At 38.2% G+C, this 71,100-nt stretch overlaps 7 protein-coding genes across 13 annotated transcripts in view; 4 read left to right on the top strand and 3 right to left on the bottom strand.

Moving 5' to 3' along the window:
* The window catches only part of LOC130749532 (rop guanine nucleotide exchange factor 7-like), a 4,240-nt gene extending 929 nt beyond the window's left edge, over window positions 1-3,311 (bottom strand). Inside the window, exons 1-6 of one of the 2 annotated variants that reach the window (XM_057602907.1) lie at window positions 2,559-3,311; window positions 2,320-2,442; window positions 2,000-2,148; window positions 1,321-1,395; window positions 950-1,240; window positions 1-264 (exon numbers count right to left, since the gene is read on the bottom strand). The exon at window positions 1-264 is cut by the window's left edge and continues 93 nt beyond it. In XM_057602907.1, coding sequence (XP_057458890.1) covers window positions 1-264; window positions 950-1,240; window positions 1,321-1,395; window positions 2,000-2,148; window positions 2,320-2,442; window positions 2,559-2,814 — 1,158 coding nt within the window. In that variant the 5' untranslated portion in view covers window positions 2,815-3,311. Of the gene's footprint in view, window positions 265-949; window positions 1,241-1,320; window positions 1,396-1,993; window positions 2,149-2,319; window positions 2,443-2,558 lie in introns of both variants that reach the window. The other variant, XM_057602906.1, reaches the window with a different exon arrangement.
* A 10,778-nt stretch (window positions 3,312-14,089) lies between these two features.
* Window positions 14,090-14,620, top strand: LOC130744005 (uncharacterized). The gene has a single exon (XM_057596202.1). It carries the CDS (start codon window positions 14,090-14,092, stop codon window positions 14,618-14,620), a length of 531 nt encoding a protein of 176 aa, XP_057452185.1.
* Window positions 14,621-29,465: 14,845 nt separating this feature from the next.
* Window positions 29,466-31,496, top strand: LOC130749531 (probable glutathione S-transferase). The gene is made up of 2 exons (XM_057602905.1): window positions 29,466-29,952; window positions 30,842-31,496. Exons 1-2 carry the CDS (start codon window positions 29,632-29,634, stop codon window positions 31,178-31,180), a joined length of 660 nt encoding a protein of 219 aa, XP_057458888.1. The 5' UTR covers window positions 29,466-29,631; the 3' UTR covers window positions 31,181-31,496.
* Window positions 31,497-34,094: 2,598 nt separating this feature from the next.
* Window positions 34,095-35,730, top strand: LOC130749530 (probable glutathione S-transferase). The gene is made up of 2 exons (XM_057602904.1): window positions 34,095-34,510; window positions 35,148-35,730. Exons 1-2 carry the CDS (start codon window positions 34,202-34,204, stop codon window positions 35,502-35,504), a joined length of 666 nt encoding a protein of 221 aa, XP_057458887.1. The 5' UTR covers window positions 34,095-34,201; the 3' UTR covers window positions 35,505-35,730.
* A 1,609-nt stretch (window positions 35,731-37,339) lies between these two features.
* LOC130744004 (uncharacterized) lies at window positions 37,340-38,655 on the bottom strand. The gene is made up of 3 exons (XM_057596201.1): window positions 38,175-38,655; window positions 37,640-37,911; window positions 37,340-37,510 (listed from the first exon to the last, which is right to left on the bottom strand). Exons 1-3 carry the CDS (start codon window positions 38,653-38,655, stop codon window positions 37,340-37,342), a joined length of 924 nt encoding a protein of 307 aa, XP_057452184.1.
* Window positions 38,656-43,432: 4,777 nt separating this feature from the next.
* Window positions 43,433-44,113, bottom strand: LOC130744003 (glutathione S-transferase T2-like). Its single transcript, XM_057596200.1, has one exon. The coding sequence runs from the start codon at window positions 44,111-44,113 to the stop codon at window positions 43,433-43,435; it is 681 nt and encodes a 226-aa protein (XP_057452183.1).
* Window positions 44,114-63,334: 19,221 nt separating this feature from the next.
* LOC130749528 (disease resistance protein Roq1-like) lies at window positions 63,335-68,166 on the top strand. Of its 6 annotated transcripts, none has more exons than XM_057602901.1 (5): window positions 63,339-63,445; window positions 64,367-64,487; window positions 65,677-66,376; window positions 66,464-66,987; window positions 67,290-68,166. In XM_057602901.1, exons 4-5 carry the CDS (start codon window positions 66,509-66,511, stop codon window positions 68,089-68,091), a joined length of 1,281 nt encoding a protein of 426 aa, XP_057458884.1. In that variant the 5' UTR covers window positions 63,339-63,445; window positions 64,367-64,487; window positions 65,677-66,376; window positions 66,464-66,508; the 3' UTR covers window positions 68,092-68,166. The 6 variants fall into 6 exon arrangements, 4 of the variants coding, with proteins under 4 accessions (XP_057458880.1, XP_057458884.1, XP_057458883.1 ...); XM_057602899.1 differs by having other exon boundaries at window positions 63,347-63,524; XM_057602897.1 differs by lacking the exon at window positions 65,677-66,376 and having other exon boundaries at window positions 63,335-63,524.
* The last annotated feature ends 2,934 nt before the right edge of the window (window positions 68,167-71,100 follow it).

The following is a 71,100-nucleotide window of genomic DNA, read 5'->3' as shown; positions in this document are numbered from 1 at the left end:
TACAAGCATTTCACTTTTCTCTCCCTCAACAATCAGATCCCTGAACATTTCCCACGATGATCTTGAACTTGATCTTGTGGCGCGACTTGCAGGCTTTGAGTTAGTCTTTTTATGCCAAATGTAAATGGAAGCCTCTACTCTGTTTGCAATCTCTATGGCTTGGTGTTCAGTGGATATATCAAGGTGAGCCAACAGACATTCAGGAGAAAAATTATCTGATGTAATATATCGATAAATGACATCCCCCAAGCTGGCTCTTGCGGTCTGAAAGTAGGGTTGTATCAGCAATTTGACCATTATGTCATTTCATAATCTTGTATTGAAACCAAAAAAAAAAGTTGATTGGGCTGGCCTTGATGGCTTAACTCAGCATTTTCGTTGTTTATCTCGACATTTCATTTACATTACATGTTGGGCTGAGGCTACTGTTCTAAGCCAGTGACTGATCACATGGACTAAAAGCCATCAAGGCTAGCCCAAACAACCAGCCTCAATTCTGCGACAAGTCATCGTCGGACTAAGGAAAGCTTAGCCCAAGTTCTTAAAATCATGGTCAAACTAACTCAATCAGGGTTAAAACTGTTATGCCACTTTGCTGACAGATGGCAAACAGTTAACTACCGATACAATTGAACAAAACGAGAAGGCTAAGTATATAGGTTTGCTTGCATTGTAAGCTATACAAACCACAAATCACTCTTCCTTGACTTAATTAGAGACTCTCTATTTGATCTTGACCTGACTTGAGCTTAGAATTGGGCCTGGTTGTTTGGGCCGACCTTGATGATTTTGGATTATGTGGTCATTTTCGACCCAAAATAATAATCTACGGTTCAAGCATGAGTGGTTATATATAGTTCTAAGGGAAAGAAACAGAAAAAGGAATGAACCAACATAAGAAAAAAGGAAAAATAATTAAAATACATTAACATTTGAAATAATAGGGAACCTTTGGAAGAGACTCCAAATAAGTATCAGGAACCTCCATTTCAGATAAAGTAATGCTGTTCATGGCCATTGCAGCTTTCAATACTTGGTTTGTGCAGTCCCTCTTGTGCTGCAACTGCCTTCTTGAATTTTCATGGAGACCACAAGGAGGAACTTGAGGTACAGGAAGCCACCATTTATCCTCTTGTCGTTGAAGAGCTCTCCGAAAAGAAGATGAACCATCTCCATCTGGGGCTAGAATACCTTGATCCACATACCTGAACTCGGTGTTGACAAAACTATCTAGTACTTCCTGTTGAAAGAGAAAATCTTTAGAGTACTACTTCATAAAACTTGTTGAATATGCATGGTATATATTAAGTAAAATCTTACAAGAAGCATGTTATCTAATTTTCTCAAAGCTGGGAGATTGACATAAAGATCTGAGCGGGGTCTGCAAGTCATGACCTGTTTTACATTTGAGAATAAACAATGTTAAACACCAAACAACTATCTATATGTTACCTATTAGCTAGAAAGGCTAATCAAACAAAAATGAAGGAAGCATGGATATTGGATCTTTTCTCCTGCCTCACTGAATAAGCGTATATTGTCATTCACATTGTGAAATACGTTAAAAAAACAACAATAGTAAGATCTCGTTTGGATGCAGACTAGAGAGAACTTATTTAAGCTCATCTAGTAATATTTTTGTCTAGTACTTTCTCAGTAGATAAGCTCAGCCTCCAAAGCGTGTTCTTTGATGTGCATCCAAACGGGCTTTGTCACCAAAAACAAAACAACCAAACCTATCCTGTTCAACTGAGAGAAAGAGAGAAAGAAAGACCTTGAGAGTACTACATTGATGGGTGGATTTACTGATCTTACAACTAAACATGATCAAGTACCTTACTCAGCTAAATCACATCAATTTGCATTGTAAGCTATATGCTTTAATTTTCAAAATAAACATATAATCTAGCATAAATTACTAGAAAGCTTTCAACTTCAAATTAGAGTCCAAAAAGAATAAGTCTCCACATTAAAGTAATCTCTGAAGTTGTACCTCAACCTTTCTTCCATCCGGAAATGTTTGCCATGTAGGTTTCAACTCAACAATATGATCACTGACACAAAGAAGCCACTCCATTTCTCTTTGCCACATTGCTTTCTTCTTTGGTGCCAGAGGTTCCAATCTCCAAAGTTGCCCAAACAGAGTGGCTGCAGATTCAGGAAATGTGCAGGTAACAATCAGAATCAGAACCTCAGATTCAAAAGCAGGAATTACAGTAATTGAAATTCATCACAGCCAAACTTCACATAAAATAAATTTGAATTTGAAAATTAGTAACAGACTCATTGACCTGTTTTACTGATAACACCTACACATACCACATAGATTAGTTATGGCATTGGATATAGCCAAGGCTGTAGTTACCCCCTTTCCGCAACCTGACATGTCTTCTCCAAGTAGCAATTTTGCAAACCTCTCCTTCATCATCTCAATCTCTAGCACTGAGAATCAAAATCAAAATCAAATTAGAGAACACATAATGCTAATATTGTGCAACTAGAGCACTTGCTTGTAAAAACTAGAAATCAATTATCTACACAAGCATTGAATTTGATACCTGGACCTGGTAATACTGAGACTTGTTTCTCAATATTCTCATTACTCAATTTCTCAGCACTACTATGACTGCTAGAATTAGATGCAGAAACTTCTTGAACCGGCCATCCCATTGAAGATGGTGAAGATGAGTCCTCACTACTACTCAGACTCTTTTCTTCAACCAGCTCAGAAAAATTATCATCATGACAACCACTTTCACATTCTTTATTTTCTTCAGTAACTTCATTCTTCTCAATCATACCCACAACCTCCATTGCAGATTTTCCTTCCTTCAAGAAAACCAGGCTCCAAAAGCAGAAAGAAAACAGAACTGCTTATTATTGTTGGAATATAATTGGGATAAGTGGTTGCTTGACAATTACAATGTCATTGTACTGAAAGTTGAACTCTAATGCAAACTTTGAAAAGGTTGAGACAAGAGACACCCAGAATCTCAAAGTGCAAAGTGGATTCTGATTAATGGACACTATAAGGTAACTAATAGGTACATTGCTTCAGTTGTTGAAGTTGTTGTTGTTGAGTTTATGCTCTTTCTCTTTGTTGGGTGTAAGCACCTTCCATTGGTTGTTTAATAGTGAAGGGTAGATAGAAAGAGTGGTGGACCATTTTGTAAACTACCTCTCATTGCTTATATTAGAAGGATGAGGAGAAGACAAGAGACTTATGATTACTGAAGATTGCTCAAAGCATGTGATATTCGGAGAGACACGAGAGAAAAACAAAAACTCATTCTTGTCTTCATTTTTCAGCACGCTCTCCTCAGCGTTACTTGGTTTTTGCTTTGGTAGGGCATGATAACATGATTTGTTTGTAGTATAATATTTTACATTGCAAATTATGAGAGTTTTGATTCATATAAATTTATTTTAGAAAGTATAACAAAGAAATATCATGTGAGGTCTAACCGATGTGACTAATGTAAAAGATTTGGGATACTACACTCACGTGAATCTTATATTCACGCATTCACAATATTAGGGTTGTACAATTAAGATCGGTTAGACCATCTCATAGCTGTCGCGTGTTGAGATATCTTGAAAACCTAAAAAATTGATGTTTCTTTATCTAAGGGCCTCACGTCACATGGGGAATCTCAAGATTCAGAAAGTCATTTGGCTGTACTGAGGAGAAATTTCCAACAATAGGTTTATGAAGAAACCAAAAATACTTTTTTTGTGAATGAAGAAAGGAATAATATCAAACTGCCATGAGGATACATTAGAAACAAACAAAAAACCAAGAAGCTATTTGGGTTAGGAGAAAAGAAGACAAGGGGCAAAGGTTAGGTTAGGTTATTTCACTATCAGAAACGATTGATGGGCATACTTTTTTAGGCGACATCTTTCAAACATATGTATTTACATGTATTTACGGTACTTTTTAACAGTTATGTGACCTTAAATGTGTATATCTATGTATAAGCGTTCTTTTACTATTGATTTTTCTTATCCTATTTTCTATTTTCTCACAATAAAAGTATTTATATTGTAGGGCGGTTACTTTCCTCCTGTAACCAAAATATTGTAGGGCGGTTAGAAGTGTTAGACCTGTGAAACTACATTAAACTTAGTAAGTATATGCTGATATTAATCATGTTGTTAACTAACACTGATAAATCCTATCAGATCATGTCATCACTTGACAAGTTGACATAAACAAACCTAATAACAGTTAATAGAATTTAGTTGCTTTTATAGTTTCAAATGCTCTCTTATTCACTTGCTCCAATCCAATAAATGGAATTTTGATTGATATGATTATTTTATTTCTAAACCAAACACTATGTGTACTACTTGTAAAACGAACTTGGATCAACATTCTAAATAAGTTCAAAACTTATACTACTCTGATTAGTGGTAATCTCAATTCAGATCCTTTATCCGCTTACTAGCCTTGTGAAAAAAGAATTGTGTGTATTTAAATAATAGTTGACGAATGCAATGTGATTAATGTCCTTTCATTTTAATTCATACAAAAAGTTTTGTTCATTTTTATCTTGAAGTGAATACCAATGTTTATTTACACTGATGCCCACACATATTCAAACATAGTGGAAGATTCATTGATGGCATAAGATTTGCACGCATATCAAACTAATATTAATTGCAAACACAGGGGGAGCTCTACCTCCTTTTCACTTTGATATTCAAATTTCAAAAAGAAAAAAAAATCACCTTTTTTTTTCATTCTCTGATTCACAATGTACTGGTCAAGTTACATATTTAATAGAGCTGAAAAGACCCCTATTCGAATCAATTCTTATCCAATTGGGGCAATAAGGAGCATCAACAACAATCAAGTGATCATGTCCCTCTATTTGAAAATTCAACTGGAGCCAGTGAGAATTAAAGGACAACCCGAATCATGTGACTTTGAGAATTATTAGGGTACTAAAAACGGATCATAAAATTGAGAAGCAATAAACTGATAAAGTATTTGGGGAGAGGTTCAATTTTTTTCCCTCTCAAGTTTCTCAAACTTTAAGTCCACACCTACCTGGTTGTTGTGTTTGCCATTGGCAGTAGCTGTTATCTTTTTGCATTTCCAAATTCTGTTTGAACAACCGGCATTATGATCAAAGAGAAAATGGTGATAATTTTCAGATAGGCAAAGCCTTGTAAGGAAAGTAGAAATTATGTTATTAATCAGATCTCACCGCAACTAACTTATCTTAAAGGCTTAATTGCACTTTTGGTACCTGATGTTTGACCTTTGTGCAATTTAAATCTCTTTTGTTTAAAACGAGCAATTTTAGTCTACCAGATATCGATTTGTGACAATTGGGTCCTAACGTTAGTTGTCATCCAATTTTTAACGGAATATTCTTATTTTGATTCTTTTTTACTAATTACACCACCATGTATGACACATCAGTAAATAAATAATATAAAAAGAAAATAAATAATATAAATTAACTAAAAAATGAAATTAAACACCCCACCCCAGAAAAAATCATCAACCAAACCCACAAAATTCATCATCCTTTTCTTTTTTTTGATTCAAACCCAGGCCACCCAAAAATGAGAAAGATTCTAGGGGAAGAGGATGAAGCTAAAATCCAAACTGGTTATATCCTATTTCACCATCTTCTGAGACTGATTCTTTATTCTGCATCTTCCTCTTAGAGTAGCAATCAAGGTAGTCAAATCGAGATACGTATCGTGTATCGCTAGACCCTAATTCCGTGTCGCGTATCGTATCGTAACGTGTATCGTAAGATACGGACACAAAAAAAATTAAGTCATAAATTAAATAATATACTAATATACTCCCTCCGGTCCTATTTATAAGCATGAAAGAGAAGAAAAATCTTGGTCCTTTTTATAAGAACCAAATGAAAGTTTGAGCTATATTAATTAATTTTTTCCAATGATGCCCTTATTAATTCTAACTTGTAAAATGTGTCTCATTAATTATTCTCTCTCTTTTCCACTTTCCAACACTAATAACAAAGGGTAATTTTGGAAGTTCATTTTAATTTAAGACAAATTTAATGCATTTTATCTAGTTTAACTACATTTCTTAAACTATGTGAATTTTTTTTTTGTTGCTTATAAATAGGACCGGAGGGAGTATCATCTAAATATAGTTCAAAATAATCAAAGATCCAAGTCATAAGTAGAAAAATAGTCTCACAAAGTTCAAGTTCAACCTAATTCCAAGCCATAAGTCAAACTAAAGTACTAAACATCAAAGAGATGAAATTAAATGCCCACTCCCTAATTCCAAGCCATTAAAGGGATGCTGAAGTTGAACGTGAAAGGGTGAAAGAATCAAAGAAAACATCACTTTTTAGGGAAATTTACTAATTTTTAATGAAATTAAATTCCCACTCCCTAATTTCTAGGAGAGTCAGATGAAACGGCATTTGAAAAACTGTTTTTGTATTGTATCAGGATACGTATCGTGCGATACTCATGCGATATGTGCGATACAGGTCACGATACGAACACAAAAAGATACGTACATGGGATACGTATCGTTTGGTTGATTTTCGTATCGTATCGGGATACGTATCGTGCGATACGCACGATACTGACTACCATGGTAGCAATTCACAATTTTTCCACTACTTTTACTTTTTTCCAACAAGCACGACCAAGAACTACATCCAATCATGGTAAACTACACGAACAAGTGAACCCACATCTAAGATTGAAAGAATATGATTCTCTGAAATTGTAAGATAGCGTTGAAATTACGGCATAAGAGAGTAAACAAATCAGTGAATATTATGTTATGGAAGGAAAAAGAAGGAATCAAGATTCCAAAATCACTACTGCTATGTCTTTTACGCTTCTCCCTCACCACCAGAACTACCCCTCTATTCTTCATCAACTTCTCTAAGAATCTGAAAAACCCAGATCTGGAACCTTAAATAAATTCAGACCTGAATAATCTTCAATCTCACATTCTCACCCACATCATCAATCGTGAAAACAAATCCAGAAACAAACCTCGATCTCAACCACACCTTCAACCGCGAAACCCAATTGTTTCAAATAGGTATTCAAAAGGGTATTGTTGTACTGGTTGGACTTTGATTTATGGGGGCTGAATGTGATGTTAAATCTAAGTTTAAAGATGGGTATGTGAGATGGATTGAGTTTTCTATTTTGCTATGTGGTCTGAGGGATAGGAAAGTTGCAAGTGGTTGAGGGGTTGTCCACGGTGGAGGAAGGGAGAGGGTGGAGGAGTGTTCAAAGTTTGAGTTTCTCTGCTGTTTGGCTATGGAGGTGGGTGAGAGAGGAAGAGAGAGTGAGGGGGGCTGAAAGATGAAGGTAAAGATGAAGATGCTGGAGACGATGGATGGAGGGGGAGGGATGGTTTTTCGTTTTGGGTACAAAGGGGGAGGCGATGGTAGCATTAGTTTTTTGTTTTACACAGGGTTTTTTAATTTATTTAACTGTTTATTGTATTTGTTTATTTATTTTTAGGATTAAAGTTAAGTAAATTATGATTTTTTTATTTTTTAGAATTTTAATTAATTTTATTTTTTATTACGTGGAGTCCTAGTGGGCATCTAAGTGGTAAAATGTGTCAGGTCATGTCATTAATGAGTGCCACGTGTGTAAATTCCGTTTAAAATTGGATGACAATTAACGGTAGGATCCAATTGTCACAAATCGATCTCTAATGAACCAAAATCGCTCATTTTAAACAAAGGAGATTCAAATTGCACAAAGGCTAAACATTAGGGACCAAAAGTGCAATTAAGCCTATCTTAAACTAATGTCCTTTTCGATATGATTTGCGTCTATTTTCTTTTCCAATTATATGTGTCTTTAAGTATCAACTTTTCAATTATTTTTGTTTGAATATATTATAGGATCATGAGAATATGAGTGATAATAGGTTTAAGCAAAGTTAGATTTTCAGTGTAATAAATCTAATCTACTTAAAAAATTTAAGACCTGTATTTTAAATATACGCAGTTATGACACTGAACCTTAATGACCTTTATTTTGATGTCAGCTTTTTTTTTGTCTATTGTTTACTGTGATTTTTGGTAATTATGAGGCTTAAAAAAAGTTAAGTTGTGAGTTCTTTAATGAAAATGCTTTTCAGAAGTGATTTGAAACGAAAATTAAACTTAATCAAAAGTAAAACAACTGAAACTTGAACCAAAATAACACATAAACAAACTTAAAACTGAGATGCATTCAAAAGTAAATTCATGATCAATTGAAAAACGAAGTTAATCAAATGACAAAGAACATGAATTAACTTCATTATTAAACTAGACTACAACCCGCGCGTTGCGCGGGCGAATACAACTGACTCAATAGATAGTGCATTTCCTTAAAAATTTTATTATATTAATGATCATTGTTAAGACATACAAAGTGTAATTTCCGCAAAATATACTTTTAATTTAGAAATAAAATAGTGAAATACAAGATATAAATTGCAGAAAATAAAATATAAACTGTGCATATGGAATTGCTCTTTTATTTTTTCTGTCTAGCTATTCTTGTTGGCTTTCTCATAGTGTTTGTACATTGTATTGCTAGCTTTGGGTCTCCTAGATGTGTTTGTCCTTAAGGTTTGAATCAAAAAATTTTCTTCATCAAAGGAGGTAATGTCATATGTGCAGTTGATTTCTTCCTGATCAAATGATGCACATTGCCTCAACTTTGTCGATGTTACCTTTGTTTTCTTTTTAAACTTGTTGGGGTGACATTGGATCCTTTCATAATCAAAGGAAAGATATTTAGTATTTTGTTCAATGTTATTAAAGCAATTATTTAAATAAGATTAAATGGTTGAGTTGTTTACCTTTTGTATTGTTTTATGATTGAAAATCACTTTACACTTGCTTGGTGGTCATCCTAGAACAAAAAATGATGGAAAAATAAATATATGTTGATATGACACATGAGAAAAGAATAAAACAAAACCAGCAGAGGCGAGACAAAGAAGCTACATTAGTTAGATAAAATAAGGCAGTTAAAATTGTTAGGTGATCTCACAGTTTAAAGGGAATGTAGCAGGGGCATTTACCTTGAATTGGGGGGGAGTGCAGAATAGAAGGCTTCTGAATTGTTAGTATTGCAGAACCAGAATCTAAGGGGAACCCATTGTTGAAGGGGAATACTTCTATATTCTTTACATGTCCTCTAACCTCAAATACTATGTCAAAATAACACATCATTAGATGACCCTGAAAAATAAGAGTCAAAATTCAATCTAATCGATCATTGGATTTTTAAGTCTAAACCACAACCTCTAATTGTTTCATATGTTGTAATAATAATTAGGGAATATGAAGAGAAATCTTCTTATAGATCATACTTTTCTCATAGAAGGTTAGAAAGAACCAAAAACACAAAATTTGTTCACAACTTTGTATTCACTGTTATTCATGGCAGTGCAAGAACAAACAAAGAGAAAGATGCAAATGTGGATTGAAAGTGAATTGAATTTGTATGTCTATGCATATTTATACACATTACAATGTGACAAGGTGAATATTAAGATAACAATAAATGGGTGATGGAATTTACCTAAACTGAGTTTATCGATTGATATTATATGTTTCTCATATTAGTGATTTTTATTATAAAACATGCATTCATGTACTTATTTGCTTTGCATAATCATAACATAATAATAAGTAACTGTTTATCAACCATAAAGCTACAATTGCAATGGAACAAAGCCAAATCAATGTCATGATAAACTAGAGTTCTTTTAACCAGAATTACCATGGAAGGAAAACATGGTTTGTATCATGTGACATAACAGACTCACTCTTTCCATTTTCTCTAGAGGACCAAACTGGTTTGTGAATTCATCAATAGTGCTGCAAAGCCAAGCCTTAGAAAAAGACAAGAGAAAATTATATAGTTAGAAAATTGAATTGAAAATTATTAAGTAAATAAAAAAGAATAGTGTCTTAAAACAGTAGATATGCAAATAAGTAAATTAAAAATTTGGACAAAGAAAGTTAGCTCTCTCTGTTCCATTCATATAGTCTTTTAATAGTAGTAGATGATACTCAAGAATCTCATGGAAAATTAGCTCTCAAATATCTTCCTTTGTGACTCTCTGTCTTTTGAAATTAAAATCCACTTTTAAAATAGGATGGCAGAATGGTTCTGTCTCTACTTTTGCCAGCCCCTAGAAGTAAGGACAAGCCAAGTTCATGTTAAAAACCAACACTCGCACAAACCAATCAAAATTACAGTTTAACAAATACAAACTTACTTATCATGATACATGAACCACTAAAGAGTAGAAGAAGATCAAGAAGAGGATTTTGAAGAAGCTGCAGTTGAGAGAAATAGAGACATATTATTTTGTAAGCCCGAAACAGAGGAAAAATAATATTAGACTTGGCCATAGGGGAAAAGTTCAGGAGAGAAATAGAGAGTGTGGGTGAGGAGGGAGAAATACCTGCAAATGAGTTTCAAAGACTTTTTCCCTTGCCGTGAGTTTCGCCCAGTGGGTGATGGTGGGCAACGCTACAAAAGATTGGTGAGGGGTTCGCACAGTTGTGGCTGAACCGTAAGCCTTGGAGTGACATTGCGGCTCTAAAGAGAGGGTGAAAGAAAGAGGATGAAAGGTGGGAGTTAGAAAGATGAGATCCATGTAGTCAAGGGAATGGTGAATTGAAAGAATAATGTGTCTGTTACAAAGCCTTGAGAATATACAAGGACATATAGAAAATGCTAAGTGCTTGAGGTGCCACCGCTGATCAGTTACAAAGCTTTGAGGAGATAGAAGCACGCACGTATAGGAAATGCAAAGAAATGGTTCAAGTGCCAAGTCAGATTAGAAGCTTATGTGGAAGAGTAAGGCCGTAAGGGAATAGAAAAGTGATGAATTGTCACGTGAAATTGCGCGCTTCACAATTCATATATTATAATAGACAGATAGATGTAAACATTGCATTAAAATGATAGATGGAGTGAACAAACACATACTCAGTTGAATCCAAATGTTGCTTTTCTAGTCTCAGTTGCTTGGACATACAAAGCACATCTATGACTTTCTGAGTTAAAGTTTGTGAACGCCATTACAATCGAAAAATAACCCTTTTATAGGCAAACTGTCCTAACTGTCAATCAACGGCTAAACTCTCTACAATGGACGTGTGGCTACCAGCATACAAGCTTCGACAATCTTCAAAACTTCCCGTGTAACTTTAGTTTCCTTAGAGCATCATTATCCAAGAAACTCATTAGAGTTTCTAATTTAAATTTTGGTAATACCACGTCATTTAAACCACTTTAATAAACTCTACTCACTTTTTACTCCAATCCAGAAATTCTAAAAAGTTTCTTAAATGAATCCCACAATATACCCCACTACTTTCTTGTAAATCCAGTTACCTATTTATTTGCTTTTTTATTTGTTTTTTATTTATTTTTTAATCATTAAATTTAGAAGAGAAACTTTGAGCAAAGTTTCTCTAGAAAGAAACTTTGGAGCAAAGTTGCTTGCCACGTGGAGAAACTTAATTTCCTGCAACAGTTAAGAAACTTTACTTCAGATGACATGTCATAAAGAAACTCACAAAATTTCTTTGTTGCTGATGCTCTTACTGGATGTCAACTGCTTAACCGTCTATTATTCTTCAAATTTCGACCAACACACTTGAAACTTGTAAACAAAGGCGTTTTTCGATACCTCAAAGAAATTGGTCAAAAACATAATAATTTGACACTTTGCTAATATTATTTCTCATGGCATAGTTGACATTAATTTATCAAAAAACACCAACCACCACATAAATTGGTACCTTAGCTTAAATTTTACTAAGTGTAAAATTCCAAGCTGACACCTATACAATTAACTTCTGTCAAAAACTGTAAATGGAATCAATTATGAGGATCGGAAAGAAGCTTTACACCTATATCTTGCAATTGCTAATCTGAATTTAGCCATGAGAGGAAGATTCTCCCACACTAATAGTTGAATCTACATCATCCGTAGAAGCCTCCGGAAAAAAATCGGAGCATTCTTACGATGTATATATGTTAATTTGATGGTGATGACGTACACCATGGAAACATCCATTAGACAAGCAATGCTAAAGAGTTTCTCAAATCCAATGGTGAGAAATTCAGATATTTGAAAAGACACATGATAGTGTTAGTGGTATTGGTAAGCGTATAATGAAATTAGTGCATTATTATAACAAGCTAAAGTCCATGAAGGCATAACTTCGGTAAAGTTATTTGTTCTTCCAAGAATGGGTTTACTCGGCTCTCCTTGACTCTGGTGGTGGTGCACAACCTTAATTGGATATTGTTGGGATTGGGTAATTATCTTATCAGTTATTTGAATTTGATTTAAGGGGATTGTGATATGGGTGTAGAGGAATTCTATCTTATCATATGGTTTTAGATAAGACTATATCTTATCTTATGGGTTTAGATAAGATTATATCTTATCGGTTAAGATTATCTTATTTTGTAATACTATAGTTAGTAGTGTTCTATAAATAGATAAGGCCTCTAACTCTAAAAGTGTGCTAGTGTGCACCAGGTGTATGCGGAGTGCGCCGCAACATGGCGGTGTGCGAGGGTACACAGCAATTGGGTAGTTGAGAGAAACTGCTATTGCAGATGTGTGAGACAATTAGGCAGTTGACAGAAATTGCTATTGTAAACACAATTGATTATTGATAATCAATAAAGGGAGCTATAGCTTCTCTATAGTCGCAGAGGTAGGCACAATTGGCCGAACTGCGTGAACAAAGTTTCATGTGTGGTTTATTCGTGTTTTCTCGCTCTATCGTACTGTCTGAATCAAGTTGTGCCCATAAGATAAGATAGAGTCTTATCTAAAACATAGAATCCCTCTACACCCATATCACAATCTCCTTAAATTAAATTCAAATAACTGATAAGATAATTAGCCAATCCCAACAATCTCCACCTTGGCAAATTCTCGAACCCTCGTGAAGATCAACTGATCAGCTCTTGAATCTTGATTTCCGAGATTGTGTTCCTCGTTAAATCAAATCCTAATAAACTGAATATTTGACCTCAAAATAAAATATGTGGGCCCCAGATTTTCCTAATGAGCCAATTCCCAACATATATGATTGTGTGGTGTCGCTCTGTGGACACATCGGGGAGTGTACCTGTAGAAGACACTCCTCTAACTCGCTGATAGAATAGAATATTCTTGTATTTATTCTTATGTAATTATGCATATAATTAGGGTTTAGTTTATTAATAGTCAACAATGTCATTGTATAAATAGGGTGTTTACCCATCAGTAATACTCACGGAATTGATTTCCTTCATGGTATCATTGAGCAGGTTCAGATCCCCTTTTCAAGTCTGACCTAATTTTTATTTTAATTTTATTTCCTTCTTCTCTCTCCAAACCCACCCCCAGCCGCTGCCTCTCCCTCATTGCAATCGCTCCGCCGCCGCCGCTGCGTACCTCCCTCTCTTTCCAGCGTCGTCGCAGCCGCCGCCGGTCTCCTTCGCTCTCGCGGTTCCACTTCTCCCATCGCAGAACCGTTCCCACGCCGCACAGGGTCTTCTCCCCTTGTGCCCGCGTGCGTCTCCGAGCAGGACCTCCGTGCCCCGATCCGTCAATCGGACGCTCCATCGCCAGCGCCGGCCACTGCCGTCCCTCCCGCCGTCCTTCCGAGCACTAGGTCTCTGTCGCTGCCCCTGTTTCCAGCAACAAACCCAGGATCCAGAGGACCCGACCCGCGTCATCCTCACCTGTTTTTTTTTTTGCTTTCCGGTTCGCCACAGATCGACTCGCCCAGACCGGACCGGTTCACTTCAAACCCGGTCCAACCGCACCTGCAGCAACCTTATAAATAAATAAAAAAGACAACTTTTCATTTATTTTGTTTTGCAGGTTTAATGGCAACGTCTGCTTCTACCCCTGAATCTCCAAACGGTGCCCCTACGAGTGACACCGCCACCACTATGGTCACTCCACCTGTCCCGCCAGCATCTGCCAAGTCGGATTTTCATCCGACGCTTGCTGTCACCAATATCAAAAACAACATTCCTTTTCAAACTCGAGATAGACAAGGATCATTATGCTATGTGGGCTGAATTGTTTGAAATTCATGCTCACGCCACTCAAGTGCTCCACCACATCATTCCTCAAGTTGGTATGGAGCCTCCTGCACGCACCGATCCTTCCTATACCCGGTGGGCCACTCTTGACTCTTCTGTCAAACAGTGGATTTATTCCACCATGTCCTTCGATCTTCTCGCCACTGTTATGGAGAAAGGTTCTACTGCTATGGCTACTTGGAACCGTATAGCTTCTATGTTTGAGGACAATCAGAACTCTCGTGCTGTCGCTCTCGACCAGGATTTCATCTCCACTCACATGGAGGACTTTCCTAATGTTTCAGCCTACTGTCAGCGTCTGAAACATATCTATGATCAGTTGAGGAATGTTGGTGCCCCAGTCAATGACCATCGTCTTGTTCTACAATTGGTCTCTAGTCTCACTGAGCCTTTTCGTGGTGTTGCCACCCTGATCCGTCAGAGCGAGCCTTTGCCTCCTTTCCTCAAGGCCCTGCCTCTCAGACTTCCAAACGGGGATGCCTCTCTTGAGATGTAACAACCTTGGTGACCTCTACCCACTCACCCGTTCCTCTCCTTTTGCTGGTCTTGCTTCTGGTGTTTGGCACAATCGCCTTGGTCATCCTGCTTCCTTAGCTTTAAATCACCTTAGGAATAATAAACTTATTTTTTGTGAACCTTCGCGTTCTAGTTCTGTTTGTGATTCTTGTGCTTTAGGCAAACATGTTCGGTTGCCCTTTAGTTCCTCTAAAACTATTACTTTGAGGCCATTTGATATTTTGCATAGTGACTTATGGACGTCTCCTATTTTAAGCACTGCTGGTCATCGTTATTACATTTTATTTTTTGATGATCACACTTATTTTTTATGGACGTTTCCAATTGGTAAGAAATCTCAGGTTTATGAAATATTTACTACTCTTGCTACACTTATTAAAACTCAATTTTCAGCAAATATCAAATGTATCCAATGTGATAATGGACGTGAATATGACAATGAATCTTTTCACCGGTATTGTAATGCTAATGGTCTTATTTTTCGCTTCTCTTACCCTCACACTTCTTCTCAAAACGGCAAAGCAGAACGAAAAATCCGCACCATAAACAATATGATCCGCACCCTCCTGGCTCATTCGTCTGATCCTCCTTCTTTTTGGCATCATGCCCTTCAAATGGCAACGTACCTTCTGAACATTCTGCCCCGCAAGACTCTTCAGAATGATTCTCCTGCTCAGCTATTGTATCATCGTGGCCCTTCATACTCACACTTACGTGTCTTTGGTTGTCTATGTTTTCCTCTCTTTCCTTCCGCTATAATTAACAAATTGCAACCACGATCGACTCCGTGTGTTTTTCTAGGGTATCCGATGAATCACAAAGCTTATAAATATTATGATTTGTCAAACAGAAAAATAATAATATCGCGGCATGTCATTTTTTATGAAACCAAATTCCCTTTTACTGACCTGACCTTGAGTCCTGCCCCCTCTTTTGAGTGTTTCATTGAGGACCTCCCTCCTTATTTGATCCACCATTGGCAAACTGTGTCCTCCCAACCACCTGACCCTCCGGTCCCGCCGTCGAGTCCCACTGACTCTTCGCCTTCCTGATCGGCTCCCGTCTCCCCTCCTGCTTCTCCCTCGCCTTTGCCCTTGCCTCCGGTCCCACCTGCACCACCCGTACAAACCATGACTACTGATAAAGGTTTTTTCCTCGTTGTTTGTACTGCTTTTGGCTAAACCTTTATGATTCAATCATAGTAAAGCAGATACGGGTTTATCGTCCTCAGGGATTGTGTGAACATTAGTTCCACCAGTTAAACATTGATCTGAGCGGATACAAAGATGTTGGATAAATTGTTTTTATGGTTTTGAATATAAGGAAAGCAGTAAAAGAATGTTTACAGGGATAACAAAGAAGAAAACGTATTTAGAATGCATTCCCCTAATCCCTTAATTGCTTTCAACTCAAACACTTTTGCAATGGTTCATTTCATTTATGATGCCGAGAGCTATCCATCCAACTATCCCTAGCCTAGGTGAATCTATCAGTTGAAATTCCTAGACGTAATCCCTTACCATCTAGAAAATTCAAAAGGAATAATATAGCTCGAGTTATCTCTCCAAGACATTCTCAATGACCAATTCATCCTAAGACAAGGTACCCTCGGTTAGCAAATCTCCGTTGTCACTCCGGAAACTCCTGTTAGAACTCAGAACCCCACCTGTCACGTGGAAATCCACTATTGCTCCTACCCGAGATATTCTCATTCTAGGACAACTAGTTCACTGAGTGGTTTCTCTCTTAAACCGGACCCACAATTATCTCCCGATCTCATGCTAGTCCATAGAAATCTAACACAAACAATCAATACTTGAAGCGAAGAAAGTAAAACTTTAACACCGTGTTGTGACCTAAGACATAGGCGCTCTACTTCCATTGATCTAAGCATACACCAACTTATATCAACCTCTCGATATATTTACAAATTAGTGAAGTTCATTTGATTATCAATTGATTGGTTAGAAACATAAAGTGCAAAGAGAAACACCATACATGAAAGATTTCCACTTACATCAATGAACGAACTTAGAACAATCAAAGAGTCAAGTTATACAATCTAAATACACAATTAGAAAACAAAAACTACAAGGAAAAGGGAAGAAAGAACCGAAACCCAAGAGGAGACGACGTAACCACGACCATGGAAGCTTTCCCAAGCTTCCCATGGCTTCCGAGAGGTTGTCATTGTCCTCCCATGGCTGCCATCACCATCTTGAAGCTCCAATCCATCCAATCCTAGCCCAAGGACCCCTCCTCCATGAAGCCCAGCTCCCTTGCTCTATTATGGTGCCAAAATTGGGAGAAAATCGAAGAGAATGGGAGAGATACCCACAAAAACGTGCTCTGGCCCTTAAATAAAAGTTGGATCCGTTAGAATGGTGCTAAGTGCCATTTTCTGGTGCTAAGCGCCCCTGTTACTTCCCCCTTGGGTTTTCTCCACCGCCTTTGGTGCTAAGCGCCACTTTCTGGCGCTAAGCGCCATGGTCTTTTTGCCAGAATGGTGCTAAGCACCATTTCCTTGTGCTAAGCATCAAGCCTTCAAATCTTCATTTTCTTAATTCAAACTTGGCTCTTCCTTGAATTTCTTCCCTACATCAAAACTCCAAGTTAGAACATGAAATTAATGATATTTTCATTATATTTATGCTAAAACTAAATACGTACTAAGTTAACTCTTTTGGGGAGTATAATGATAAAAAATGCAAGCATACAAGTCAAATAAGTGCTTAAAATGATATTCAAATATACGTAAAATGAGCACTTATCAACTCCCCCCAACTTAACACTTTGTTTGTCCTCAAACAAAAGGTATTGACTTTCATTCAAGAGGCATGGAATCTGAATTCTCCAAAGCTTAAATTGCATGATTTTTCAGAATCTCAAACTGAATGATCCAAAATCAAAATATGAAGCCCACAAAAGATAACACAACAGTAACACATGCATATTCATCATGAAAATTAATAGGCATACAATCCATTCCTTTCGAACCAGGAAATACTCATTCACTCAATATCTCAGTATCTCATTATGTATAAAGTAAGGTAAGTGTTCCACTCAATCACACACTGAATCACAAAAATCGATTTTGTTACCCGTCTCCACAGTTATCAAGATTGCATGTTCAATCAAGGATCTCTAAGGTCTTTAAGGGTTGTAATGAGGTTAGGTTTCAAAGATAATTGGTTTTTTTGGATATGCAAGAAACTCAATAAGCTAGGAGAGCAATCACAATTCAAAACAATCATAAATGATAAATCACTCTCTCACTTTTTACCAACTATCTCATTCACCATTCTTTTCTTTTCTTTTCACCCTTTTCTTTCTCAATTTCTTTTTTTCAACCCCTCTTCTCCTACTTTTTTTTTCTTTTTCATCTTTTTCTCTTTTTTTATATACAATTTTCACTTTCAAGTATGCACAAATAGATTGATACACAAACCACACAAAAATAGCACAACTAGTCTTCTCCCCCCAACTTGAACACAAGAATAGCTCTCCCCAACTTGCAATACAACCATATCATGAAAATGCTCTCTTAACCCTATTCAGCTTAGGTGAGACAATTGTTTTCCTTTTAGGCTCAAGGTTATAAACAAGAAATAAATCACAAATTCTTTCCTTTTCAAGCTCAATGGGGTTGAACAATGGATTTCCTAATAAAAGGGTATGATCATTTGGCTAAGTGAGTGTGTAAGCACTAAAGAAAGAACATGCCTTGATCATTTCCAAGAAATTTCATACAACAATGACAATCGGAGACTCAAACAAAACCAATCATGCAAAACAGTGAGGATTCTCTCAGCTCACAAGTGTATAGGCACACTCCCTCACATGACTTAGGTTCAAAGCATCTCTGATTTTCAAAAACTTCATGTTATGCCCATGTATTCCATGTGAATCTTACAATGATATCAAGTTATGCAATTTTTGAGTACAAACACTAGTTAAATCATGGAATCAAACAATTCAAGTTTCACTGTAAAAACACATCATGCAATTATATTGATGTTTCATCAACCATGTCAATTGAAATCAGTCATATATCCATAAAACCCAGCAAAAAGTGTTAAGTTATCTTTACACTAGAATACTAACAAGAAACTAAAAGACAACAAATGAAAGAAGAATAAAAATACTCCCTCATGATGCTATGCATGATGCTCCAGGATTTCTCATCAAACTTCTCACCCCTCTAAGAAAATTGGACTGTCCTTAGGCCAAGCAAAACCAGCAACACAAGATTCCTGCTACAGCCACTTAGATTTTTTTGTTAGTACACAAAAGAGAATGATAAAAATCACAAATTCCATTAAAATAATCTAAACTCTAGTTCATATGAAAGTACACTTAAAGAGATTTCCAAAGAGTGGTTATTTGTTTAAATCGGATTAGAATTGAGGAAGTTAAGATCATTTAAAGTAGGGTGTGATGAGCTGTTTCTGGAGCAGGACGCTAAGCGCCCTCTGAGGGGTGCTGAGCGGCCAGTGCCAGAATTCTGCATGATTATGCAGCAAAAAACAAGGCATTTTCATGGTTTTTCAAAACCTCACAACCCAAAACATTTTAATCATAAACCATGCTTCAAGATCATTCAAATGCATGTCTAACATCATTTTAAACTTGTGACCATCTTCAATTTCAACATGTTATCACAAAATCATAAGATCAAAGTTAAGCCAAAATCACATGCATTTTCACACTTTTGCACAACTCAATACCTCAAATTTTGATTCCCTCAATTTACTTATTCCAAAATTCAATGAACCCTCTTTGTACATCATGAGAAACTTGTGGAGAATCTAAAAGCACTCAATTAAGCTCAACTTCCACAAGATCAAAATATAAGAACCTAAGTACTAAAAACACTAAACAACCTATATACTAGAGTACTAAAACATATGATACCTAATAGTTAACACTCAAACTTGTACACACAAAACACAAACATAAAATTACACTATACTAACATAAGTAGACACCAAAACAAGAATGGTTTCATGCCATTTGGAAACATTATGCAGAATTTGGCACAAAAAGTACTTGAATTTCATCAAAACTTCACAACCTTCATACCCAAAATCTTCAATACTCAACATACCAACATTCCATCATCCCATATGCATTACATGCATAAAAACGGACCTGTTCAAACTTCAAAACACAGATTACAAGTAGATATATCACAGGTTCCAAGTTTTCACTCAAAAGCATGCAATTTCACAAGTCTATGCCCAAATTTTTGAAATCTTCAATTCTAATTTTTCCAAACATCATGAACATATTTCAAATACTAAATTAGACATGTGAAGCACAAAGTTATAGAGCTTTACGCACAACTTCATAAAATCACTACCATAGTTCTAGAAACACACCAAAACTCATGGTTTCTCAAAACTCTTGGTTCTATCTTGATTCTCTCAACTCAAAAGAGGACTTTTACACTTAAAACTTAAGAAAAATCAGTCAAGAACCAAAAGTGAGGAATTCTTATGTAACTTGAAAACAAAAACAAGAGAACAAGAGTAAGAAAACACAAAAATTATGCACAAAAGACCTATATACATCATCTTATGCATCAAAATCATTAACTCATGACTAATGAACCTAATTGTCATTAAATTCACTAGTTGATTCATTCCATGTCAGATTCACAGAGTTTCAAATCTCAAATCATGTTATAGGTGATCAGGCTACAACAAGCAATAAGAGCAAGAACAAATTAGTGAAATTGACACATAAGAATGAAACATATAATATGTACAATATATAGAACTCAAATCAACATTCCACTAGTTTCACCAACATTTCAAAACACCATCCCCGGCAACGGCGCCAAATTTGATAAAGGTTTTTTCCTCGTTGTTTGTACTGCTTTTGGTTAAACCTTTATGATTCAATCATAGTAAAGCAGATACATGTTTATCGTCCTCAGGGACTGTGTGAACATTAGTTCCACCAGTTAAACATTGATCTGAGCGGATACAAAGATGTTGGATAAATTGTTTTTATGGTTTTGAATATAAGGAAAGCGGTAAAAGAATGTTTACAGGGATAACAAAGAAGAAAACGTATTTAGAATGCATTCCCCTAATCCCCTAATTGCTTTCAACTCAAACACTTTTGCAATGGTTCATTTCATTTATGATGCCGAGAGCTATCCACCCAACTATCCCTAGCCTAGGTGAATCTATCAGTTGAAATTCCTAGACGTAATCCCTTACCATCTAGAAAATTCAAAAGGAATAATATAGCTCGAGTTATCTCTCCAAGACATTCTCAATGACCAATTCATCCTAAGACAAGGTACCCTCGGTTAGCAAATCTCCGTTGTCACTCCGGAAACTCCTGTTAGAACTCAGAACCCCACCTGTCACGTGGAAATCCACTATTGCTCCTCCCCGAGATATTCTCATTCTAGGACAACTAGATCACTGAGTGGTTTCTCTCTTAAACCGGACCCATAATTATCTCCCGATCTCATGCTAGTCCATAGAAATCTAACACAAACAATCAATACTTGAAGCGAAGAAAGTAAAACTTTAACACCGTGTTGTGACCTAAGACATAGGCGCTCTACTTCCATTGATCTAAGCATACACCAACTTATATCAACCTCTCGATATATTTACAAATTAGTGAAGTTCATTTGATTATCAATTAATTGGTTAGAAACATAAAGTGCAAAGAGAAACACCATACATGAAAGATTTCCACTTACATCAATGAACGAACTTAGAACAATCAAAGAGTCAAGTTATACAATCTAAATACACAATTAGAAAACAAAATCTACAAGGGAAAGGGAAGAAAGAACCGAAACCCAAGAGGAGACGACGTAACCACGACCATGGAAGCTTTCCCAAGCTTCCCATGGCTTCCGAGAGGTTGTCACTGTCCTCCCATGGCTGCCATCACCATCTTGAAGCTCCAATCCATCCAATCCTAGCCCAAGGACCCCTCCTCCATGAAGCCCAGCTCCCTTGCTCTATTATGGTGCCAAAATTGGGAGAAAATCGAAGAGAATGGGAGAGATACCCACAAAAACGTGTTATGGCCCTTAAATAAAAGTTGGATCCGTCAGAATGGTGCTAAGCGCCATTTTCTGGTGCTAAGCGCCCCTGTTACTTCCCCCTTGGGTTTTCTCCACCGCCTTTGGTGCTAAGCGCCACTTTCTGGCGCTAAGCGCCATGGTCTTTTTGCCAGAATGGTGCTAAGCACCATTTCCTTGTGCTAAGCATCAAGCCTTCAAATCTTCATTTTTTTAATTCCAACTTGGCTCTTCCTTGAATTTCTTCCCTACATCAAAACTCCAAGTTAGAACATGAAATTAATGATATTTTCATTATATTTATGCTAAAACTAAATACGTACTAAGTTAACTCTTTTGGGGAGTATAATGATAAAAAATGCAAGCATACAAGTCAAATAAGTGCTTAAAATAATATTCAAATATACGTAAAATGAGCACTTATCAACTACCCGTAGCATGCACGATATTTCGCAACCTAAAAAGCCTTTTAGCCTTTCGGTCTCTTTTGATGACCCGTCCATCTCACCCTTGCCTCGTAACCCAAAACAAGCCTTATCCGATCCCAATTGGAAGTCCGCTATGCAGTCTGAATTTAATGCTCTTATTAGAAATAATACGTGGGAGTTGGTTCCTCGTCCTTGTGATGTTAATCTATTCGCTGTATGTGGATTTTTCGCCATAAAAAGCAGTCTAATGGTTTGTTTGAGCGTCATAAGGCTCGTCTTGTAGGTGATGGCAAGTCTCAGATTGCAGGTGTGGATTGTGACGAGATATTCAGCCCCGTGGGGAAACCGGCTACCATACAGACAGTTCTCAGCATTGTCATCTCCAGATCCTGACCCATTCATCAGTTGGATGTCCAGAATGCATTTCTGCATGGTGATCTCCATGAGACTGTCTACATGCATCAGTCATTAGGTTTCCGCGACTCTCAACACCCAGACTATGTCTTTCGTCTGAAGAAGTCTCTTTATGGTCTGAAACAGGAACCTCGTGCTTGGTATCAGCGGTTTGCTGACTATGTTTCCTCTAACGGCTTCCGACACAGCAGTTCAGATCATTCCCTTTTTATCTCCCGGTGGGGTACTGACATTGCCTATATTCTGCTATATGTTGATGACATCATCATCGTTGCTTCATCTCATGATCTCCGCAAATCCTTTATGGCACTTCTTGCATCCGAATTTGCTATGAAGGATTTGGGTCATCTGAGTTATTTCCTTGGCATCGCTGTTACTCGACATGCCGGTGGCATTTTCCTCAGTCAGAGCACTTATGCTAGTGAGATCATTGCCCGCGCCGGCATGGCGTCGTGCAACCCTTCTGCTACTCCGGTTGACACCAAGCAGAAGCTCAGTTTCTGGGACTCCTTGTGAGGATGCCACTTTGTATCGGAGTCTTGCTGGTGCCTTACAGTACCTCACCTTCACTCGCCTGACATTTCCTACGCTGTTCAGCAGGTGTGCTTGCACATGCATGCTCCCCGCACCGAGCATATGCTTGCCCTCAAGCGTGTCTTACGCTATGTTCGTGGCACTCTGACTTACGGTCTTCACTTGTATCCCTCCCCTATTGAGAAAATTGTTTCTTATACGGATGCTGACTGGGGGGGATGTCCTGACACTAGACGCTCTACTTTTGGTTACTGTGTTTTCCTCGGTGACAACCTCATTTCTTGGTCATCCAAGCGGCAACCCACCCTCTCTCGCTCTAGCGCTGAAGCTGAATACCGGGGTGTTGTTAATGTTGTCTCTGAGTCCTGTTGGATCCGCAATTTACTTCTGGAGCTTCACTTTCCTCTATCTCAAGCAACATTGGTTCACTATGACAATGTTAGTGCCATCTACCTCTCTGGAAATCCAGTGCACCATCAGCGTACCAAACATATAGAGATGGATGGATATCCACTTTGTTCGGGAAAAGGTCGCGTGTGGCCAGGCTCGCTTACTTCATGTTCTTTCCCGCCATCAGATTGCGGATATATTTACCAAGGGCCTTCCTCGAGTCCTCTTTGATGATTTTCGTTCTAGTCTCAGCGTCGGTGAACCTCCCGCTTCGACTGCGGGGGTGTGATAGAATAGAATATTCTTGTATTTATTCTTATGTAATTATGCCTATAATTAGGGTTTAGTTTTTATTAATAGTCAACAATGTCATTGTATAAATAGGGTGTTTACCCATCAATAATACTCACGGAATTGGTTTCCGTCACTCGCAAGTCAGTCAGAGAACAGAAAGAGAATCTATATATCTAAGAAGAACTTGAAGTTTTTTATAATTATGGGCAAAGTGTTGTATAAATGAACGAGTACACTTCTATCTCTACAGGTATAAATAACTTGGAGTTTTGCATATAGGCTCGAAGGTCACCGTCATTATCTCTACAAGTCTCTTGGAAGACATGTAGTTGGTCTTTGGAGTGTAAGATTGCTTATAGGAACCCTTACCGGTTAGTTGTTTAAGGGTTCATTGTCCAAACCATTAGCCTTAGTCGGAACAAGACATTCCCTATCTATGTCATCTAGTTCGCAAGTACGCTACTCGCTTCCATGCAATACCTATAGGCCGACCAGATGCTATCAAACCTTTTAGTATTTTAGGTCGGGCAGAACATTATTGAATTTGGCAAGTCTCAAAATTCCTTTATCCTCAATTTAAAGTTTTGAAGACATCTTAAAATAATTAAAAAGTTGAATGGACAATCAATGAAATGATTGACGTTGTTATTCAACAGGTAGAGTCTATGATGAACGATTGGTCGCAAAATGTTCAACTTGCTTCCTCTTTTTCTTCTAGTGATGAAAATGACAGAGTTTCATTATAAAAATAAAAATACTAGGATATATTTAATTTTATTATATCCATGCATTTCTTTAATATTTTAATACTTTACTACAGGTAATGGTCCTATTTGTTTAACTCGTTATATTGGCTATGTGGAATAAACTAATCAATCAACCTGCAGCTAACCCATCTCTGGTGTGGATGTTCCACTTCCCTCCTCAATTTCATCTAAGATATGTTTGGAATCTTCAGAAATCACTATGTTTTCCCTTGTTTCTTAGAGCTACTTGATTAACTCTTTTGGTGTTGTTATAGCTACGGTTTGGGCTTTCTTGTTAGCTGCAAAGTTTGCAACTCCAAAAAAATTGATTGAGTTATTTGTGGGAGCATAAATTTATTCTCACATGTTATAGGTATATTCGGTAACTCTTAGGGTGTTTATTTTAAACACTGCATCTAACTCGTGTCTGTGGAACTTGAATATATTTATGTTATTAAGTAGCTAAAAAGGAAATATTAGATTCTAATAAAATATTAACTGGGATTTTAGGGTGACATAATTTTTCTATAACTTTTAAGAAAGTTTTAGGTTGCGTTTGGACAAGGGACTGTAGAAATTCAAGGGATTTTAAATTCTAGGGAATTCAATTGATTCAATTGCATTCCCTTGATTCTCAAGTTCCATTGTTTGGATAAAGTGACGAAATTTCCTCAATTCTAAAATTATTTGTTTGGGTAGTATAATTGAATTTCCTTTTTCTATAATTCATAAATTTATTCTCACATGTTATAAGTATATTCGGTAACTCTTAGGGTATTTATTTTAAACACTGCATCTAACTCGTGTCTGTGGTACTTGAATATATTTATGTTATTAAGTAGCTAAAAAGGAAAGATTAGATTCTAATAAAATATTAACTGCGATTTCAGGGTGGCATACTTTTTCTATAATTTTTAAGAAAGTTTTAGGTTGCGTTTGGACGAGGGATTGTAGAAATTCAAGGGATTTTAAATTCTAGGGAATTCAATTGATTCAATTAAATTCTCTTGATTCTCAAGTTCCCTTGTTTGGATAAAGTGACGAAATTCCCTCAATTCTAAAATTCTTTGTTTAGGTAATATAATTGAATTTCCTTCATTTTATTTTTTTATATCTTAATATAATAATAATAATGATAACTTTTTAATCTTAATTAATAAACCTATAATCGATAATAAACCATAAAAATTGGTAGAAAAATCTAAAATCGGACATAAACCATAAAAAACAGCAGATAAATCACAAGTCAACACAAAACCAGCAAAACAGTAAAGTAGACACAGAGAATTGGTAAACCAGTTCGGTGAAACTTCACCTACATCTGGAGGGTTTTCACCCAAAGAAAGGAAATCCACTATCTCAAGATATAGGAACTACAGACACTCATGAATACCACAGCTCATAGTTCTCTTCCTGATCTACCCAGTGTATTTCTACTTAGTATTTTCCCCTAAGTATGAGAGCCCCTCTCACTTTCTCTCAATTACTGCCACAATGATTGGTAAGAACAACAACAATCAGAGTTTAACATTCAACGAACATAGAACACAACCTGGCTTTATAGAATCAGTGAGCAAGGTTTGTTTTCACAACGAAACATGGATTAAGAAAATAACAATCCCAAAACACTTGATCTTTTCTCTCTGTTCTTCAGTCAGTCTTCACGGTTTAGGTCTTCATATGTATATGCTTCAGAAGCCACACTAGGGTTTCCAGAGGCTGAAGCAAGCACTCCAACAACAGCAAATCAAAACGCAATCTTCCAAGATTATGATTGCGTTACAAATCAAATCACCATTAAAACAATAGAAACAAATCTTCAATCAGAGATTGTCTCAACAAATAAACCAACCCACATTAAATGCAATCACGGTACAGCTACTTGACCGCAAGTAACCACAAAACAAATCTTCACAAGATTTTCCAGGGCACACATAAATACTCCAAGTAAGGTACTAATGTCCTGTGCTACGCATGAGCAGATGACCCAACATCTGCTTCAACATCAGGTTGTTTTTGTCAAAATGCAAGACAACCAAATGTAACAACAATCTCCCCTTTTGTCAAATTTTATCTAAAACAACTTGAGTATTTGAGAAGATAAACATACCTCCCCCTTAGCAGCGGAACCCCCTCTCAAACAGTGCAACCCACTTACAACAACATACACAACCCACAACAAACGGTTAGCATCATACTTGATAGCTTCCAGATGCACATGTCAAAGAAATGTGACCAACAACAAGAAACAAGTTAACTAATACTTGTAAACCAGTAGCAACTTGGAGTAGTACACACAATTAATCGGCTTTTATTTGTCTTCCACAGAATCATCAAATCCACAGCTTTTCTTGAAATTGTCTTCAACTTAATACAGACCAATCACCATAGCTATCATAAGCACCAAAACACCACTCCCCCTTTTTAACACAAATTTGGAAAAGGGTGCACAAAATAACACATGAAGAAGACATACCCAGAAGATATCACAAAACAGTAGCAAAATCAGTACTTAGAAAAGTACACAGAACAGATGGTCATAGAGTTATTACAGCTCAACATCAGCAAGAAAGTCCATGATCTCCTTGAACTCCAGAGCTTCTTGACTACACTTTTTCTCACAACCAATCTTTCTCTGACAAACACATTTCAACTTCTGAACACTTGCTTCAGAATGGAATGACACATTGTCCAGAGGAGCAGGGGGAACATTCACAAGAACTCTCTTGCCATCTACCTTCTTTCTAGCAGAGGGAACAATGTCCTGGACATCATCTTCAACATTTGTCTTTGAATCACTAACATAAACTTTCTTACATTTCGGAGATCATATCTTGGTACACGGACTCTCATTCTTTCTTTCCTTTTTATCCAGTACAACAACAACATCCTTGTTGGTCCTAAGAAAATGACTAGCCTTCACAATCTTTTTCTTATGTTTCTCTTTAAGCCCTCTTGGTTTCCACTCTTTCCTTGCTTGAACAACTTGTGAATTGATCCTTGGTTGATCATGTTGTTGAGGAAATCCATACAATCTGTAACAGTAGGGCCTTATATGACCATATTTCCCACAATAATGACATCTCCAGGTTGAGTTCTTGGAGTTTTTGAATTGGGGGTACACATGTTGATTAACTTGTTGGGACTTGTGGTTCGACATCTGAAATTTAGTTTTCCTTTTTGGAGGAACAAATTTTTATGTGACAACTTTGGCTTTTTTTTGTTGTAGTTCCATAATCAAATCCTATTCCCTTTATATCCTTAAGCCCTCTTGGTTTCCACTCTTTCCTTGATTGAACAACTTGTGAATTGATCCTTGGTTGATCATGTTGTTGAGGAAATCCATACAATCTGTAACAGTAGGGCCTTATATGATCATTTAGCATATATATTTTACTATTGATGATGTCTATATATTAGAAATTTATCATAATATCATGATATTATATACTTATTGACATTTTTATATATTTAAACAAATTGACTTATATAATGATTCAAGTTCTGAGTCTATTTTTTTGGGTATAAATATCCGGTACGGGTTCACCCTTTGGGTGCAGGCAGATTCGAGATTTAGTCAGTTAAGGCTCCTCATCCCTCCCAAAAGTGTATTGTGTGGGGATCGAACCCGAGAATTCTTCCCAGACACTCAGCCTGCGTTGCCAACTGAGCTAACTCTCTTGGGTTTAATCAGTCTATTTAGATATAGATATATGACATATTTAAATACCTTAATATGAAGTCTAATTTTACATTGGCTGTCCCAGACACTCAGTCATGATGCATATACAAAACTTGGAAATTAATTTGAAATATATAGAATGCAGACAGAGTAAAACATACCCACTAAGTAAGTGCCATCAAAGGATGGACACAAAATTTGAGAAATAGGAACAAATGTGTATGGAAACACATCAATGGGAAATTGACTCATAGGTCAGACTTCAGTTTTGAACATGAAACTTATCTTGTAGTTATGAGTAGTAGTTCTGTAATCCCCAGAACTATCAACCAAAACAAACCCAGATAAGCTGTACACATTTCCATAAACCAATAATTTCTCAAACTTGTACATCAAAGTCTTTTTGATCGAGGCATGAAATTTGTTACCCTACACAATACAAATCCGTGATCAATTAAAAGATTACTAACCAACTTGAAAATATAAGCATTTTAAACATGAACATGAGAATTGCTTACCTTGGCATCCATCAGAACCAGCTCCAGAGACAAAGGTAGCTTCGAACTGGCGAATCCCTGACTGTACCACATGCGAACAACCTTCACCATAACTTTCCAGTGATCCTTTCCAGAATTGTCCTCGGACACATCATGGAAAACAACACTCATATCTCTCAAACTCATTATCAAACTTCTGAATAGTTTGGGTTTCGGTGTGTTTACTTTCTGAGATTTCATCCCCAATTTATAGAAAAAAACAGATGAATGAAATACTACACCCACATTTCGATTTTAAAAATTGAAAGTTTACTGGCGTAGAAAACCACAGACTACCATAGTGGACAATGAGCGACTATGTGGGTTTTCCACTGAGTTAGTCATGGCTAAACTGATCTGTAAAATAATTCAGAAAAGAGGGAACTTCTTTGAAGGAGCCGGCCAAGGTTTCCGTCTAGTGATGACACGTGTAGAAGTTCTTAGAAGATGACACGTCGGATTTTGTCTTTCTAAACTGCTTGTGCTTTGTATCTAGTATAGATACTATCTCACAATTTTGTTTGCAGTGTGCAATTGATTCGGAGAATGTAAGCCCAAGTATATGGTGTCAAAATTAATGTGTCTGAAGTATGAGTAGAATTGATTCTATAAATTAATTTAAGAAGTTTTTTTCCATATTGTGATGGCTTAACCTGTCCTTAAAAATATTCCGAAATACATGAGTGGAGCAAGCCACACACACCACCTACCCACCAACCCCTCAAATAAGAGACCGCCTATGTTGACCAAAATCATTTCAACTGTGACTCGAATTCTAACCTTCAGTGTGCTGTGAGCCTGTGACTTGTCCCTTGTGCTCTATAAACATTCAATAGTTTCAATCAAAACACAAAAACCAGAGCTGAAATTCACATCACTTTGCTGCATCCAAATAACCAAACTCCTAACAATGGCGGCAGAGCATGGAGAAGTGAGGCTGTTGGGGAAATGGGCAAGCCCATTCAGCAACAGAGTCGACCTTGCTCTGAAACTCAAAGGAGTTCCTTACAATTACTCAGAGGAAGATCTAGCTAACAAGAGTGCTGATCTTCTCAAATACAACCCTGTTTACAAGAAGGTCCCAGTTCTTGTTCACAATGGAAACCCACTTGCAGAGTCTCTTGTCATTCTTGAATACATAGATGAGACATGGAAAAACAACCCCTTTTTGCCTCAAGATCCTTATGAGAGAGCAGTTGCTCGTTTCTGGTCTAAGACCCTCGATGACAAGGTTAGTTTCTTTTTTTTTTTTGTTCTTTTTTCTACTGTTCTGATTTTATTGTAATTCTTATGATCAGATTGGAATTTACTTCCGCAATTGCTATTGTTTTGAGTGACTCCTCTATTAAGATTTTAGATGTTTGAGCAGGTTTTGTAACTTATATAAATAAATCCATCTTAGATTGTTAGAAATATGATATTCAACATTCATTGTCTTCACATACCAACTTAACATTTGCACTCCGATTTGCACTAGGTTGGCCCAATAATGCCCAATCTCATGTGCGCGAGGGCCTTCCTCTTACCAAGCTCTTTAACACCTCCAAGTCAACTTCTATATATAAGCTCTTGAAATGTTTCCTACATGAGCAATGTGAGACTTTTGAAATACACCATTTTTTCCAACAGAAGCCTGCCTATCCCAGATTCATTTTGGACTAACGGTTGACTTGACCACCCTAGAGATTTCTCATGATGGGAATAAGGATATTGACGTGATCGGCCGGGTAGAAATCCTGTGAGGGATATGGGCACTCTAATGATGACCTCCACCCTTCCAAATGTCCAGTCATAGGCATGAGGGGTGTTAAGTCCCACATTGTCTAGAAATATAGGGAATGAAGTGCTTATAAATGGGAGGACAATCCACATAGGGCTAATTTTTGGTTAATGACAAGTGTGTTGAGAATCACACATTTTTACTGATAAGTTGGAGAACACTTGTATTTGCAATTAATATTTAAAGCACTCTACAATTGCATCACAACTAAAACTACTGCTGATAAGTCATATTTAGTGTAATTTTTTTACGATTTCTTTACAGCAATACAAGTTCAATCACATCATGCCACAACAATTTGAAAGCTTGCTTAAGATTTTCTTTGATGTTTCTGTTTTAGATTTTGCCTCCTATATGGAATGCTTGCTGGAGCGATGAGAAGGGGCGCGAGAAAGCTGTGGAAGAAGCCCTGGAAGCTCTGAAGTTACTGCAGGATCAGCTGAAGGACAATAGGTTCTTTGGAGGAGAGACCATAGGATTGGTAGATATTGCTGCCAATTTCATTGGATATTGGGTTTCTATATTACAAGAAATTGCAGGGTTAGAGTTGCTTACTGTTGAGAAATTTCCCAAGCTGTTTAAATGGAGCCAAGAATTTGTCAACCACCCTGTGATCAAGGAAGGCCTTCCTCCCAGAGATGAATTGTTTGCTTTTTTCAAAGCATCACAAAAGAAGTAGAAGCAATTTAGATGTACGATTCTTGATGTGTTACCATAATTTTCCTGATAAGGTTGCTGCTTTACGGTCACAAGTTCGAACTGTGGAATCGGTCTCTTGCAAAAATGCAAGGTATGACTGCCTACATTTGATCCACAAAGTGAGACCGGCCCTTCCTTGGATCTCGCGCATAGGAGTAGCTTTATAGCACTATGTTTGCTCTTTTTAATTTTCCTGATAAATAATCATCTTGCATTGTTCAAGGACATCTTGCATTCTGGTTGTGGATTGCAGTTATCTGTTATTCCAGTTTCAAGTCAAAAAGTAGTTTTCTGTATTGTCTGATTTTTGAACTGAATTGAACCAAGCTCAAAAAATTGCTTAAATGGGTGCATTTTAGGATTTTGGTGAAAGAGGATAAGAGTTGTTTTAAAAAAAAAAAAACATCATCAGTGGTCCTATAATCCTTGCGGATGCCTTGGTTCTATATCCTTGCTGGTGCCTGTTGAGCACACAAACCACAGTTCAAATTTCATTGTATTTGTTCAATTTCATAATCCCTGCAAGGGAGCGTATATGATAGATCATGCTTTGCTAAAAACATGATCATTTCTGTTTACTTACGAAGTGAAGTGACTAGTGAGGTACAATTTTGACAAATATTAGTTATGAGCGTTAAAACTTAAGATATAAGACTCAAGGCATAACTAGTTCATGTCAGTCGTACACATGTTAGCATGCAGTTTTGATATATTGCAATATTTAATGTGGTGAACTACTCACACTTGATGCTTACCTGAAAAAACTACTGAACTTGATATACAACATTTCACATTTCCGATATAATCAATCATTTCACATTTCCGGCATAATTATCAATAATTAACACATGGAAGTTCATAAAATATAGAGGCAGAAATTGTCTAATTTGAATCAGGAAGTCAGTGCATGTTTGTTTTCAATGGAGATCAAAACTCTCTTTCACATTTGGGACTTGAGAATGTGTGGTCCTGAGTTCCAATACTTATAAATGGATCACCAACCAAAAGCCAAACATTTGGTTACCTCAACGCATAAAAATAAGCGACTCTTCTTAATGGGGTGTGGTCGAAATTTGAGTGAATGAATTCGTATATCAATTGGATGCATGGATAATCTAGTTCGAGTCGGGAGCATTCACATTATAGTGTGGTTAACTCTCTCAATGAGGTTTTTTTTAATTCACAAAACTTAAACTCAAGGTCTTCCTTTAACCGGCAACAAGCATGCACCACTTGAATCAACCATCCATTGGTTAAAAATAAAAATTTTGTGAAATTGAGACTAGTGAAGCTTATATGATATTAACCAAGTTTTATTATACTGCGTATACTATTTTTGGTATAAGAGGAAAAAGAAAGCAAAAACAAAAACAAAAACAAAAAAGATGTCGAGGCGACTAAGTCCGAGGAAAACTAGTCCCTAAAGCATCCACCAAGCGCTAAGGACCAAGATCAATCGAAGGATCCTGAATAAGAACAAAGTCACTGTCTTGCAAGCTCCGACCTTAGCAAGAAAGTTTGCACACGCATTTCCCTCCTTCAACGAATGAACAACTCGAGCCTCCCAATGTCAAGCCAGCAAATCCCTAATGTTAGCACTAAGAACCTCATGCACATAAAAATCAAAAGGGAGGTGACCAATCAGAGACACGACATGGAGGGATTATAAAAAGCAAACAACTCGCCTTTGTCCACAATCCCAAGCAACCCATAACCCGTGCTAGATAGTACGAAGCTCCATGTGGAGGATGTCCCCTTCCCCACCAACTCCCAGAAAACCCACCAACAGGGTCGTGCAGCCCCTTAGATAAAATAGGCGGCTGCCTAAGGTCCCCAACAAAAATTTAGGCCCAATTTTCTTTTTGTTAAGAAGGACCCAAAGATGCCTACGCTGGGAATTGCAAATAAATAGCAAAACATAATATGTGACATTGAGAATTGTTTAATGATATATACAGGATAAAAAAAAGAGATGATATATATTAGTAGTGAATCAATGTGATGTTGGGGCTTGTGGTGGGTGCATTCATTGAAATACTACCAGAAATAAAGACTCATAGTGGACCAAAATAAAATAAATAGGAATCCTCCTCTTCCCTAAAAAACTAGTCAATTAAAAAGGGAAGCTACATCAATATTATGATCTCAAAAAAAAACATCAATATTATCATCTCTTGTAAAACTATTCAATATTCTGAATATTATGATATTGATGGTCTTGTTTATTTTCAGAATTGAAACTACTATAAGAGAAGTGTGCGAAAAAAGTCAGCATACCAATAGAAATATTGAGTTATATTAAAATTCTATATTCTTTTCCAAATGTTATATTGCATATAGAATTTTATTGACAATCTCTGTAATAATTACAATTGTTTAAAGAAGTTTTGCACAATTAAAATTGTTTAAATCATATCTAAGATCAACAATGTTACAATAAAGATTGAATGATTTAGCTCTTTTATCTATTGAAAGCGAAATGTTAGAATTGCTTGATTATAAAGCTTTGATTGTGATTTTTCAGCTAAAAAAGCTAGAAATTAATATAAAAAAATATTTTATATAATATTCTATGTCTCTTTAAAATTCTCGTAAAAAAATCTCCTTTAACATTCTCGTCTTAAGCCCCAAAATGTCTGCATACGGCCCTGCCCACCAACCACTCGTCGAGGCTATTCTGCAAGCCGGTGCCGATGCCGGGGCACCGCGCGCGGGGATCGAGGAGCCACCCACACTGCCATCACACAGAAGAACATTTACTACCAAGGGGAGTGAGAAAAAGTTTGGGCCGTTAACAAAGATGAAGACGTGGTGCCTTTTGCATCACCAAATCTACCAACCTCATTTACACACAAGAAGTACATTCAAACTAACTTTTCCACTTTCCACAGTGAAGGGTCCCTAACAATTCAAGTCACATCGTTGAAGAGTAAAAACCATTTAAAACCAAAGCAAACAGCCCACACATCACATTTGTGAACAAGTTCTAATCACTCTAGCAATGGCAGAAGTTCAGTTCTTTGGTGTAGGAGGAAGCCCGTTTGCTCGCAGGGTTCAAATTGCTCTGAAACTGAAGGGGATTCAGTACACTTACATTGAAGAAGATCTCAGGAACAAGAGTGAACAACTTCTGAAATACAACCCTGTTCACAAGAAGGTGCCAGTGCTTGTCCACAATGGAAAACCCTTGGCTGAGTCTCTTGTTATCCTTGAATACATCGATGAAACCTGGAACAACTACCCAATCTTGCCCCAGCAACCGTATGAGAGAGCCTTGGCTCGCTTCTGGTCAAGGTTTATTGATGACAAGGTATAATTTCTACATTTTATACTAATTAAAGTGAAAGCAAGTGGGATCAATTATGCGAATCAACCTTTTCTATCATACTAATTAGTCTTAGATGGTCTAAACCGGCTGATGTCTTCTATTAGTAAGTGAACAATTGAAACACGTGCTAAATTCTGCTTCACAATGATAGGAATAGCTAACATCTGTGACGCTTAAAGAACAATTCACCATAGAGTGGCGCGTAAAATATGAGCATTGTAAGTGATAGTGTGATGTTGCTGTTATGATTCACTGAGATTCCGCATTTGTAGCTTTATTGGTCTCACCCTGAAAATTAACTTCTAGATTTTGAAATGGAGGTTAATTATTTGTGACTCCTCATTTGTGCATGCTTGATGTGATTATGATACTTGTGTTTTTACATATTGTTTGTACGCCAAAATTTTCACATGATTTTTACGTTGGTTGTAATGATATAGCTTAATTATTGGTTGTTTAATTTGGATATGTTACCTTTGAATTGTGTTGAATTTACATGTCTTTTGATTTATTTTACTTTTTCTTGCATTTTGATGCAAATTTATGCCTCTGCCATCATAATTTATGAAGTGAAACTAATGTGAATCTTCTTGAAATTGATCTGCTACTCTGAATCAAGATCCTGCCGGCAATTTCAAGGGCTGCGTGGACCGCGAACCAAGAGGAACGCGAGAAGGGAATTCAAGAATCAGTGGAGGCTCTGCAATTTCTTGAGAAAGAGTTGAAGCACAAATTCTTTGGTGGAGAAACTATAGGTCTTGTGGACATTGCTGGTGCTTTCCTAGCATTCTGGCTTCCTGTGATTGAAGAATCCACAGGGTTCAGCTTGCTGACTAGTGAGAAATTTCCCAAGCTCTACAAATGGAGTCAAGATTTCATCAATCACCCTGTTGTGAAAGAGAACTTGCCCCCTAGAGACAAGCTCTTGGGATTTTTCAAAGGTCGATATGCTGCTTCCATCAATGCTTCGAAATAAAACAGTCTTGGGTGTGAGGGTAACTCCTAATTGAGGAAAGTTATTTGTACTGAATCTTGTAATGATGTGGTGATTCCCTTTTGGGTTAGTTATCTACTTGTTTGAATTTCATCTAAAAGTGCAGTGTGGGTGCCCTGTTTACTTCATTAGCTGGATAAGTTCTGCCATAAATAAAATTTCTTCTTTGGAAGGAAAGATCAAATAGAAATTTTCTTCCTTTCTTTTATGAAGGTTACCAGATAGAAATAAATTACATTCACACGTCACCACAAAACCCTAAATTTAAGATAATGGGTTTATGTTCTTTATTAACAATGCCATAATCGATTAATCTAAAGATTATGGCATTGTGTTTTTTGTCTTTTAGTGTTAGAGCTAAAAACAACAACTTGAAGGGCATCCAGTGATAACTTGAATGAATTTTGCTCACATGAGCACTAATCTAAATGTAAAACAATGTAGATTTTGCTCCAGTGAGTGTTGATTCAATTAAGAAAAGTATGAACTTGAGCAAAAAAAAGCAAGAACAATGTAGATTAAGTTGTGTATAAACAAGTAAAAGAGGAAGGAGAAACTATTTACTTGATACTCTTTCTAGCCATTGTCGTATATTGTATAGACTTGGGTGTTTCAAACTGTTTCTTAGTGCTAAGAACCACAATGCCATAATCTTTAGATTATGACACATTGTTAATAAAGAACATAAACACATTAACCCATTGTCGTATATTGTTCAGTCATTGTCGTATATAAAGAGTTTTACTTTTTGAGTTCTTAGCATAAAAGCATAGTAAGTAACTTTTTCCTCTCCATCATCAAGATCTTCTTCTCTACCAATTTCATAATCTTGCAAGTAAGGAGGTGGACGTCGCTCCCTTTGTGAGTTTCGATGAGTTGGTGAATCTATTGTTGGTTTTGCTGGTGCTTCATTAGCTTTATTATCTACTTCTTCATTTATTACAATTGGTACTGGAAGCAACTCCTTTTATTTTTCTGACCAGACCCACACTCCATCTTTATCAAAGCTGACATCTCTATTGATGATTTATGAGTCTCGGGATTGTACAACTTGTAGGATTTCGTTTCCTCGCTGTAACCTACAAAGATACATTTTTCTGCCTTGTGATTTGGAACATGTGCAAAGCAACACAACCAAAAATCCTTAAGTGACTAAGAGCAACTCCAATGGGAGGGGCTCTTATCTGGGCTCTTATACACTATTCAGCACTATTTTGCACTATTTAATGTGCCACGTCATACTTAAGAGTCTGCTAAGAGCCTGAAGCAGATTTTGCTCCAATGCATGGGCTCTTAAATTACTATTACAAGGGTCCCACCCGTGTCCCACCATACAACATTAAATTATGATATTTATTTTCACCCAATTTAGATTTAAAATTTAATATTAAATCAATACTTCAACTAAAAATTAATTTCATTAATACTTATATGAATTTAATTAAAAATTAATTTTACTGAAAATTTAAAATAATAAAATTTAAATTTGAGCACGTTAACTTAAGAAATTTTAAAAAGTACATTGTATTGAATGATAGAAATAAAAGAGAGCCAAACTTGAGAGAGAGAGCCTCATTAAAACCTTACTAGGAAATATCCAATTGAGATAAAAATCTAGTGAATGAAAAAGAGTACCACAATCCCTTTACTAGGAAAAACCCAATTGGGATTAAAACCTAGTGAAGGAAAAAGAGTACCACAATCCCTAAGAGAGCCCTTCATACATTACATTAAAAAAATAAATACGAAAAAAATACATGACAATGAAAAATAAACAACAATATATTTTAAATGAAATGCACATTAAGACGTGAAGATTAAGTTTCATTATTCTTGTTTTCAGGAAGGTCCCAGATATGCTCCACCAAGTCTGCTTGAAGTTGGCGATGGATTGACCTTTCAATTTGATGTGCTATCCTTTCCAACATAGTTCTAAAAGCGGGAATAGGACCGCTTAATACTTCAGCATCCGATATGTCATTATTGACCTGCTCATAAACAAAATTACCTTTGTACGTGTTGCGCTCATCTTCAACAATCATGTTATGCAATATGATGCAAGCATAGATTATTGACTTCATGTCATTCGGATGCCACCAACGTGATGGACCACGAACAATCGCAAACCGAGATTGGAGCACTCCGAATGCACGCTCAACGTCCTTTCTTGCTGCTCCTTGTATTTTGGCAAACTTTTGCTTTTTTTCTCCTTGTGGCATTGGGATGGTCTTCACAAATGTTGCCCACTCGGGATAGATACTGTCTGCTAGATAGTATCCCATGTGATACATTGTTTCATTCACTTTAAATTTCACCATGGGAGCATCTCCACTCAAAACCTCATTAAACACGGGAGATTGGTTTAGCACATTAATGTCATTGTTAGAACCTGCAACGCCAAAAAATGCATGCCAAATCCACAAGTCTTGTGATGCTACTGCTTCAAGCATGATTGTGGGCCTTCCATGATCACCTCAGGTGTATTGACCTTTCCACGCAACTGGACAATTCTTCCATTCCCAATGCATACAATCAATGGAACCCAACATACCTGAAAATCCACGAGACTCCGATCCCCCCATTGAAGTAGGTGTGTCTTGTCTTCCTCGTTCGGACGCCTCAAGTATTTCCCACCAAATACTTCACACACACCTTCTACAAAATTCTTTAAGCACTCAATTGCGGTACTTTCACCAATTCGAACGTACTCGTCAACACTGTCAGCAGGTGATCCATACACCAACATACGAATAGTGGCGGTGCACTTTTGTAATGGTGACAGGCCTTGTCTTCCAACTGCATCAACAACCATTAAAAAGTACGAGTTATGAGACCCAAGGGCCTCTACAATTCTGAGGAACACATCCTTTCGCATTCGAAACCTTCGGCAGAAAAGCTCTTCCGTGTATACAGGATTTTCAGAGAAGTAGTCCTTCCACAACCGCTCGTTGCCATCTTCACGATCTCTCTTTATTACTCTTCTTGTTCGCTTGGGCCTAATAGTGTTGGCATGTTTTTGTTGATAGAACTCCATCTCCTGCTGCATCATAAATTCAACTAACGTGTCATTCATAAAATCCTCAACACATTCGTTGTAAAAGGTGTTCCAGTCGGATAAATTGTTTGAATCCATTATATGGCACAATGAGAAAATATTGGTGTAATTTGATATGAGGAATACAAGATGAGAGAATGAAAGAACTCTTTGTAACACCCGGATTTCGGTGGCGTCACCTTAATAACCAAAGAGAAAATAAAGTGGAAAACCAAGAATTTTTTTTTCGATTTGTTTAATTAAAAAAAAGACTTGTCGAAATAATGACTCTATAACGAAAGATAAACATAACTAATGTACAATATATTTACAGTCCCCGCTGTAAGAAGTAAGTCACGTCACGAGTAACCTCCAGTGACGGGAAAGTAATCGAAAATAGTGCCCGTGGGCGAATATGTACAAACCAAAATAAAAGGTCAAGTGTTCGAAATACAGTCCTCCAAAACGAAAGTAGGTTAGCCCAAAACGGCCTAAACAAGACCACCTAGTCCGACCAACTCTCTGTGATTTCCATAAAGAAAACCACACAAAAAGCTAAAGGTCGGGGACCTACCCTGCCCCAAAATGAGAACATGACGACCAGAGCTGTAACGCTACTCCTACCCTAATCCTGCCCAGAGGAGCGCACCACAGCACTCCCAACTACACACTGGCATGATTGTCGCCTGAATCAGAATCCAGGACGACTAGGTCACTGTCTGCATCCATCTCCTCTCTCGCTACTGCCTGGGTCTCAAACCTAGGAACTCCCGTCACCGCATCCACTAAGCGGACGAACACGTCCTCCTCCATCAGACGCGCCGAAGGCACAACAAGATAACCACGGGGAGAAGTCGATGTCCTCAAGCGAAGGGTGGCTACAGCAACACGCTATTGGGCTGGTCTCGCGGGTCCGGAACCCGATCCAAAATCATCAGCAACAGCAACAGTAGGTGAACTAGAGTCCGATGAAGTCCCTCCCACAGGCTCCTCCTCCGAGGGGTCCTCGTCGTCAGAAGACGACGGTGGTGGTGGTGCTCCTACACCGGGTCCACAGTGCACGCCGGGTGGCAGGTTAAAGCTGACAGTGTAACGCCTCAGTACTCCCTCCGTCCAATGTCCCAGACTGACGACAGGGTTCTCCAATATTCTCCCCGAGTAGATCGCTCGGTGGCCGGCGGGGTCGACCACCCATGAGTCGGGGATCTCCTGATCAAGCATCTCGAACCTAGTCCCCCCCGAAGGGTGGACCATCTTAAACCAGTCCGTCATGGACATCTGATAATGGGCGTAGTTCGCCAAAACACAAACAGCAGGCGCGAGGGTCAACTCAAGGAATTACATAAATAATACACCCAGTAGATAAAGTTTAAGGGATAGCTACTTAGGCTTAGAGGTTTGTGAGAGCATTATAAATTGTATATCTTCCAATTGAATATAATTGATAATTACTGACAATTAACATATATCAAGTAAGATTAACAAGTATCAATCACACTCGGCAGCTAAGTCAGTATGCATGGTGCATGAATGATATGACGAGGAACAAGATGCAATCCGGAAGGATGGGCACCAACGAGTCAATCCTAGCACCGGCCATAGTGGGACCATTTCTGTTCGGGTGTCTCTTATACCAAATAAAATGTAGTCAGATCAACAGTATACCCCTAGGCCTGCCATTTCTGTCTGCTACTAAAAAGCACTCTTGGTGTTCTTATATGGAAATCCGGGTCTTAGGACCATTTTGGAATCCATCGAGGTCCGACTTCCCGCCGTGTTTAAACCTCAAAATGTGTGAATGAATGCAACGTGATTAGCCAAACAACGTCTCCGACCTTACTCGTCACGTCTTCACGTGTTCTAGCTAACTTATTGTCTCTAAAATGAATACCCTAAGGTAAAAGTCGATTCTGCGAAAAAAGACAATTAATTATGAAAGGAGTGTAATCACTCTTGATGACTTAAGGGTCATCTGACTCATCTAGTTCGATGGTCCAAACTGCTCAACGAGAGAAGAGTAACAATGTACTTGGAAACTTGTAGTTCCCTGACTTATCCTTTAGATAGTCAAATAAATAAACTGCTCATCGAGCAAAGAGTATAAAATACTTAGAAACTTATTAGTTTCCCTAAATCTTGGATTCGGCAACACTTCTCATTTTCCAAAACTAATATCCAAACCCTAAGCTTCCATCTGAGATTGTTATCATTACTTAAAGGGTTCAGAGGTTGTTTAGTGTATTATGAATTTTCCTTGTAAAATAGTTTCCATTTAGTTTTATCTCTAATCTTATAAGTTTAGAAGATTCCAACATCCCGAGTAACTCCCAGAGAAGGTCTTGATCCACTAAAATAATAATAAGGGTCCGAACCTCGGTTCGTCCCGTCAAACTCTCTCAAAATCTCACGATGAGTATGGCACAATCGCCCGTGTTCCTCACTTTGGCGTATAACAGATATATGTATAATTGCATAATCAAATTAACACAATCCAACAGTCATGACACATATATCAACACATTCTAGATTAACCATTTAACACATAGCATGTGAATCAATCAACAACAAATCAAAGCGATAAATAATCAACAATGTCGGCCGAAGCCTCAGAAAACGGAGACACACGTCTCAATTAGTTCACTCGGCCGAAGCCTCCAGAAAACATTTCCCAATCAATCACAATCAAGTGCATAAACAATAAATGAAGTCAAATTCGACGACACCTAAAGCATTTGCTAGTATTCAGTGAGTAGCCCTCACCTGTAGTTCCTCCAGTGCGTTCCTGCAGCGTTCCTTCACGATCTCCTCCTTCCGCTCCACGAAATTCCTCAAACGAACCTTAGAGCGAAATCACAGAATTCAATCACAACAAGTTAGAAACTCAGCAAACAATAATTACTAAGGTTACACGAAGCATTATAAACTCCGAAGTACGATAACCTAATGCGATAAGACGAGTTTTCGAAAAAGGAAATTTTCCTCCCCCCCTTAGGGTGCTCTCGGCCGTGCACTAATTTTTAGTGTACCGGCACTTTTTCTTCAATCAAACTTGATTCATAGGTTATCATTAATCGTAACTAAGGCGAATTAAAGCTCGAAAAAATTATCGGATCGAAAACTAACGCAGGGGTATTTTGGTCAGTGTTTTTAGCTCAGAAATTCAAAATTGGAATTTCGAAAAACAAATTGGATGGGGACGTCACCAACGACATTTATGACAACTAATCCTACTGGAGCTAAGCTGAGTCGAGAGTTTTAAGTCAAAAGGGCGAAACTTTAGCCGAAAAATGGGTATTAGAGCAGAATCGAAGCTCGGCGAGATTCGGCGAAATGTAATCCGCTAGACGTACTCTTGGGTTAGTAGGGAATATGTTTAGACACTAAAATCAAGTTATTTTGACAGTTTTACAAAAAGCTCGAAACTTTGAGCATAGAAAAACATAGAGAAAAGCGACATAATTGACGATCAGAAGTAAGGAATATCATCTATACCTCGAGGTCTACGCGTAGCAACTGTCAGTGCGACGATCAAGGAAGAAACGGCGAAAATCTTTTCCTTCCTTTCTATCCTCCAAGCTCGCGGGTTCAATGGGGTTATGGGTTTGGATTTTTGATTTCTCACATATTTATAGGTGGGGAAAATGCGGGAAAATGAAAATTTCGCGATTCCGAATTTTCCTACGCATTCCTCTGTGAATTCTAAGATAGGTTCCGGCGACAGAATTCCATAACTCGAAACAGGTTTCTTGGAATTAAGGCAAACGATCCAAAGTCGGTGTAAATCGATTTTACCCGAAAAACTACTTTTTGCAGTTGATGTCGGATGAGAAAACTTCTTTCTGAAGAAAGATTAGAAATATCGAAAGAAATCGGTTCACACGTGTGGAATCTTCGTTTGAAGCTCCGAATAGAAAAAGTCTTCATTGACAGTTTATTTTAAGGTTCTTGAGCTATCAGGGATTTAATTTCGGCAAACCTTCGAGAATTAGAATCGAACGTTCGTACATCTCAGGTTTTCGTATCAAAACGCTTGTCATGGAAATGATTAAGAGAAATTCTAACATTTCCCTGAAGATTTTTGGAATTAGTTTCTATAGTGCTTTTAAGGGTAAATTAGTCGTTAACTAATGCACTTGTCCTAGGCATAAGTGAATAATACTTGCGCTATAACTTATATCGATTCTAATGTTATCCTTAGCCTTTTCTTGAACTTTCTCCTTCATAAATTTATTCCATTTGATGAACACTTGTTCAGTTTTCCTTCACGTTACATCGAACCTAATCGTGAATAGGAATTTTATCAATTTATTCTAAGCTTAAAAACTTGGGTCTCACATTACTACCTTCCAAAAAGAAAGTTTCGACCTCGAAACTTAGGGTTCAGTAAAAAGTTTTGGGTACTGTTCCTTGATATTTTCCTTAAGTTCCCATGTAGCATCGCATGTATCCTTGTTCCAAATGACTTTCACCAACACAATCTCTTTTCCCCTCAACTGCTATATTCCCCAACAGCTATATTCCGCAACGGCTATATTCCGCAACAGCTATATTCCGAACAGCTATATTCCCCAACGGCTATATTCCCCAACGGCTATATTCCCCAAGGGCTATATTCCCCAACATTGACGTAATACTTATTAAGAAATTTGAATGATAAAATTACGACATTGACGATGTACTGATTAAGAAATTAGAATAGCGAAATTACAACATTGATGCAGTACACATTAAGAAATTAGAATAACGAAATTACAACATTGATGCATTACACATGGAGAAATTGGAATAATAAAATTACAACATTGATGCAGCACACATTAAGAAATTCGAATAATAAAATTACATCTTTGATACACATTAAGAAACACAATAAGATTTAAGACATTCCTAGTTCACGCAAGGCGAAAGCACATAGTAACTTATGCTTTGCTAACTCCTCCTCGCTCATTCCAGATGTGTTCTTGTTAAGGAGATCCATATATGCTTTAAAATTCTCAGCCTTCTTAAATTTGAGTTCATCTTGTCTCATTTGTAGTTCACCTTGTTTCAGTTGTTGGTCAACTTGTTGCAAATCTAGTTCTCTAGTCCTGAGCTCCTTAAAATTTGCCATCATTTCCATTTTAGCCTTCCCCATGGCTATCATATCAAGGTGAGGAACAAAAGATAGAGTACTTGGCGCAGTCTCTGTTGTTTTGGCCTTTCTTTTCTCTGCCTTTTTTCCCTTAGGGCGGGTTGTTGGTTGTGTTGCCTCATATTCATCGCAATCAATTGAAGCACTTGGGTCAGACGATGTTGCGTGCACCCCAGATCCTGACTTCTTTTGTCCCCTTGAATTGGTTGTCATTGAGTCTCCCTTCCACTTTGGTTTATCTTTCACCATCCGCCATGCATTCTCATGTTTGAAATCTCTTTTCTCGTCTACAAAAAACATGGCATGCGCCTCATCCATGATCTCCTTCTCTGAGTGTCCACTTTTCCAAGGAGTGGTAACTTTCTTGTTGCAACCGGTAAAGGTTTGAATATCTTTACTCAATTTTCCAAAACGACATTTGTGCATCTTCCCTGTCCTCGAAGGAGTGTTAGAGTCACGGAACTCTTCATATTGGTCGCGGATCCTATCCCAGAACTTTGCTGCCGTTTGATCTATTCCCACTGTCGGATCCTTAGAAATGTTAAGCCATGATTGAAGAAGAAGTAAATCTTCTTTAACGCTCCATGCGGTGCGTTTCTTTCCGGAAGGTTGATCTCTATCTTCAAGATCAATATCATCTAGACCCTCATGTTATGTATCATTAGGCGTAGCCTCACATTGTGTATCAGAGACTTTTGAACCACTACTACCAGTAGGAAGGGCTTGGCCTTGAAATTGGTATTGTTGTGGATGCATGGGGTATTGTGGATTTGTAAAATTTTCATCAGGGTGAAGTGGTTGGTTTTGAGGTGGATATGGAAACATTTGGTACTGAGAATTATGAACATTGCCACCGGTGTGAGGCAGTTGGTTTTGAGGTGGATATGAAGACATTTGGTACTGAGAATTTTGAAAATTGCCACCGGGGTGATGCGGTTGGTTTTGAGGTGGATATTGAGACATTTGGTATTGAGAATTTTGAAAATGGCCTCTGGTGTGATGCGGTTGGTTTAGAGGATGGAAAGATTGTGGAAACATTGGATTTGAAAGATTTTGAAAATTGCCACCGGTGTGAGGAGGTTGGTTGTGCGGATGGAATGACGGTGTAGGTCGAAACACCGGCGAAGGTTGGTTTCCTTGTTGTAACACCGGCGGAGGTTGAGAACTTTCATTGGTGGGAGGTGTTTGATTGTCCAACAATTCATAGTATTGTTGATAATGATGGTGATCCATTTTGAATTTTTTTGAATCTTTGGACAAGAGAGAAATTGTGGGAGTAAAAATTGATGTGTAACATGATGAAGTGCACTATATATAATGTATAAAAGCTGAAAAGGGAGAGAAACGGTCTGAAAATCGGTCAGCATAGGTCAAACGGTGTCTGGAACCGGTCCACAACGGGAGGGTGACCTCCTCAGCCGGTCACCCATTATATAAAGCCCATTTTCACCTCTTCACTAACCCTAGCCGTTTCCCCTCTTCTTCTCTCCCTGTCTTCCTCCTCTTCTCAGACTTCTCTCTGCAACCTCATCTCCACCAAACCCTTCACCGCCACCCAAAACCCACCTCACCTCCAACAACCTCATCTCCATCAAAACCTTCACCGCCCTTTCTTCCCTTCCCGTTCTCCCTCTAATCCTCCCTTCCTCTGTTCCTCTGATTTTCGCCCCCAACCGCCAAACCCTATTTCTCTTCTTCCTCTCCTATAGTCCCCTCCACCATGTCCGCCCCCAACCGATCCAATCGCCACCATTTTCGCCCCCAGCCGCCACCAAAGCTTCAAATCTGAACCAAAACCTGCCCAACGCCCCCAAGCGACGATTTTTTCTCCAAATCCGAGTCGAGAAGCACCTGGATCGGAGACATGCAAGCTTTCCTCAAGCGCCACGCTCCGCCACCGCCACCAGATCACCCCCCAAGCTTGATCGGTGGTCCAAGCTTACAGATCGACGACATGCAAGCTTGAATGAAGAAGATTTTTGAATCTTTGTTCAAATGTATGAAATAATTTCATCTTTCCTTGTTGCTGTTCTGATCTGGATATTTTTCATCATTATTTTTCATTTTTTATGTAAATAAATTTTGATTAATGGATATTGTCCTTGTTGCTGTTCTGTTAATATTCATTGTTCATCTTCCTCTTCAATTCTTCAATTCTGTTATGGTTCCTTTTGTTTTTTGTTGTGGAATGTGGGTCTGTCCTTTGGATCAAGGCCAAGTTGCCAAAATCCTGACTTCATATCTGATTTTTGGCAATGGAAACTTATCATCTTTGATGAATTGGTTCAAAGGACGATAATCCACTACAAGCCTTTTTGAAAATAATAATTTTTTAATCTAAGAGCCCATAAAGCAGGGGCTCTTGCACAAGAGACCTTGCACTGTAGCTAAGAGCCTCAAGGCTCTCTCCAACGCACAGAAAAAATAAGAGTCGGCTCTTAAAACCTCCAACTGGGCTAAGAGCCCAACGTTGGAGTTGCTCTAAGATTTGGCTTTCCCCCACTCCAAGCTTCTTCTGGAGGTTTGCCACGAACACTTTTGACAGGACACCTGCTTACCCAAAAACTCTTCGGTAGTTTCTTGCAGTGCAACATGCTTCTCACTATATCCATGATAGTTCTATTCTTCCTTTCCGCTACTCCATTTTATTGAGGAGTGTATCTAGCAGTCATTTGATGCTTGACTCCCTGCTTTCTCAAGAAATCATCACAAACAATATACTTTTGTTCCCCTATCAGTTCTCAAGGTTTTTAGAGTATAACCATTTCTTCTTTCAACATATGCCATAAATCTTTTAACCGTATCACAAGCATCAGATTTATTTTTCAGAAAATAAACCCATGTTTTTATGCTAAAGTTGTCAATGAAAGTAATGAAATAAATCAGAGTTCACTAGCTCAAGTGGTTTTGAAGCTCTCTAGGTACATCTATTAGGAAAAGGGTCTCAATGCTTTTTTCCTACTACACAAGCTTCACATGGCTTAGCAGGAGCTTGGGTAACATGCAAGCCAATAACTCACTTCTTATTTGCAAGGTACTTGATGCTTTCAAAGTTGAAATGTCCAAGCTGCATATGCTAAAGCCAATTATCATCAACAACTACATCTTTGCAACACAAATCAGCACCATACTTGATATTCATTGGAAACAAACGATTCCTTTTCATGTTTGTCTTTTCTATCAGGCCCATCTCAACATCATTTATGGTGCATCCTCGCTTGTTGAATTTTATATCATAGCCTTTCTCAGAAAGTTGTAACACTCTTAAGAGATTCTGATATATACATGTACATATGACACATTAGAGATATAATTCAAAGATCCATCCTCTAATCTGCGATCTTCCCTTTCCGCAAAACATCAAGCATTGAATTATCACCAAGCTTGACTGTGGTGTGGAAACTTTCATCTAAGTTGGAAAATAGCTCTTTTTTGCCGCTTAAATGATTACTGCAACCTGTATTTAACAACCACTGGTTCTCATTTTTATCAGCAGCTACGACATGGCACGTTGTAAGCACCATCTTCAACTTACCTTCAACTTCTGCAACTCGAGTATGGCTATCTCTAGTATTCATGCTTTAGTACAACATTCTCGACTATAGTGACCATACTTTTTACAATTATGGTGCTGAATATGAGATTTGCATTCAAATTGAAAATGTCCATACTTTTTGCATTTGTGATATTGAATATTAGATTTATTTTGTAAGGAACCATTACCACGTGTACCCTTGCCTGAGTCGGGTTGAGGATTCCTCCCCCTTTCTTTGAAAGTGGTTCGTCCTTCTTTGCACAGGTCCTTCACTCCTCATATTTGTTTGACTTTTAAAGCTTGGTCAAATGTGCCACTAGACCACTCATTCATTCGCATCTAATGTGACTCCAAAGATGCCTGCAAATCATTTAGAGTCATTTTTGTAAGATCCTTTGCTTCTTCAATTGCTGCTTCCACGTAATTAAAACGAGTTGAAAGCATCCACATAATTTTGTCCACAACATCTTACTCCTTTATGTCATCACCGTTGGATTTCATTTCATTGACGAGCTTATCCATTCGTGAAAAATAATCACGAATGATTTCATCTCTTCCTTGCTCCACTAGCTCGAACCGACATTTTAAGCCTTGCAACCTCGTTCATTGGACAGGATCAACACCTTCATATGTATTGATCAAAATTTCCCAAGCCTCTTTTGCAGATTTGGCATGGAAAATTTTCTCAAAAACTGATAGCTCCACTGATTCACAAATCAATAGCAAAGCTTTTTGATTGAGCAAATGATCTTTCTCAACTTTTAGCTCATCAGCTTTTCCTTTATCTCAATCAGTTGGTTCAACAAAACCTTTCTTCATAATGTCTCTATACCCACCGGTTGTTAAACGCAACTCCATCAAGGGTTTCCACATGGTGAAATTTGGATCTGCCATCGGACTTGAAAACAATTGTTTGTACCTGCTGGACTTGATTTACTCCCGTGCGCGCAATATGACGTTACTTCATCTTTTCTTCTGCTAATGAAATTTGCCATATCAAATTTTGATATGACGTGTCAAATTATGTTAGTCTTCTTCTTGTTATGGTCTCTAAGAGCAACTCCAACGCTGGTTTCTTAGCCCAGCTGCAGTTGCAAAGGAACCAAGTCACAGTTTCTTATGCATTTGAGCTTGGTTTCTTAAAGGTTTCTTAATTCATAAACAGTGGCCAGAGTTCCTTCCACAAGGAACTTTGCTTTTGGTTCTTTAGCATTAAAAATTATTATTTTCTCTCACCAAAACCCAACTGATTACAGTGGGAAAACAACAGAATGAAGATGAAGGTCGTAGATGATCAAATTGAACAGAAAACATAACACAAATTTGCAGAACAGAAGAAGAAGATATGAAATTGAAAAAAAAATATTATTAATTTTCTGAATATTACAGAACAAAAAGGTCAATTTTTGACCTAGAAAAAATTATGCAAGCATGGAAGCTCCAATCTTGCAGTGCATGTGCGAAAAGGGACCTTCTTTCCTTCAATCAAGTGGAAAAGGAACCACCTTTGCTCCGATCTGGTGGAATTGATGAAGGGAAGTGATGGGGGATGCCAGATTTGATGGAAAAGGAAGCTCCTTTAGGAGCTCCAAGCCTTTGAGCGTATGAAACAAGGACTGTGGGGGGTGGATTGTGTAAGATCAAGTTTTGATCTAGTAGTACAACTCTATGTTTTGATGATTACAAGTTAACCTTTTGATATGAACAACTGTGGTACTCTAACGTGTTTTTCTGAGTGTGCTATTTACAGGCTCTGACCTCAACTCAATCTCACACAAATCAGAAGCACTGTGTATAAAGGGTAACCCAAGCAACGCTTTCGCATTCACCATGTTCAGTATGAACAGTGGAAAAGCTTCAGAAGTTCTGAAGCTATACAAACTCTGATGTGGACTCAGTCGCTAGAAGCTCTGAAGATCCAGAAGTTCTGATAACCAAGAAACACTGAAGGTTCAGATGTTCTGATGGTGTAGAAGACTCTGAAGATCCAGAAGTTCTGATAACCAAGAAACACTGAAGGTTCAGATGTTCTGATGGTGTAGAAGACTCTGAAGATCCAGAAGCTGAATAGTGGAAACTCTGAAGTCCAGAAGCAAGAAACTCTGAAGGCCATGTTCTTCCCTCTGAGTTCAGAATCAGAAGATACAATGGTCAGAGGATCTGTGCTTTCCCTCTGACTCTGATCAACCGGCTTCACAAGTTCCAATATGAAGTATTCCCCTGATCAGAAGTCTCCTAGGTTAAAAGGTCAAGTCGCTATCCAAGTACAAAAGCAAGTGTACCTTCCTGACGACCTACCTAACGTTCTCAGCCACAGCAGAAGCTGGATTTTCCAGAACTGCCCTCCAACGGTAGCATTTCCCATGCAATGCTCAACCCTAATCCTTGGAGTATATATAGAGGCTGAAGATTGAAAGAAGCGGCTAGAGAAAAAGAAACACATATACGCGCAAGACATATTCAAAATATTCTAAGCTTTCTTTCATCTGAAATTCATTGTGTTTACTATTAGTTTTTTAGAAGCAAATCTCTTGTAAACAATTCTTTGATAAACAGTTTGTTTAGTTCCTTTAGGAGATCAAGGTTGATCGGATCCTAGAGAAGACTAAGAGAGTGAATCTTAGTGTGAGCTAAGTCAGTGTAATTGTTAGTCACTTGTAGGTTTCAAGTGCAGTTGTAACTCTTACCTGATTAGTGGATTGCCTTCATTCTAAGAAGGAAGAAATCACCTTAACGGGTGGACTGGAGTAGCTTGAGTGATTTATCAAGTGAACCAGGATAAAATCCTTGTGTGCTTTTCTATCTCTTATCTTTAGCACTTAAGTTCTCGAAAGATTTGTCAAAATCTTTAAGGTGGAAGTTTTGTTCTGAAAACGTTATTCAAACCCCCCCTTTCTACCGTTTTTCATACCTTCAATTGGTATCAGAGCGCAAGTTCTGATTACCACACCTAACAGTGTTCAGTGATCCGGGCCGGTGTGAAAAACAATGGCTGCCACCACCAGTGAAACTCAAAGAGATGGTTACAACGCAAAGCCTCCTATGTTCGATGGTCAAAGGTTCGAATATTGGAAAGATAGACTGGAAAGTTTCTTTCTGGGTTTCGATGCAGATCTCTGGGATATTATTGTGGATGGCTATGAGCGTCCAGTTGATGCAGATGGCAAGAAGATCCCAAGGTCAGAGATGACTGCAGATCAAAAGAAGCTGTACTCACAACATCACAAAGCAAGAGCAATTCTTCTAAGTGCTATTTCCTATGAGGAGTACCAGAAGATTACAGATCGTGAGTTTGCTAAAGGCATTTTTGAATCTCTGAAGATGTCTCATGAAGGAAACAAGAAAGTCAAAGAATCAAAGGCATTGTCTTTGATCCAAAAGTATGAATCCTTCATCATGGAGCCAAATGAGTCCATTGAAGAAATGTTCTCCAGATTTCAATTGCTTGTAGCTGGCATACGACCTCTCAACAAGAGCTACACAACAAAAGATCATGTCATAAGGGTCATCAGGTGTCTTCCTGAAAGTTGGATGCCTTTGGTGACTTCAATAGAGCTCACGAGACACGTTGAGAATATGAGTTTAGAAGAACTCATCAGCATTTTGAAATGCCATGAGCTGAAACGCTCAGAGATGCAAGATCTGAGGAAAAAGTCCATAGCCTTGAAATCCAAATCTGAAAAGGCTAAGGTTGAGAAGTCAAAGGCTCTTCAAGCTGAAGAAGAAGAATCTGAAGAAGCATCAGAAGATTCTGATGAAGATGAGCTGACTCTGATCTCCAAGAGACTCAACCGCATCTGGAAGCACAGGCAGAGCAAGTTCAAAGGCTCTGGAAAGGCAAAAGGAAAGTATGAGTCCTCAGGCCAGAAGAAGTCTTCAATCAAGGAAGTCACATGTTTTGAGTGCAAAGAATCTGGGCACTACAAAAGTGATTGTCCAAAGTTGAAGAAAGACAAGAAGCCAAAGAAGCACTTCAAGACGAAGAAGAGTCTGATGGTGACATTTGATGAATCAGAGTCAGAGGATGTTGACTCTGATGGTGAAGTCCAAGGACTCATGGCAATTGTCAAAGACAAGGAAGCAGAGTCAAAGGAAGCTGTTGACTCTGACTCAGAATCAGAAGGAGATCCTAACTCAGACGATGAAAATGAGGTATTTGCTTCTTTCTCTACCTCTGAACTGAAACATGCTTTGTCTGATATCATGGATAAGTATAACTCTTTATTGTCTAAGCATAAAAAGTTGAAAAAGAACTTATCTGCTGTCTCCAAGACTCCTTCTGAACATGAGAAAATTATTTCTGATTTGAAAAATGAAAATCATGCTTTGGTAAATTCTAACTCTGTGCTTAAGAACCAGATTGCTAAGTTAGAAGAAATTGTTGCCTGTGATGCCTCTGATTGTAGAAATGAATCTAAGTATGAAAAGTCTTTTCAAAGATTCCTAGCTAAAAGCGTGGATAGAAGCTTAATGGCTTCAATGATCTATGGCGTAAGCAGAAATGGAATGCATGGCATTGGCTATTCTAAACCAATTAGAAATGAGGCTTCTGTGTCTAAAGCTAAATCCTTGTATGAATTCTTTGTTCCCTCTGGTACCATATTGCCTGATCCTGTACCTGCTAAAATTGCTAAAAACCCTCTTAAAAAGGGATCTTTCTCTATGACTAAATATCATGCAAATATTCCTTTAAAATATTATGTTGAGACACCCAAGGTGATCAGAACCTCTGGGGTAACTAACAAAAGAGGACCCAGAAAGTGGGTACCTAAGGACAAGATTATCTATGTTGCAGATATCCTTGATAGCTCCACAGAAACACCAATCATGGTATCTGGACAGTGGATGCTCGCGTCACATGACGGGAGAAAAGCGTATGTTCCGAGAGCTGAAACTTAAGCCTGGAGGCGAAGTTGGCTTCGGAGGAAATGAAAAGGGTAAAATTGTTGGTACTGGTACTATTTGTGTAGATAGTAGTCCATGCATTGACAATGTTTTATTGGTAGACGGCTTAACACATAACTTATTGTCTATAAGTCAATTAGCTGACAAGGGTTATGATGTTATATTCAATCAAAAGTCATGCCGGGCTGTAAGTCAGATCGATGGCTCTGTTCTGTTTAACAGCAAGAGGAAGAACAACATTTATAAGATCAGATTATCTGAGTTGGAGGCTCAGAATGTGAAGTGCCTTCTGTCTGTTGATGAAGAGCAGTGGGTATGGCATAGACGGTTAGGGCATGCCAGTATGAGAAAGATTTCTCAGCTGAGCAAGCTAAATCTTGTCAGGGGCTTACCCAATCTGAAGTTCGCTTCAGACGCTCTTTGTGAAGCATGTCAGAAAGGCAAATTCACAAAAGTCCCTTTCAAGGCAAAGAATGTTGTCTCAACCTCAAGGCCGTTGGAACTTCTGCATATAGACCTTTTTGGACCAGTGAAAACTGAGTCTATAGGTGGCAAGAGATATGGGATGGTTATCGTTGATGACTATAGCCGCTGGACATGGGTAAAGTTTCTAACCCGCAAGGATGAGTCTCATGCTGTGTTCTCTACCTTCATTGCTCAAGTGCAAAACGAGAAGGCTTGTAGGATTGTGCGTGTCAGAAGTGACCATGGTGGAGAGTTTGAGAATGACAAGCTTGAGAGTCTGTTTGATTCCTATGGAATTGCACATGATTTCTCTTGTCCCAGAACTCCTCAACAAAATGGTGTTGTTGAGAGGAAGAACAGAACTCTTCAGGAGATGGCTAGAACCATGCTCCAAGAAACTGGCATGGCTAAGCACTTTTGGGCAGAGGCAGTAAATACAGCATGTTACATTCAGAACAGAATCTCTGTGAGACCAATTCTGAATAAGACTCCTTATGAATTGTGGAAGAACATAAAACCCAACATTTCTTATTTTCATCCTTTTGGCTGTGTTTGTTATGTTCTCAATACTAAGGATAGATTGCATAAATTTGATGCTAAGTCTTCTAAGTGTCTATTACTTGGTTATTCTGATAGATCTAAAGGTTTTAGATTTTATAATACTGATGCTAAGACTATTGAAGAATCTATTCATGTTAGATTTGATGATAAGCTTGACTCTGACCAGTCAAAGCTAGTTGAAAAGTTTGCAGATTTAAGCATTAATGTTTCTGACAAAGGCAAAGCTCCAGAGGAAGTTGAGCCAGAGGAAGATGAACCAGAGGAAGAAGCTGGTCCCTCTAACTCACAAACTCTGAAGAAGAGCAGAATCCCTGCAGCTCACCCTAAGGAATTGATTCTGGGCAACAAAGATGAACCAGTCAGAACCAGATCTGCCTTCAGACCCTCTGAAGAGACCTTGCTGAGTCTGAAAGGATTGGTGTCCTTAATTAAACCCAAGTCCATAGATGAAGCTCTTCAGGACAAGGATTGGATTCTGGCCATGGAAGAAGAATTAAATCAATTCTCCAAGAACGATGTTTGGAGCTTAGTGAAGAAGCCTGAGAATGTCCATGTTATTGGAACGAAATGGGTATTCAGAAACAAGCTAAATGAGAAAGGAGATGTAGTTAGAAACAAGGCAAGGCTAGTTGCTCAAGGCTACAGCCAGCAGGAAGGAATAGACTACACTGAAACATTTGCTCCGGTAGCAAGACTGGAGGCAATCAGACTGTTGATCTCCTTCTCAGTAAATCACAACATAGTTCTACATCAGATGGACGTAAAGAGTGCCTTCCTAAATGGTTATATCTCAGAGGAAGTCTATGTTCATCAACCCCCAGGTTTTGAAGATGAAAAGAAACCAGACCATGTGTTCAAATTGAAGAAATCACTCTACGGTCTGAAGCAAGCTCCCAGAGCATGGTATGAGAGACTTAGCTCATTCCTTCTGGAGAATGAGTTTGTAAGGGGTAAAGTAGATACAACTCTTTTTTGCAAGACTTATAAAGATGATATCTTAATTGTGCAAATTTATGTTGATGATATTATATTTGGTTCTGCTAATCAATCTCTATGCAAAGAATTTTCTGAGATGATGCAGGCTGAATTTGAGATGAGTATGATGGGAGAATTAAAGTACTTTCTGGGAATACAAGTTGATCAAACACCAGAAGGAACATATATCCATCAGAGCAAGTACACTAAAGAACTTCTGAAGAAGTTCAATATGCTGGAATCTACAGTGGCCAAGACTCCAATGCATCCTACATGCATTTTGGAGAAAGAAGATAAAAGTGGTAAAGTTATTGTGATGCTGATTATGCTGGAGATAGAACAGAGAGAAAAAGTACTTCTGGAAATTGTCAATTTCTGGGAAGCAATCTAGTCTCATGGGCAAGCAAGAGGCAATCAACCATTGCACTATCAACTGCAGAGGCAGAATATATCTCAGCAGCAATATGCAGCACTCAGATGCTCTGGATGAAACATCAGCTGGAGGATTATCAGATCCTTGAGAGCAATATCCCAATCTATTGTGATAACACTGCTGCAATCTCATTGAGTAAGAATCCTATCTTTCATTCAAGGGCAAAGCACATTGAGGTAAAGTATCACTTTATTAGAGATTATGTACAGAAGGGCGTACTTCTTCTGAAGTTTGTTGATACTGACCATCAATGGGCAGATATCTTTACAAAGCCCTTAGCAGAGGATAGATTTAATTTTATTCTGAAAAATCTAAGCATGGACTTTTGTCCAGAGTGAAGATGGATCAGAACCTCTGACTATGATACTTCTTGATCAGAAGATGTCTAGTCCAGAAGGTAACTCAATCAGAGTGTGTGTGCCCACTGGTACTGACTCTGAAGCTGAGACAACAACACGTGTGTCAGAATTTCTGATGCATAATTCCTTGTGCCCGTGTGACAGTCTGTTATGATTGCGTGTAGATATGCTTATCTCCTGTGTGTGATTGTGTATTTTACTGTTACTATCTATCTTTAATTTTCAACCGTTGATCTTAAAGTGCTTTTTGAATCAACAACGGTTAATTGATAAAACCCACTATACACACACGTTCTCGTTCACTTCCGGTTTTCACTCTCGCACTCTCTGCTTTTCAAAAACCGCTCCTCTCGATTTCTCTCTCGATCTTTCTTCATCTTTCAAACTTCATCTTCTACCTCAAACCTTCAACCTCTTCAAGATGGTGAGACAAACCAGAAGATCTACTGCAGATGCACCTCAGTTCCCTCACATGGTAGTTGGTTTGGCAACGGGTCAAAGGGGCTCTGAGAACCCGGCACAAGAACAAGTTCAAGCTCAAGAGCAGATTGTTCCAATTGCAGAACGGGGCTGTGCCGTTCACTGCGTATTTGCTCCTGAGGAACTCCAAGTCCTGGCAGAATGGAGATTCGACCTCGACAACCTGGCTGCAAATGGGTTTGATCTTCGTCCTGAAGTCCAAGCTCAAGGTTGGGGAAACTACTTCAACCGACTTCGAGGACCGGTGTATGAGAAGTTGGTCAAGGAATTCTGGAAGCACGCCGACTGCGATGATACTCAAGTGGTATCTCATATTCTTGGCAGGAAGATCATCATCACGGAGAAGTCATTCGTGAATCTGCTAGGTGCAGACACTGCTTATGGGTTTCGATTCCAATTCACTGAGTCGAAGATGAAACCCAGCACCAAAGACAAAACCAACCAGGCCCTGTACACCACTTTCAAACCGGGCAAGACAAGTTACAAGGTGATGGACCTTCACCCCAAACTCAGGATCTGGCACAAGATCCTGCTCAACTGCATCAATCAGAGACCGAAGGGCAGTTCCCCAGATTACATCAACTTCAACCAGAAGGCGATGCTGTTTTTCATTCAAGACAAGAGGAAGATCTGCCTTCCCTACTTCCTGTTCTCCTACTTGAAGGAGTGTATCCGGAAGTCTAGGACTACTGCCTCAATCAAGTCAGCAATCAAGTATATCCCCTTTGGGAGACTGCTGTCTGATCTCTTCATTGAGAGTGGCCTCATTCAAGACCTGATCAATGCTGGTTGCACAGAGGACTTGAGCACAATTGTCAGCGATGTCTTCACTGCCAACTCTCTGAAGAAGATGGGTTTGGTCCAGAAGAAGATTGCTCCTGCTCATGAAGACACATCTTTTGAGATCAGAGGAAGAAGGATGCCTCTGAATGACTACCCACTGTGGACTCAAGCAGACAATCCTGAAGCCATCAGATGCTATGTTGAAGACCTCAGGGCTCAAGGATTCGAGATTGATCTTGATGATTTCTTCAGCAGACTGCCGCCAGCTCCAGAGTTTCCTTCTCCTCCCAAGAAGAAAGCTCAGAGGAAGATGGTTCTGGAAGAATCCTCTGAAGAATCTGATGTCCCTCTGGTCAAGAAGACAAAGAGAAAGCCTGATGATGGTGATGATAGTGATAGTGAGGATGGTCCTCCAAAGAAGAAGCAGAAGAAGGTCAGAATCGTGGTGAAGCCTACTCGGGTGGAACCAGCTGCTGCAGTGGTCAGAAGGACTGAACCTCCTGCCAGAGTGACTCGATCATCAGCACATTCAAGTAAGCCTGCACTTTCTTCTGATGATGATTTGAATTTATTTGATGCACTTCCTATTTCTGCCTTGCTTCAACACTCCTCAAATCCCCTCACTCCTATTCCTGAATCCCAACCAGCCGCACAAACCACCTCTCCACCACATTCCCCACGATCCTCCTTCTTTCAACCTTCTCCTACCGAAGCACCTCTCTGGAATTTGCTTCAGAACCCAACCTCTAGGTCAGAAGATCCAACCTCTCTCCTTACCATTCCGTACGACCCATTATCTTCTGAACCCATCATCCATGACCAACCAGAGCCCAACCAAACAGAACCACAACCCAGAACGTCTGATCACTCTGCTCCCAGAGCATCAGCACGTCCTGCTGCCAGAACCACGGATACAGACTCTTCAACAGCCTTTACACCTGTATCCTTCCCAATCAATGTTGTTGATTCTTCTCCCTCCAATAACTCTGAATCAATTAGAAAATTCATGGAGGTTAGAAAAGAGAAGGTATCTGCCTTGGAAGAGTATTACCTTACCTGTCCAAGCCCTAGGAGATATCCTGGCCCTAGACCTGAACGTCTAGTTGACCCAGATGAACCTATCTTGGCCAATCCTATCCAAGAGGCAGACCCCTTAGTTCAACAAGCTCACCCTGTCCCTGACCAACAAGAGCCCATTCAACCAGACCCTGAACCCGAACAATCAGTGTCTAACCAATCCTCGGTTAGATCACCTCACCCTCTGGTTGAAACTTCAGACCCTCACCTTGGAACCTCTGAACCCAATGCTCCCATGATTAACATTGGTTCTCCACAAGGTACCTCTGAAACTCATAGCAGCAATCACCCAGCCTCTCCTGCACCCAACCTCTCCATAATTCCCTATACTCACCTTCAACCCACATCTCTCTCTGAGTGCATCAATATCTTCTATCATGAAGCCTCCTTGAGGCTCCGCAATGTGCACGGTCAGACTGATCTCAGTGAGAATGCTGAAAATGTGGCTGATGAGTGGAACAATCTGAGCACTTGGCTAGTGGCTCAAGTTCCGATTATGATGCAGCTCCTGCATGCAGAGGGCAGTCAGAGCATTGAGGCTGCAAAGCAAAGGTTTGCTAGAAGGGTGGCTCTTCATGAACTAGAACAGCGAAATAAGCTTCTTGAAGCTATTGAAGAAGCCAAGAGAAAGAAAGAACAAGCAGAAGAAGCTGCACGTCAAGCAGCAGCTCAAGCTGAACAAGCCAGACTTGAGGCAGAGCGACTTGAAGCTGAGGCTGAAGCTCTTAGATGCCAAGCACTTGCACCAGTTGTGTTTACTCCTGCTGCTTCTGCTTCCATTCCAGATCCTCAAGCTGCTCAGAATGTTCCTTCCAGTTCTACTCAGACAAGCTCATCCAGACTCGACATCATGGAACAACGTCTTGACACTCATGAATCCATGCTGATTGAGATGAAGCACATGATGATGGAACTTCTGCGACGCACTGACAAACCTTAGTTTTAGGATCTCTTCTTTTTCTTCTTTTTCGTTACCTTTGTTTTCCTTTGTTAAACTCTGTTTCTTTTTATTTATTTATTCTCTTTTGTTCGTTTGTGATTATATATGCATAACTATATACTTATGTCACATATGTTTGCTAAACTCGTTTTATTCATAATTGTTTTGTGTTTACATCATATTTCTTTCCATCATATAATCTAGAATGGAGGATTTCTCCTCATTCTTCTGCACTCCTGGCGCTGCTCTGACCTATCCTTCTCCAGGCGCTCCAGTACATGCTGGATGTTGCTGAGCCTGATCTTTAGCTCATCCCTCTCCAGAATCTCTTCTGAAGTCTTGAGCTTCTCTTCCAAACTCTCTTTCTCTTCCAGCAGCTTGAGTTCAAGCCGGCTGAGTTCTTGCACCTCCTCCACGAAGGCAAGAAATTCCTTCAGGTCTCTCTCCAACTCTGGACGCAGGTCCTCTTCCAGCAGTGTCCGTGTCAGCTCCGCGATGGTAGTTGTACCCTCTGGATGCCTGATGTTCAGGAACAGGTCCTCTTCAAAGGCCTTCTTCCTCAGCTCTTCTAGTGCTACGTTGTATGATGCCATTTTTATTTTTTTTACTGAAAATTATTCGAGGTGTGAAGCTTACCTTTCTCTCCAACGCTTTTTATAGGCTTCACTTTCTCTCTGAAAGTTAATGCTCTTACAGTTTCTCGAGGTTAAGTTCTTGGTAACTGACACTTCTATTTACTCACTTGACCGGTGGTAAACGTTCATCCCTTGCATTAACTCTTCTATTTATTTTCGCCTAACTCTGATTCTTACATCGTTTTCATTTTCTTTTAAACTTAGACCTTCTCTAAGGGGGAGTACCTTGTACTTCAAGCTAAGTTTTTCACACCCCAAGCTTTTTGCTTATGACAAAAAGGGGGAGTAAACCCAGTTTTTGATTTGTAAGATGTGTTAGTGTGACTTATTTTTCTTTTGGAGATTTTAAGAGTTCCACCTTCATGACCATAGATGTGTCACTGGGCAAATACAAGGAATACATTTCACTTCTTCTGAAGTGATTCTAAGTTGACTCTGATACCCAAGACTCTGATACCTTGTCCATGACTCTGATCACTTATGCGCTCTGATTATTCGTTTTTCATCTATGTCATAAGCTTTTCACTCTGAACTCTTATATTTTTTTAGCTCAGAATCTAGACTTTACTAACGTTTTCATCAAGTATTAGATTCAGGGGGAGCTAAGCTCAGAATCAAGCAGTGACTTGAATTCAGAATGAGCAAGATAAACTATTCACATCAGGATAAGTCTTATTCTATATCTCTAAACTCTGAGTGAATTCAGTTTAATGTTTAAGAATTGTTCATAAAAAATCTTAGTTTTGTCATCATCAAAAAGGGGGAGATTGTAAGATCAAGTTTTGATCTAGTAGTACAACTCTATGTTTTGATGATTACAAGTTAACCTTTTGATATGAACAATTGTGGTACTCTAACGTGTTTTTCTGAGTGTGCTATTTACAGGCTCTGACCTCAACTCAATCTCACACAAATCAGAAGCACTGTGTATAAAGGGTAACCCAAGCAACGCTTTCGCATTCACCATATTCAGTATGAACAGTGGAAAAGCTTCAGAAGTTCTGAAGCTATACAAACTCTGATGTGGACTCAGTCGCTAGAAGCTCTGAAGATCCAGAAGTTCTGATAACCAAGAAACACTGAAGGTTCAGATGTTCTGATGGTGTAGAAGACTCTGAAGATCCAGAAGTTCTGATAACCAAGAAACACTGAAGGTTCAGATGTTCTGATGGTGTAGAAGACTCTGAAGATCCAGAAGCTGAATAGTGGAAACTCTGAAGTCCAGAAGCAAGAAACTCTGAAGGCCATGTTCTTCCCTCTGAGTTCAGAATCAGAAGATACAATGGTCAGAGGATCTGTGCTTTCCCTCTGACTCTGATCAACCGGCTTCACAAGTTCCAATATGAAGTATTCCCCTGATCAGAAGTCTCCTAGGTTAAAAGGTCAAGTCGCTATCCAAGTACAAAAGCAAGTGTACCTTCCTGACGACCTACCTAACGTTCTCAGCCACAGCAGAAGCTGGATTTTCCAGAACTGCCCTCCAACGGTAGCATTTCCCATGCAACGCTCAACCCTAATCCTTGGAGTATATAAAGAGGCTGAAGATTGAAAGAAGCGGCTAGAGAAAAAGAAACACATATACGCGCAAGACATATTCAAAATATTCTAAGCTTTCTTTCATCTGAAATTCATTGTGTTTACTATTAGCTTTTTAGAAGCAAATCTCTTGTAAACAATTCTTTGATAAACAGTTTGTTTAGTTCCTTTAGGAGATCAAGGTTGATCGGATCCTAGAGAAGACTAAGAGAGTGAATCTTAGTGTGAGCTAAGTCAGTGTAATTGTTAGTCACTTGTAGGTTTCAAGTGCAGTTGTAACTCTTACCTGATTAGTGGATTGCCTTCATTCTAAGAAGGAAGAAATCACCTTAACGGGTGGACTGGAGTAGCTTGAGTGATTTATCAAGTGAACCAGGATAAAATCCTTGTGTGCTTTTCTATCTCTTATCTTTAGCACTTAAGTTCTCGAAAGATTTGTCAAAATCTTTAAGGTGGAAGTTTTGTTCTGAAAACGTTATTCAAACCCCCCCCCCTTTCTACCGTTTTTCATACCTTCAGATTGTGGCTATTTGGTGGCTGTGGTGGCCAGTTTGGGGCGGATCGAGGCTCTATGATGGCGGTGGTGGTTGTTTGGTGGCCGGTGGTGACTGCATGTGGTTGTTTGGTGGCAGCGATGGTTGTTTGGAGGCCGTTGGTGACTGTATGTGGCTCTATGGTGGCGGTGGTGGTTGTTTGAGTGAGAGCGAGAGGAGAGAGCGAATATGAGAGGAGAGAGCGAGTGGGTGAGAGAGAGAGAGAGAGGAGGGAGAGGTGTGGAGATGGCCGGAGAAGGGTGAAGATAGCCGGAGATTGCAGAGGAAGAAGAGAAAGCGAGAGAGGAAGGTGAGGACTTGTTGACGGCTAGGGTTTAAAGTAGGGTAAAAAGGAAAGCTTATATAGGTGGTGACCGGTTCAACCTGTCATGCAACTAATAAGACCGGTTCCAGACCGGTTTTGACTGGCTGGAGCCGGTTTTTTGGCCATTGAGGCCTTTTTTGACCGGTTTTTTTGTCATTGAGGCTCCTCTGATCAGCCCACTTTTTTTTTGAACTTTTTTTTGGTACATCGGAAAGACAAATTGCACCCACCAGGAATCGATCCCTGGACCTCCCCTACCCAACCCATATGTCCCATAGCTCCTACCACTTGAGCTATTGATGACCCGGATTTAAATGATGTTTTTAGGGTTTTTCCTTGCTAGTTTTGAGTCTTTTTGTTGAGTCTCATGTAATGTTTCATGCATTCTCATGCATTTTTATCTTTCTTTGTATTTTTGCTTCACTTAGGTAATTTCATAGTTTATTAGAGACTTTAGTTGCATTTTAGGTTAGTTTAAGAGGTTATTGAAAGTTCTACTTGTTTTGAGGGCCTTTGTGCAAAACTGACCTTTAAGTTTCAAGATATTTTCCAAGCTTGTTCATCAAGGTTTCAGGTTGAATCAGCTGAAGAGGGAAGGTCTAGAGGCTTGGAGAATTGAATGGAGGCTTAAAGAGGAGTAAAGAGGAGTTAAAATGAAGATCAAGGGACTTTTCAGCGTGTTTAGAGCGCCTAGGCGTGCTCCATTGGCGCCTAGGCGCCAATTGCCTTCTAGAGGCTATGTTTTCAGTTGGAATTGGCGCTCAGGCATGCTTTATTGGCGCCTGAGCGCCCGGAACAGCCCAAACTTGTGATTTTTGCCTATAAATATGATTCTAGTCATTTTCTTTGGGATCACTTTCATTTTTACATAAACTAAGAGGTAAAGGAGCATCTAGGAGAGTGTGAGAGGGCTTCCAAGCTTGTAATTTAGGTTCTTAGCCATGACTAATCTCTCTTCTCATGCTTTGGTTTTCATGCAAGACTTTTCATGTTTAAGTTATAATCTTAAGTTCTTTCCCACATGATCTTCTTCTTTCCTTGAATCCCATTTTCTGAATATCAATCTAAGCTTGTATGCATGCTTGCTTTATGCTTTTCTATAATCAGAACGAAAGTTTGTTATAGATTATGGAACCGATTTGGGATTACCCCTTCAATGCTTGCTACTAGGAATAGAGGAAGGGTTGAGGTTTGTTGGCCTGATCTTTGCAATCTTTATGCTTCAAACAAATGTTTAAGTACACAAGGAATTAGATTTATCTTTTGGTTTGAAAGAATTATCTATGCGAGGCATCGATAGGTAGTTGCTTAGGCTATAGCATCAAGGAAAGATTCATGACTTCATGTGCATAGAATGATGTGCTTAAATTGACTAGTTGAACAAGAACCTAAAGCATTTTCATCTCTGTTTTTCTTATATTTTATCTTTGCTACATCGACGTATCTTTATCTTAATAAAACAAACCTTCATACTCAAGGCTTGAACTGAATTCATTTACTCACAACCCCTGTGGTTTGATAATTAAAACCGGGTGGATTCGTACACTTGCGGATTTACCAACAACTATCATACAAGGACTTTTTCTTTGAACTTTCAGCTCAATTATTAATAATTAATTATAGAATTAAGAAAATTAAAAGAAAAATAATTGAATTTAATTATATTATTAATTTAGTATTAAATTTTAAATCTAAATTAGGTGAAAATAAATATTATAAATTAATGTTGTATGGTGGGACATTGGTGAGACTGTTCAAATAGTAATTTAAGGAACCATGCGTTGGAGCAAAATCTGCTTCAGTTCCTTAGGAGTTTCTTGAGTCTGATGTGTCAATACGGACCCACAAGAATAATGCAGAATAGTGCTAAATAGTGTGTAAGGAACCAAATAAGAAACTTTGTCATTGGAGTTGCTCTAACCATTTCGGAATAATGTTGCTTTCACATCCCTCTTTAGGTGGAAAGAGGTAGAAGGATGAGAAAGATAAGAAAAAAAAAAGTAAAAGTGAGAAAGTATGATATGTGATAAATAAGATGAGAAAAAAGATATAAATAAAATCGAGTGGAAATAAGATGTATAAAAAACGAAAGTATTAATATTATCATTCGAAGCCGTTTCTTATTTTTTTCAATCTTCCATCTCCGCTGAAGTCTGAAGACGTGCGCACGATGTCTGATTGCGCCGATCTATCGCCCAACAGCAACCAGTGAGACAGTAAGTCCTGATCTACCAACTCATCAATCCGACCCCTCCATCTATGAATGAACCCACGACTTCTGGAGTTATAGATCAGGTTTCTATAGGCTTCCTCTCTCATTGCTTTTTCTTTATCATTCCGTTCCGTTCCATTTTTTGTTCATTTAGTTCGATTGAGCTCCTTTTTCTCTGCTTCAATTTTACAGGTTTTTCCTCATTATAATTATAAATCACACAATTTCTTAATTGTTGTAAATTCGACTCTACATTGATATTGATCAATTAAAGTTGGAAAACATTTTTCAGTTGCTTAATTTTGAGTTAGGCATGAGTTGAGACTTGAGAGTATGGTGAATAGACAAGCAATTTACATAAATATGATATGATTGATACATTTTGGTATGATTTCATAGTCATACTAATGGTGGAAGCTGATAATTTATTTGATCTAACTCTTTTTTCATCTGATAATTGACTTACGGTTCTCTCATTTTTAGGTGTCGGTTACAGTCCTGAATTGCACGTTAATTCTGCTTTTGGGGATTGTTATTCATGAAAGAAAGGATCTCATTTTTATTTTATTTTTCAGTCCTTCAGTTTCACTAATGATTTCAGGATTCTGTGATAAAGATACTAGATACTTGGTACCATGATATACTTTATGCAAAGTTTTTTGTGCTTGAAACTATTGCAGAGTTCCTTACTTTGGTAACTGGTACTTTTTCAAATAACAAGAATAGTTATGTATATCAACTTTAAGTTTTCCTCTAAAATCCATCATCATGAATGGAACTTACATTCTTCAGTTGTACCTTAGTGGAAAAATACTGCTCTAATTTAGCATCGTACTCAATTATTTGTTTATTACTTGTAAACATAGGGAGTTAGTGTGCATTTGATTGAACTTTTCATTATTAATTTTTGTGTACCATTGTCTAGGTAAGTCTTTATGTCAGTTCTCCACATGTATGAGAGTTTTGGCTGGTGGAGACAGGCAGATTACCTGAAAGTGCACGTTGCTGAGAGTTGGAATGAAATGCATCATTTGCTCATCATGGAAGTAAGATCTTTATCTACTTCTTTTTATTTAATAAAACATCTATGTTTCTGGCTAATCCTTCAAAAGATGTCATTCCAAGTATACCCTTGATTTTTGTTCTTGAAGGATCAGTAGATGAACATATTAGGACTAAGGGTTGAATTAGAAGACCTTTACTAAAAGTAGGGGAAAATAAGTATGAGAAAATAAATAGTAATGACTCTGAATGAGGAACAGAATAGTCTTCCCTTTTCAGGCACCATTTGGAAGCCTCTGAATTCCATTTTTAGCTCTACTAGAAAAGACTTTAGATGCTTGTGGATAGATTTCTTCCTGATGATAGAAAGAGATGATTCAAGGTTTTGCCTGCTTTCTATTTAAATGTTGCGCTCTAAAAATGCAACATGAGAGCTTCTAATATAAATGTTTTACTTTGATGTGTAAAATAACATTTTCTGTCTCTCTCTATGTCTTTCAATATTCCATGAGATTGCCTGGTTTTGTTATTTCATTACTTAGTATAAACTTATATTCCTCTGGTAATATGCTTGTAAAATTAGCAAGTGTCTGTCATCTTTAGTCACATGAATTCTATTGATGATTCTATACCAACATAAGAAGCTGCATATGATTATGAGCTTGCCATCCGACAATTAGTAAAAACTCGTAGGGTGTCGGAGATTGGGGGACTGTTTAATTGCAGATTTTGAAAACTATATTTAAAAACCATTTTTATAAACTTTCTCTAAAAACTGCTTTTTCATTAGATGTTTTTCAACATTAAAAAAATTGTAATCTAAAAACTGAATCAAAAAGCATCTTTTAGTTGTTCTGAAATTGTGAACTGTTTCGCAAACAGTTTTTGAAAACAAACAGGATTTTAAATTTTTCAATTTTAAAAACAGAAAGCAGTTTTCGCAGTTTTTGAAAACTGTAATCAAATAGGCCCTAGGACTTCCCAAAAGTTTGATCTTATTATGCTTGGATTGGATCCATATGACCATGCTGCCTCTCTATTTCCCAATCACTTAGCACATTAAGGGAATAGTAAAACACATGCCATAGTTTCACGTCCAATGTAGACCTTTTGGTGAAAACAAGTTTTCTCTTGACAATAATCATTATTACATGAGAAATATTGCAATTAAAAATTTACAGTTGAATGTTTTCTGTTCTTGTGGCTGATCTCTTTCCTTGAAATACTTGGAAGGAAATGCATTTTACTTGTGGATTCAATCATGGATGGCTTCTCTATAATTACCGTGCAAAGCCCAGTTACCATAATTTGAGGAGGATGGTCATTATTTATTATCTCTTTGTAAAGTTGCAGTTCAAATGTTCAATATGTGCCTTTGGGGAAAAACAAAGCATCTCTTTAAAATGATCAATTACCATATTAAATTTACATTATATTTATACAAATGTATTGCGCGGGCCGTAGTCTAGTTAATTTTATTGAAAAAATAATAATACACTCACACACTTGGCTTTTGTCAGTGTCAAATTGCACGCTCAAAACAACACCACACTTATCTCAACTCCTCACCAAGAGCTCGCTGGAGCCTCTCTATTTTTCTTCACTCGAACTCTGTTTCTTTTCCTCACTACTCGTTGGTATGTATGTATTGAAACCATGATACAAACTTCCAATTTATACTAGCTAAGGTCGGTTGGATCTGCACAAGATACGGCTAATATATATCATCAAGAAACAACTAGATAACTTAACCGTGTATAGCTAGTTGCTTTTCAAAAAAAAACCGTGTATAGCTAGTCAAACTTGATCGTGAATAAAATGATGCGAGAAAATCAGACAATCAATGTGAACACTTTGATCGGCTAGGCTGTGTGATCATATCATATATGACAATCCAAGAAACTTCCAGCTGCTAATTGATTCCTATTTAATGGTATACATCTACGTTCAAAAAAAATTGTATATATCCATACTTAATTGGTTTCTCTTCTCAGCATATATCGTTTTGCTTATTCTGCAGTTCTAGTTTCCTGATCAAAGCAAGCTAGGGTCCGAGCGTACTCGCATGGCAGAAGAGTTGAAGAGTTTGAATTACGATGTTTTCCTCAGTTTTAGGGGTGAGGATACAAGGCATACATTAATAAAAGATCTTCGCGAAAAGCTGAAGCGGAAGGGCATCAGAGTTTTCATTGATGATGATATGCTGAAGCTAGGGGATGTTATTTCACCATCTCTTTACGGAGCCATTGAAGAATCCACAGTTTTAGTCGTCGTGCTTTCTGAGAATTATGCATCTTCCACATGGTGCCTAAAAGAGCTTGTCAAAATCATGCAATGTTTAAAGGAAGGAAATCGTCGTCAACAATTTGTTTTCCCCATTTTTTACTATGTTGATCCTTCCCATGTACAACATCAGACAGAGAAATACGGTGAAGCAATGGTTGCACATGAGAATAGACTTGGCAAGAACTCTGACCAAGTTCGACAATGGAGATCAGCTTTGAGGGAAGTATCTCAATTAGCAGGGCTCCATATCAGTACCGGGTAAGTTTCAATAATTTCATTTTTTTAATTATTTTAGGTAATAAAATTAGATTTTAATTACTATGTTGAAAGTTCTCCAATCAGAATTCATCAATCTGTGATATATAACATAATTAAATTTAAATTTAAAAATATTTAAAATACAAAATGGATGATAAATTAAATTAATCCTTAAAATTATCGGAGTAGTTTTTTCTCATCAAGTATGATAATAATCATAATATATATACATTGTATTGGTTATTCGAGTGTTGATGATCACAATCCTGCTATTAACCAAATAATGTATTGTATTCCAATAGGAACGAAATCAACATTGTTGAAGAGATTGTTAAGAAGGTAAAGATAATTTCTAAACCTTTTCATGGTAAGGACCCAGTTGGATTTGAGCAACGCATAGAAGAGGTAAATTCACTTCTAGAAATGAATCTTGATGATGATGATGATGATGATAATACTTCTGTATGCATGTTGGGTATATACGGACTTAAAGGAATTGGGAAAACTGAATTTGCAAAAGCGTTATATAGCAAGATTAGGCACAAATTTGAAGCTGAAAGTTTTATTGCCAATGTTGGAGAGAAGTCAAAGCAAGCCAATGGCATGGAAGAGCTACAAAAGACGCTTATGTCAAACATGGGGGAAAAGTCAGAAACTGAGTTGGATAGTAAAAGTAGAAGAATTGAAATACAAAGCAGGCTTGGCAAGAAAAAAATTCTTTTGGTTCTTGATGATGTCGACCACATAGAACAGTTGAATAACTTGGCAGGTGGGTATGATTGGTTTGGTTCAGGTAGCAGGATCATTATAACAACAAGGGATGAAGATATGCTACATCATCATGGAGTTAAAAAAACTTACAAGATGGCGGAACTAGATGATCAACCATCTCTTGAGTTGTTCTGTCAAAATGCTTTTGGAAAGAGCCATCCCAAAACAGGTTATGGATATTTATCTCATCGTGCAGTAAATTATGCCAAGGGTCTTCCATTAGCTTTAAAAGCTTTAGGCTCTCATTTGGCCACCGAAGATGATTTAGAATATTGGGAGTGTACATTAGAAGAATACAAGACAAATCCAAATCTGGTTTTTTTTCCCATATAGTGCACATTTCAAATTAATTACAGACATGGAGTAACTTTTATTTTATTTATCAACTTATATCACCACTAGCATCAATGATATTTATTTTAGAAATTGACAGCACAATTGGCAATACAAGTTTTTTAAGGTGGCTTTCTAGGGTGAATGACTTCAATGGGTCTTTCACCCATGAAAGATCTAAATTACCTGCTATAGCAGGTTATCTTAACCTGTTGAGAGAAAAATGAAAAAAATGAAAATGCAGTGTTACAAAAATGTCCTCTTCTCTCCGCTCTTTCCTCTCACCCTCCTCTCCCTCACCCCTGTGACCTAGCACCTCCCTTCTCCCTCACATGTCTCCCCCACTCACCACTCCCATTTCTCTTTCTCCCATGTGTGATTCGGCTCTCTCCAACCCCTACCAAATCATCAGTGAGTGCCCCAAATCATTTTGAACCTCAACCAAATCATGGTAGAAACACTTCCACGACCTTGTTACGGAGTTCTGGGTAGCTAAAGATGATGTGTTGCATTTTCCAGATTTCGACGACCTCCGCCTTTTACAATCCAGCTTTACGGTCAGATTCGACGTCATCTCGGTGTGAGAATACTACAATCTTGACCATCGTCGCGAGCACTTCTAGATCCACCGATTCAACTCTGGTGAGAATGATAGGAAAGCTAATTCCTATCAAGGAAGAAAAGTTAAAGAACGCTAAAAGCTAAAGCTAAGATAATAAAAGAGAAAGATAAAATGCTTCATTTTCTTGTTAATTCCATTATGGAAAGGAAATACAAACTTATACTATCAGCCTAACATAAGATGAGCCTAGAATTAGTGGGCCTAACAAGTCGCCTATTCATAAGAAAGTAGACATTCTAGACTTGAAAAAAAAAGGAGCAAATTAATATAATTCTAGACTTCAGTGTAACATCCCGACTTCAGGGTGTCAATTTGTAAACCAAAAATAAAATAAAGCGGAAAATGTAGGTAATTTTTTTCGTTTTCTTTTCCTTTTTAAAGATAAGACTTTTCACAACATGCAATGCATAAACTTGACATAATAATTACAACCCCCAAGTACCTGAAGTATAAGCCCGAAGGCGAGGTTTACAAGTTTTCAGAAAGCATAATTAGTTCCAAATATATTACATGTGACAGAAGGGAATAGTCAGCCCAAAATGACCTCTTCTAGACCTCTACGTCCGACTACTCCATGTGATTCCCAACTATGGAGAACCACACTAAAAAGTAATGTGTCAGGAACCTACCCTGCCCAAAAATACAGACATTGCCGGTCAAAAAGTCAAACGCCTAATAACAGTAGGCTCTAGCTACCCATACCCTAATCCAAACGCAAAAACCCTCATCCTCTTCACTCATGGAGTCCGGGTCCTCATCAGAAGGCTCAGAAGTAATCATTTTGCTCTGGATCCTCCTCGAATGGTGAATCATCACGAACCCGTTGTTGACTATCTGGCAGTTTGCCGACCGCCCAACACAAACAGACAAACAAGGCAAGTGAGAGGATCAACTCACAGTATACAGTATAATACAAACATCATGTGAAAGATAAGGGGTGTATATATACATATATATATATATATATAGGTTTTGCATGGACTATCCTAGTGTATATACATAGTATATTATCATTTCGCAACTAACAAATATATCGTCATCACATCATCAAATATGGTAAGATGCATGGCGTGTTAATGCAATGTCATGCTCAAAAGATTATTCGGATGAAAGTTTTACGTCTGGCGATGAATAACAGGTGTAGCAACTCGGGCAAACTACATATCGACACCTTAGAATCGGTTCAAACCACCTATCGACCGTTCTGCTTGCATGTGCCGGAAACACTATTGTGTTTCCCATAACACTATTGCGTTTTGAAGGTTCATGCCTGATCAAATATCAAGACCTAGGTGAGACCCGTTCGAACCCCCTATCGACCGTTCCACCCTGGAATAAATGTATGCATGAATGCATCAAAGTTAGTCAGACAACGGATCGACCACCTATGATACGTCTCTATCGACAGTCTCAGTTTCTAATCGTGCCCTAAGGCAATATGAATTCAGGTTACTTCTATGAGTAACGAATGTCATTCGCACTTTTGTGACTCAACTTGTCACTACGGTCCATACCACCTAATGTTCGTACTTAGCAACAAGAAGCGTCTTATGCGCCAACAAGTTTTCTAACCTCCATTGGAACAAAGTCCACCCACAATCATAGCTCGCTAGTCACTTAACCCCTTTTTAAGTCTACTAGGCGATAAACCCTCAACCCAAATCCATTGTACTATTAGTACGTGTCTAACTAGAGTACATTGTCTCTACAATACCCTAAGGTAAATGTCGAATCGTCGAAAAAGGCTTCAACAAGGAAGAGTGCTAATCGCACTTAGGGACCATCTCACTCACATTGGCTCATCCTTTAGATGGCCCAAAGAATTGCTCATAGAGCGAAAGAGGTGCTATCACCCTCAAGTTTTTCGTTATACTTAGATCGTTGATCCTTACCATTTTCCAAACTCATTTTCAGATCCTAAGTCTTTCCCAAGAAATTGTCATTACTATTTGAAGGTGTTCTATCTTTGGTTCGAAAGCTCTATAAGTCAAAAGATCTCAATAACTCCTAAGAAATTCCCCGAGAAGGTCTTGATCCTATACATGGCAATGGCTCAGACCTCTGGTCAGGCCTGCCTAACATCCCCTCAGAATCCCGTCATTAGCATGGCATAACTTAATGTTTCCCCATACTCCGAAAGTCACATGAACATACATAAGTTTAGTGAGCACAGTCCAACAAATCAACATAAACACAAATACATCAAGCTCTATTGAGCGATGAAACAATAATTCAGTGCTGTAAAACATAACCCTATCCTAAGGCTAGAAAGTCGTAGGACAAAAACCACAGTAAACGGCCGAAGCCTCACAGTCAATATTAGCATAATCCTCGTCAATCAATAATGGCATAAGCCTCAATCATTCATAGTCAATATAAGTCGAATT

Source organism: Lotus japonicus, chromosome 3 (assembly GCF_012489685.1).
Source record: "Lotus japonicus ecotype B-129 chromosome 3, LjGifu_v1.2".
Classification (NCBI taxonomy): domain Eukaryota; kingdom Viridiplantae; phylum Streptophyta; class Magnoliopsida; order Fabales; family Fabaceae; genus Lotus; species Lotus japonicus.
This window is presented reverse-complemented; position numbering and strand designations above follow the sequence as displayed.

What these genes read in the sequence shown, in the direction of transcription:
- LOC130744003 (XM_057596200.1), bottom strand. Translation starts at nt 44,113, where the DNA reads ATGCACAAATGTCGTTTTGGAAAATTGAGTAAAGATATTCAAACCTTT.
- LOC130749530 (XM_057602904.1), top strand. Translation starts at nt 34,202, where the DNA reads ATGGCAGAAGTTCAGTTCTTTGGTGTAGGAGGAAGCCCGTTTGCTCGC. An exon ending in CAAGGTTTATTGATGACAAG is followed by an intron (nt 34,511 to 35,147) that starts GTATAATTTCTA and finishes CTCTGAATCAAG; the next exon opens with ATCCTGCCGGCAATTTCAAG.
- LOC130749531 (XM_057602905.1), top strand. Translation starts at nt 29,632, where the DNA reads ATGGCGGCAGAGCATGGAGAAGTGAGGCTGTTGGGGAAATGGGCAAGC. An exon ending in CTAAGACCCTCGATGACAAG is followed by an intron (nt 29,953 to 30,841) that starts GTTAGTTTCTTT and finishes TTTCTGTTTTAG; the next exon opens with ATTTTGCCTCCTATATGGAA.
- LOC130749528 (XM_057602897.1), top strand. Translation starts at nt 66,509, where the DNA reads ATGGCAGAAGAGTTGAAGAGTTTGAATTACGATGTTTTCCTCAGTTTT. An exon ending in GGGCTCCATATCAGTACCGG is followed by an intron (nt 66,988 to 67,289) that starts GTAAGTTTCAAT and finishes GTATTCCAATAG; the next exon opens with GAACGAAATCAACATTGTTG.
- LOC130744005 (XM_057596202.1), top strand. Translation starts at nt 14,090, where the DNA reads ATGTGGGCTGAATTGTTTGAAATTCATGCTCACGCCACTCAAGTGCTC.
- LOC130744004 (XM_057596201.1), bottom strand. Translation starts at nt 38,655, where the DNA reads ATGGATTCAAACAATTTATCCGACTGGAACACCTTTTACAACGAATGT. An exon ending in CTTAAAGAATTTTGTAGAAG is followed by an intron (nt 37,912 to 38,174) that starts GTGTGTGTGAAG and finishes TTGGCGTTGCAG; the next exon opens with GTTCTAACAATGACATTAAT. An exon ending in TCCAATCTCGGTTTGCGATT is followed by an intron (nt 37,511 to 37,639) that starts GTTCGTGGTCCA and finishes GTTTATGAGCAG; the next exon opens with GTCAATAATGACATATCGGA.